Source organism: Dreissena polymorpha, chromosome 3, assembly GCF_020536995.1.
Source record: "Dreissena polymorpha isolate Duluth1 chromosome 3, UMN_Dpol_1.0, whole genome shotgun sequence".
NCBI classification, from domain to species: Eukaryota; Metazoa; Mollusca; class Bivalvia; order Myida; family Dreissenidae; genus Dreissena; species Dreissena polymorpha.
The window spans coordinates 16,787,530-16,859,618 of NC_068357.1; the positions used below are offsets into that span (position 1 = coordinate 16,787,530).

At 35.1% G+C, this 72,089-nt stretch overlaps 1 long non-coding RNA gene across 2 annotated transcripts; it reads left to right on the forward strand.

Annotated features, from left to right (window-relative positions):
• Positions 1 to 23,564: 23,564 nt before the first annotated feature.
• Positions 23,565 to 52,779, forward strand: LOC127875314 (uncharacterized). Of its 2 annotated transcripts, XR_008047364.1 has the most exons (12): positions 23,565 to 23,663; positions 24,109 to 24,366; positions 25,343 to 25,470; positions 26,912 to 26,971; positions 27,792 to 27,971; positions 28,419 to 28,493; positions 29,832 to 29,941; positions 31,539 to 31,632; positions 36,422 to 36,681; positions 37,585 to 37,653; positions 51,635 to 51,688; positions 51,953 to 52,774. It is a non-coding gene; the product is annotated as an uncharacterized LOC127875314 (long non-coding RNA). The 2 variants fall into 2 exon arrangements; XR_008047363.1 differs by having other exon boundaries at positions 29,832 to 31,632; positions 51,953 to 52,779.
• Positions 52,780 to 72,089: the final 19,310 nt, after the last annotated feature.

Below are 72,089 nucleotides of genomic sequence, written 5' to 3' on the forward strand. Positions count from 1 at the left end.
ACAATATACTTAGAACCAAGAAAAATGTGTTCAGTGTTTGAATATATACAGGCCTCCACTGGTGATTATGTCATTAATAAAATGTTGTATATGAAGAATAATATAGATAGAGATGTTTACTGCAGAGTTTGACTCAAAATTAAAGAAATTCTTGAATATTCTAATTTAAAGAATTTTCTTTATTCGTCTAAGAATTGTTTGGTGAATACGGATCCCGATATCTTCCTGCGTAAACAATTTGCCGATGGGATTAAAGATTAAGTAAACGCAATTGTACGCAATTACAACAAACATATGGACTTATTGCAAACACATATGAAAGTTTAGAACACACAAATATTTGAAAATTATACCACACAACTATCAGAATAATACCACATATATATCACAATATTGTATACATTTATGAACTTTAAGAACATATATATGAAAATATCGATCATAATATAAAATTATACAACATATATTTGTTATGCAATACACTTATCGGAGTTAACCATATATGTTTATATATGAATTTATACAACAAATATATGAAAATATACCACACAAAAATGGAAATATAGAACATACATATTCAAATATACCACATAAGTATGGAAACATTGAATTTTGCAACGTTTAACACGCCATACTCGCTATCGCTTGCCAACATTTATCTGATACTCTTGAACAATTGATCAAATGAACGCGTGATCTGTTTCCTATTTTAATTAGGTCATATATTTCTTTTGGATTATACTGTCATTATTGCGGCGGTCATTAATATTGTAATGCATAAAAGCCGGAGTTAGATAAAAAATATATTTGTTTGTCATGCAAATAAATCACATGCGCATTACTAAGTTACGATTGACGCTAGGTCGAAACTAGTTGAACAAATGAGCTTTGCTTTTGTTTTGATTATAGGTATATCGGAGGTTGCCACCACCACCACGCCGCCACCTTTCTCCTCAACATGACAACCACCGTATCTCGCAACATGACAACCTCCATGCCGTACACTTGCACGCCTGGCTGGTCAGAGTTCATGAGCATCGACACGCCCACCGTGCTCTACACGTGGGAGGGACAGGGTCTTGGCGATATCGAGCCGCTCTCAGAGCTCCGGAAGTACTACAGCTTCTGTGCGAATCCTTCGGGAATCCAGAGCCGCGTGCGGGACACGAGGGTGTATATAATGTCTCCTGACTTCGACACAAAGTACTCGCTAGAGAAAGGTTTTGTGTTCTTAAACTCGGTTTAGGGATCCATAGGATGCTTAGACTATGAAGTCAGCGTTAACTGCGATTGTGGAAGTAAGTGCGTTTCTTCGTATAGATAGTGTATGTTTATCATTCCTTTGTATACTCCGCGTCATTGCATTCTGCTGAAAACGTAGAGGCCAATTTAAAACGGCGATTGCAATATCAGCAAAGAAAGGGTACGAATGACTACACCTGGGCAGTAATGTTATGAAAAACAACAACGGTTATATTTGTTGTTTGAAATCTTCTCCACTGGAAACTTCAATTGCATAAAAAAATGAAATAAGAATAAAAGGGTTTAGCATGTGGACAAACACAAAACTGGTTTTATAACAGGCTATACATTATTTTCTTGAAATTTATAGCATCAACACTTACACCAACGCCAACAACGACGAGCGGAGTGGGCTTTCCCTTTTCCCCAAAACCGTTCTGCGGTTGGACCGATTCCATGAACAGCTACGTCCGAACCGGCGCTAGTAAGGAGGGGTTATGAAACCATCCACAACCTGCGTATGAAGCACAAGTTTTGCGAGTTTCTCGTGCGCATCGAATGCCGTTAGGTCGGCACTCATCGTGACTTCGCAGCGGTCAATCAGGCGGGCGTGACGTGCGATGTAAACCGCGGTCTGGTATGCGAAGATAAAGGTCAGACTGGCGCCGTGTTCGAAGACTACGAAGTGCGACTCTACTGTATCGACTCTTGTACCGGAACAATCCCTGTGGGTCCTCACGGTAACCCGACTGCCTACCCGCTATGCTACACCAGCCAGACACCATTTCCCTGCACTAGCCAGTGGTCATCCTGGTTCAACACGGACAAGCCCGACACCGGCGATGGCGATCGAGAGGTGTGTTACCATGGACATGGCATTGTTAATCATAAAGTTTCGTGTTTATCTATACACAAATATAATATTCACATTCTTAAAAGGTTCAAATAGTTATGCTTTAAACGTTTCTATCCAAAGCTAGGTTCATTAACGGTATGTGTTTGTTTTGGGCAGGATAATATTTCATATCATTACTAGAAAGGGGCACAATTGTTGGATTGTGACACGACACATGTTTTTTTTCCTTTTAATGAACCCCTTATGAGAATTCAGCAACATTTTAAGATCAGATTGTTCACATGTTTTAGTCAAGTTCACATATAAAGCAGACACACCAGTTGCACTTCATTCTACAAATAACTGTTATGGTGTTATTGTGTTTTGATAAAGGTACGAATCAGATAAAATGATTCATAATAAATGTTTAAAAAAAATCATAATCAAAACATATTCTTCCTTATACCAGTTTGCTGATCCCAAATTGCGTCCCCACTTTTAGTCGTGAAATTCTGCTCAGCGTTTGGCCTTCTGTCCGACTAGCAAGACCACCGCTGTGGAATGTCAGACAGTGGACGGCATTGCCTCTTACAGTACTGGGGAAGTCATGCAGTGCACCATAGAGGGCTGCTCCGTGTGTCTAAACGGTGACAATGACCCGATCCCGTACAGTGACTACCAAATCAGATACTATTGCACATGCGAAGGTATGTGTTTTACCATGAAGCTTTATTCATATATAAGTTATTATATAATATATAATTAGAACGAAAAGCACATGTGTTTGTGGTCTTTAAAATTTACAATATACTTGTACGTTGGCATTTTTGCTATAAAACAAACAGTATATATAAATCTGGAGGATCTCAAATGAAAATTTACAATATTATTGTACACATTTTTCTTGTGTGTGACGACGATATATAAGATTGTTCAATACTAACTTCTTACTAGCATCAACAACACCGCATGGTCATGGTTACGAGATCGTTGTGCCATGCCTGACGCGCTGGGGCTTCTGGATCAACAGCGACTCTCCTGACTCGGGCCCAGGTGACCGAGAGGTCATGAACCAGCACGAGTTGTCTACCTTCTGTGCCGGCGGGCGTATATCGGCCATCGATTGTCGCACCGTAGACGACATTCCATCATACAGCACTGGGGAGATGATTTCATGCACGATCAACCACGGGCTTGAATTCCGTAACGATGACAACGCCCCTGTGACATGCAGCGACTACAAGATTAGATACCGTTGCGACTGTGAACGTAAGTAATTCTTAAACGTTTTTAAGTGGCATTTTCACGTTATGGCAAATTTTCAAAACTAAAAGAAGTGTTTCAGATTCACAATTTTCGTTTTAGTATTCGTGATATTTGTGAGGAAAACAGTAATAATTTAAATTTACCATGCTCTAAAATAGTCATTATATGCATCTTTTGACGATTTAAAAACCTGAAAATTATGAAGCGTTGCAACGCGAAACGGTTGAATGATTTGGAAAGTTCTGTTGTTGTCGATATATTTTGTGAAACTACGAGGATTGTTTATAAAAAGTATAAATTACACCCTCATTGTACGAGCACGAAAGGCCAAGTGGTATAAGCGGCAGACTTTTACTCCAGGACTCCAGTGGTCAGGAGTTCGTGCCCAGTTAAGGAATACTTTGTTTTCTTTTTGTAATTGTATTGTTGATGTTTTTTACTGGAGCTTGTTAGAACCAATGTTTACTTGTAACAATATAAAGCATTTAATGACAAACTTCAATACATGCCAAAATCTGTGAAAAGGGCCCTTAAAGACTTTTTACGGAAGCAATTGTCTTAAGGCAATCTTGACCTTAAGGATGCATTAGAAGACTTACTTTTTTACTTCAAAGACCTCGATGCCAAAACAAGATATGTGTAGATGACAAGCACTAGTCCGAATGAAGACAGAAAAGTGTGACATTAAAGATTCGTGCGATATGTGTTTACGAACAAGTGCTTTCATACAACTTCAGCTGCAATGGTTGTGCAATATTAAAACACGAGATGTAATGAAACATTAAGAGTTTTGCTAACTGTTTAATTATATGCCTTATTTTATTCCGTCAAATGGCAACATATCTCTAAATAAGTAATTGTCAACAAAAACATCTAAAATATTCATTATTTGTTGTTGAATTCAAATGAATTTCGTATCATGATTGAGGGCTTTCAAGAATAGTACAGAGTCCGAGAAAAATAACGCACTATTTTTTAGTTTTGCTATTAACATTGGACGTAGTTATCTACCATGTTTCTTAAAATCACGTTCCTGAGTTACATATTGGAAGTATTTTGTTTGACTTATATGTATAAAAGGGGTTACTTTTCAAAGCTTCCTTTTTGATATTACAACGCCTAGATGTAGTGAATTCGGCATGTACTAATATTTGAATTTGTTCATCATAACAGACCAGAAGAGAACAAATAATTTCTTCACTTAAGCATATTACAGCTCAACGTGATTCAAAGTATAAGACATGCATACATCCATGCAATTATTCGTAATAAATAAATAAAAGAAATAAATACAGAATTCACGAGAGTTGTGTGTGTTCATATAAACAATGAAAAAAGTTTATAAACAACTGTATATACGGTAATCAGGTGTAAAAACGAAAAAAACCAAAGTACATTCATATCATTATAAACTTTACATGTTAACAGAAATCAGTGGTAACAGGCAAAATCAGAGTACATTCATTTCATACCAAACAGTACATAAATGACAATACTAAACGTTGTGTTAAATACTAATACAAATTTCATATGTGGTAAAGCTTGTTATACAGTACATAGATAATTTTCTAAAGGTCCCTTTATTACTTCTATTTAGAAGATTGAAATGTATACATACTCTGTCTTATTGAGAAGCATTTTGATATGTAGTTGAATCTTTCCTCTTAATAATACATCATACGATGGTGGTCCTTTACCAATTTTGTTCAAAAGATGCCCCATGGGGTCGTATACATCTTAAGTCATGTCACAAATCCACGACATTAACTGCCAAACTTATGTTTAAGGATTTCAGCTAATTTTGGTGGTTTGTACAGACCTCTAGATAATGGTCACATTAAAAATATCGAAATTAAAATTTAAGTATTGTAACATGAACACATCTCGAAACAAGCCCTTAACTAAAGTTAGTAAATATTTTCGAATACAAACCTTTGGATTATGTTATAATTTGAAATATTGATAAAACACACTGTTATTTGTTGCAATAATTATAGTTAAAGTCACTTTAAACGTTCTTGAAACTTCGAAAATTAGATTTTAATCAGATCAAAATATCATTTACACGATTGTTGTATAAGAACGTCATCTTTCCTTATAATTTGGCGGGAAAACAACACGTGGATCGACAATCATGCAGCAGTATATCATAATAAATTGAATTGGTCCTATAACTGTCGATACACTCATTGCAGTGCTTACCTGCTCGTCATAGGTCAACAATTACCAGGTCATTGCAAGTTAAATCATACAATATGTGGAAGGATTTCAAGTATGTTACTGTTCTCATTTAATACAATTCCGTGTAATGTTTGGATATCCGAACCTTTATATATGATTAACAACCAAACGCAAAAAGGTAATAAAAGATAACTATTTACAACAATAAATATTGATACAAACATTTCAATCGGTTATTCATGACGTGGTGCGTACTGACGGCAGGGAGTTAATTATTCTGGTTCCCGTCCATCACTAAAGTGTCAGGGGCAGGTAATCCAGAATAGGAGTTAACAAGAGATCTCTCCATAATCAGTCATATGGCGTAGAGTGTGCCTTGACATCTTAGTTTTACTGTACGAGTATGTTCTTTTCAGCCCTCAACGATTCGTCGGTTGTTGGCAATCCGCTATCTTTCTCGGACACTTAACTGTCTTCGTCGGCGGCGCGGGACGAGGTCAGTTCAGCGATACAGGGCCCCAGAAACCTTTTAGCGAATGTCACACTCGCGGGCGGATGGGCTGCCGAGTTAGGTGTCGAGTTTCTTGAAATATAAATAATACTTGAAGCCAACTATGATCAATATGAAATGTTTTACGTAGAAGTCATTTATTGCATAGTTAAACAATATTAGTTCTATTCTTTAACAATAGAATATCCACTCATCCGGAAGTTTGATTTTATAATTATAATGTTGTTTGGTTCAAACGTCACAATACAGCCACAGTGACGTCATTCTTATTGTGTTTACCATACGTCCGAGAGGTACCGGGTTCGTTTTCTAGTCGTGGAGTGTTTTCAGAATCTTTCCAAAAACACGAACTACTATGTCTACTCGGGTTACTGATTAGAGAGTGTCTTTATAAACAATTGGCGTCCGAAACAATCGAGCTAAAACAAACAGATTTAAGAAACAATCAACGACGAAAACTTCTTGCAGGTCCCGAGACTTCAAATCCTACATTCAGGTGGACCTCCTCGCATCCTATGACGTCACGGGCGTGGCTATTCTGGGACGGGCGGACGGGCGTGTGTGGATGGTAGCGTACACATTCCTATTTAGCACGAACGGTGTCCACTTCAGTCCGTTACTGAACACTAGAGATGGCGGTGAAGCGAAGTTTTTCGACGAAAACGCTGACCCTAACGCATCGGTCACCAGCAATTTCACCGCCGTGACTGCACGATGGATAAGGTTATTCATGTGTTTTAATGGCTATGTTTTTCTCAGAAGCTTTTTTTATTTGCGTCAATCGACACAAATCTGCACAAACACGTACACTTAGAAACTTATACGAAATTCTCACAAATGTTATTCTGAATTCACCATGCAAGTTTAAACATATCTACTCACCCTTTTTTCGTTACTTTCTGTCAGTCACCCGCATAGACTAAAACCTCGATTTGAAAATCAAACTCCTTTGAAAAAAATTAAGACTTCTTAAAACGCAGATTTGACGGATCAAGGCTGGATGATAATGCATAAATATTAAACCAGTATCGAGCTAATTTACTGTAACATAATGTTGTTTTTTGAAAATTTGTAAAAAGAAGTTGTTGGAGTAAGAACTGACACTGCATGAATCTCAATGACCTGATAACACCAGTCTGATTTTTTTAAATAAAATACAGTGTTATGTTGCCATTGTTAGATTACACAATTTTAGCCCCGCCCGCATTTTAGATTTTTACGCACTTTTTACTGAATCTAAAGCCACGCACAGGTAGGATTATTTTTGTACAGATGTCGTTAACAAAACAACGGATCTATGTCAGAGGTTTAAAATACTTAGATGAATAAGGAACATCATGGCTCTTATCTTTTCTGACAAAAAGTAAGCAAATAGTAGAAACAATGAACATACTTACAATAGTGCCTTAAGTGAATAAGGAAACGATAAAAAAATCACTTGAATCCATTTTTACGTTCAACAATCATCATCTCAACAGTTTTCTTTAAATAAAGTTCATATTTAAATGAATATTTTAAAAGTCTTTGTTATTCATCAATTTATCGGGAATCTTTCGCAAAATGTCTGCGTGCTACTTTATTTTACTTGATATGTGCATAGAAAAGTAATAAATATCAAACTGTCGTCAGATAAGATAATCGCCCAGTATATTTTATATTTTAAAGCAGATATGATATTTCAAAACAGACATTTGATAAATTGGGTTTGGAGACAATGATCGATCCCAGTGTTTGCATCTCTATTGAAGTCTGAAGAAAATAACATGAATATTTATTTACTCGTGCGTTTGTGTACAGAATTTATCCGAATGCATCGATGGGGTCCATCGCTCTGGGTTTCGACGTGTTGGGTTGCCATGGAAACACGGTAATTAGCACAGCACAAGGTAGGTAATCTATAATTTCAAACCAATCCACAGATGATACCAAGACCACCTCTGAAGATAAGCCAAAAATGCTAAAATATAACGAAAAAAAGGACAGTCAACAAATACCAAAATTTACACACCTAACGTTCAGTCAACAACCGCAAACATATATACAACTATAGGTCAGTCGACAACTACCAACATATACACAGCTAAAGGTCCGTCAAATACAGCCAACATATATACAACTATAGGTCAGTCGACAGCTATCAACATATACACAGCTAAAGATCCGTCAAATAATGCCAACATATATACAATTATTGGTCAGTTAACAACTACCAACATATACGAGCTAAAGGTCCGTCAAATAATGCCAACATATATACAACTATATGTCAGTCGAAATTTACCAACATATACACAGCTAAAGGTCCGTCAAATAATGCCAACATATATACAATTATTGGTCAGTTAACAACTACCAACATATACACATCAAAAGGTCCGTCAAATTATGCCAACATATTTACAACAATAGGTCAGTCGACAACTACCAACATATACACAGCTAAAGGACCGTTAAATAATGCCAAAATATATACAATTACAGTCTGCGAAATAAGCGCACGCCCGTTGGCCTGGGCGTGTAAATTATAGCTCTGGCCTATTAAAATTGCCATATTGTATGCCCGTCGGGCCAGTAGAAATTCCGTGTATCAATATTGTTTCATTTTTAAGTGTGATAAAAGTCATTATTTTGTGAGTACTTTGCGAAGATTTCCGACAGAACTTCGTTCAACTTCGCCTAAAATACGAGATTTAAACGCGTTCCGATTGGTCCATACATTCAACGGTCATTTTCGAGTCGTAAAACAGGCCACGTGGTGAACAATTTAGACTGATTATTTACTATTGGCACACGTCATGCTGATGTGTTTTCTGCTGAAGTAAACTTATCAACGTACGCGGCTTGCATTTCCGGAATAAACATCGTTTTACTTTGTAACCTTGTTTGTGTGTTTATTTCCAAAGTTGTAAGTCCCTACGCGCATAAGGCTGCATAATGCTTAAATACGTAGCTGGAGCGAAGCCAGGCAAGAAACTGCCCACGTCTGGTCGTAAGTCAACAAATGACTATGAAAAATCACGGAAACGTGAATTTCAAGAAAAGTGGTAAAAAATCAGTGATGAAGGAGAAGCTACTTCTGTAAGACAGAGTTTAATAAGCTACGCTTAAAAACACAGCATAAGAAAAAAGTCAACATGTATGATAAAAGTATGCCATCTATGCCTTCACTTGTCAAGTAAACTTCTGGAAAATAACTATCAGGTTGCTTGTTTTACAGGATATGGTTTCTGACTAAGAGGATCTCCAGGATTGACATGACGCCTTATCAGTGATCGCTCCGCCCACTTAATCACGTGGCTCAGCATGAAGAAAACCTAGACAAGCTAACACCAAAATGGCTTCTTTGCCTATAGACTGCATATAGATTTACGCGATATTCCGGATGATTTTATGGACTTGTTTAACACCATATTACACATGTAAAGGGGTTGATGCCATTTAGTTATTCTGCAAATGCAAAAAAATATAAGATTAAAGAGAACATCAGCTATTTATAACGGGTAAATCGGTACATTAAACACGCTCTCAAACGCTTGCGCGCTTCCCGAAATCGAACCCGTTATTACGTGTAATGGTGGTATTTGCAATAAATTAACACTTCACCGGTATTTACCCGTGTTATTAACAAAATTATTACAGAAACATTCCCCCCTACCCGTGTATTTGACACGAAATAGCGCTTTATAACTGGGAATTCGGTGAAGTTTTACGCGCTTTCTGACGCCGGGTGGGTACCTCAATCCCACATGTTATTGCGTATAAAAGTGATATTAATCATATTAAACATTGCTTATGGGACATTTATCAATCACTATAATTTAAAGCGCAAAACCAACACAGTCGTTTTGACATTGTCTGATATAAAGTTAGCGTTGTACGAAAGGGAATACGGTCAGGCTATTATAAATTAATAAGGCTACCAATATCAGACGCTCGCGCAGGTAACGACTTCCGCGAAGTTACCGCATTTATTGTTTAACTAATATCAGTAATAATAACTCTTTTACAATAGCATTTATCGATAAGTATTTATTAAAATAATAACAAAATGGTTTTCACTTGTTTCTGACACACACAGAAATGCGATTTTTAACGGGGATTTCGTAAAGTTACACGAATTGGGTACCAAAATTCTCAATTATTTACATGCACACATAATACATACCTAATAATGCTTAGTTATTGCTTATATGACATTTCAAGTTTGTGAAATAAATAAATGTTCTTTAAAGGGGATCTCAATAATTTTTTAAGCTTCCACTCGCTCTTGTCAAGACCGCATTTCCGCGTTGGAAATGGTGTAAATTTAATTCATCTAACTTATCTTTCTGGATACCAAATGTCAGAGTTGCATTAACCCTTTTTACACCGTTTTTGCCATATTTCATTTCCGTTTTTTTAATCCGAACAAAATATAGAAACTCGTTTAAAAAATGAGATCTAGGCATTCGAGCTCCTAGTGTGGATTAAAAGCGTTTATTGGTGACACCACATGAGCGCAAATGTGTAGATACCGTTAATAAGATAATAAATCACATGTCACCATCAAATAACATGTATGATGTCAATTAAGTGCATTACTATCAGAGTAATAAAACACAGCATGAATTAGGCTTCATGGTGGGTTTTATTTCTCTTTAAGTAATGAAGATAAACCTCGCTTCTGACCTAGTAACTGATAAAACTATTTTAAAAAAGTGAAATATTATGTGATAATCAGATCGATAACATAAACTATTTAAATCTGCTAGTATATCCGATAAAAATATATTATAATTGTCTTTGACAGTGTTGACGTTCAGTTGTTCGTGGTGACGACCGCATGTATTTATACATCTCTTACAGTTCTCAAGATCTCTTTTCGGCTTTGGAAACGATATAAATTAAATGTCACCAACTAATCTTTCAGGATATCGATTGTCCGAGTTACATAATCCCCATTGACACCGTTTAACCATTTTTAATCGTTTTTTTAAGAGGAAAACAAAAGAAACTCATTGGAATAAAAGTGAACCTTAACATGTAGCTTGTCTAGAAAATGGCGGATAGGTCATTGCTAACGAGTGCGCCCGATTAATCGATCGCTGATTGGTGGATCAATTCTAGTGGGCAGAGCGATCATAGATAAGGCGTCATGTCAATTGCAGTGATGATTAGATGAACGAAGAAGTTGTTTATCACATGTTAAATACTTATAATTAATAAAGGACATAGTTACATTGACTTGTTATATTGTGTTGCAATTGTTTTTGCAATAGGCTTTACAGTTAACATACCCTGGATACAATTTTACTTTTTAATAGATTAACTGCTATTGAAAGATGAAACCCTTTAACAGGGTGTATATTTTAACAAATTTACTTTGGGCTAGTAATTTTGCTGCTGGGCTACTTGTCTTTACCATTCCAGACGCCCGAATGGCTAGTTGATAAAATGAACTATCGTGAAGACTGCAATTATTCTATATCCAATAAATTCATCCAATGGGCATTCTTCATAAGTACCACGTGACCGTCCAATATATTCCGGTATTGGATCCAAAAAGTCTGTATTTTTTCCATATTGGACAGTTGAGTACAAGTGCACTAAGCAATTGTTTTATAACGATAAAAGCCGTTACCGAGAAAAAATATCCGAATGTACAATATTCGATTCACACAGGCGATATTTAGATTGTATTTCTTAAATAAATAAATTGGATAAATGTTAGAAATTAAAAAACAAATGCAACAGCAAGTGATATTGTTATTGTTTGAAATTGAAAAACAAATGCAACAGCAAAACAAAAACTCTATTTTATTAACCTCAATGACAGCTTTAATCCAATGCTTATAGCAACACAGTTAAATGATATGCCCTTCCATATTCTGTTCTTCCATCCCTTTATCGAAATGTATTTAAATCCACACTTTCTTTGATAGCGTTTGTATCCCATGCTAACCATTCTGACCCAAAACACGATTTACGAATTCGTAATCCTGTCGGAGCGAGTTGTTTTATTCCAATGAAGTTAACAATTATGCATTACAAACACACAATCCGAAATACGTTTTGGATTCGTTCGATGATTTAAAAAAAATATTATGATTAATTTACTGTTAAACACAAACACGTCCATAGTGATTAGTGTTGTCCTTAAAATGTAGAAAGTCTTGCTTATACTAGTATGTTTCGTCAGAGAAATGGCGTCACACGAGATACGTCATAAATTGCGTAATCAGGTGAATGAAAATAAAAATACGGAAAGCTGGTTTGGTAATATATTTTAAAGAAGAAACAAAAGAGCGTTAGAAAGGGATATAGAATAAAAAGATTATTAGACGTTTAAACTGTACAATACGTGATATACTCGCACACAGTTGAAGTCATATTGGACTCGCCTAACGGCTCGTCCAATATGACTTAAACTGTGTGCTCGTCCAAATATATCTCCGTATTGTACAGTGAAACGTCTAATAACCTATAATTATTGGTCAGTTGACAACTACCAACATAAACACAGCTAAATGTCCGTAAAATACAGCCAACATACATAAAACTCAAGGTCAGTCAACAACCGATCGGTCATTAAATGTTAACATGTGCAAATCTAAAGATCAGTCAACAACCGATCGGTCATTTAATGATTACATGTGCAAATCTAAAGATCAGTCAACAACCGATCGGTCATTTAATGATTACATGTGTAAATCTTAAGGGCAGTCAAATAATGCCAACATACATAGAACTCGAGGTCAGTCAACAACTGATCGGTCATTTAATGCTAACATGTGCAAATCTCATTTAACAATCGAGGAATGAAGTTCATGCTGGTAAATATTACAAAATATATATTGCAAAATTGTTGTTAACATAAATTTTAAATTCACTTAAAGGACTTAGTTATGACTTATGTGTTATGTAAAACAATACATATTCAAACAGAAACCCGGCACCAGCAGTCACAGACCAGTACATTGACCCTCACCAACTTTCAGTCCGGGCTCGCAACTTCCGGTGTCGCAGTTCTTGCGCTTATTGTACTAATTACGATGGTCGCCCTCTTCAAGAAGTATCGTAAGAAGTAGGTAAAATTGAGGTATTTCGTCCGAAAAAAGAACAAGCACAACAGGTCCGTGCAAAATGCTTTCATAATTTATATCATTATTAGAACTGAAATCATGCAATATTTAAAATATATACTTTGCTATCTGAACATCAAATAACAATACTTTACTGTGGCACGTTTTTGCTAATAATGTTTTTATTTTTTATATCGAGGGGTTCTTACATACTTGAATTATCAGAAAGAGTGCATTTTATATTTATGTGCATGTTTTGTAAATACGCAGTTTTTTCTTCAGCAAAGTCGCTGCACAGAACGGAACTGATGTGCTTCTTTGAACGTCGTGTTTCCATAGCATTGTCATATCATTAAGATATATAATCAAGGTCAGCGTGGCACTCAAAATCAGAAACGAGAGATCCACTAAGACATGTAATTAAATTAAATGACGCTTACCCACCCGCACCTTAGAAAAATGTTAAGACAAAACAATAAAATTGATTACGTATTCTAACAATTTTGTTCTTTAATTTTTGTAACATCTGCGAAGGAATAGACAATTTGTGTATTTAACAATAACTTCTGCTGTATCGACATATTAATCTAACAAATTGAATATTATTTATGTTAACATTTTGTTATACTTGTATTACCGTTATTGTGACCTGTGTACTCCTCGCCTAGTGTTGAAATAAGGAGTTGTTCTTTTCAGCGCCGCTCACTTAAAACAAACTAAATTTTGCATTATGTATTACACAAGAAACAAGTGTTTTTGACTTTCCCACCAGAGGCATTGCTTTTCTCTTTCCAACGAAAGTTCTTATTTTGCGCAACATGACTTAAATGCGCTTAGGTGATGGATGCTTGAGTTATAACCATTAGTTATGTGCTCAAATGATTACTTTGCAAAATTTCTTACATTTGCAGTACATGATGAAGCGTTGCTATATTATGCGGTTGTGTAATTTGTTTATTCTATATATTTATATTATAAAGACATAAAAACACAACCACAAAAAAACGTGCTAAAACGTGCACGCAATGCCCTATGCATTTCAGTTTTAGTTCCGCGCCACCTCCTGTCTTTAGCGCAACTTTCTTGGCATTATCTACATCTTGTTAAGACAATTGTAAAATTGTCTATTAGATCTGCAAGAAATCAATGTTTTTTTGCGCATTTAACAACTTGTGCATGTTCAAAGCAATCGTTATTTCTAATTATGCTTGGGTGGAAATTTGCTCGGCACACAGGATAAAGTCATCGATTTCCTTTTTAAAACTCCACCATGCCACAACGTATCAACATCCTTACGTTTCCAAATGGGTACAAAATGTGTGTTTCTGTAAATATGTGGATGCTTTAATGTCATTGCCGAATCGTATTGTCCGATTTATGTTGAAACAAAAACTTATAAAATGAAAAACGAAACCTCATGTACAAATATCAATCCTTTGCGCCACCTCATACATGGTCACCTACTTCTGGCTAGATGGTCTTATCATTCTTTTAATATTGAAGAAAGAATCACAACGCTCAATGGAATGAACATCCAGACATTAAACTACTATGAACATCTGCAAAATATTTGGGCTCGTCCGGGATTTGACCCCGGGACATCTCGCACCCAAAGCGAGAATCATACCCATAGACCAACGAGACTTAATAAAAGTCGTAAATTAATCGCAATATGATAAGAAAGGTCAAATAGTCAGATAGACAGATAGCCATTAATAGTGCAATCGTTTAAAAATTATGAACGCGTTGCAGTTGTTTTATCTTCGTTGATTAAGTACTAAGTTTTCCATAAAAGACACGAACAGATAAGTATGACTCGTCGGTGTAGAGGTACGATTAGGGTGCGAGAGGTCCCGGTGGCAAACCAGTCGAGCAAAAGCTTTTTTACATAAAGTCGTCCGTAAAAAATATTAAGTCAAGACTCGTTGATCGGGACGTATGATTCGGATTATATATATATATATATATATATATATATATATATATATATATATATATATATATATATATATATATAAACATAAATCAATTATTTATAATATACATTGTTGGAATAATCAGACAATGCTTTTCAGAATTGAATAATAAATGCCAAATCAATGCCAACTATTGATTGCACATGCAGACATGTAAACAAGTTAGATACAGCATAACAACTGCAAAATATTCGGGCTTCTCCGGGATTGAAACCCGGGAACTCTCGCACCTACAGCGAGAATCCACGGGTCACTTTTGTAACGGTAACTTCATCTCATGTTGATAAGAAAGGTCAAACACTAGTTCAGATCACAGGCAGCAGTATCATAAATTTGCCCCCCCCCCCCGGAACCATACCCCCCCCCCAGCTTACCCCAGGGGTTCCAGATTGTTAAATGTACACCTATTGTGTATGGTTTGACTTTTCAACAACAAATATTGACAAAAATTCATAGTTTGAAAAAATAACCCTCGTATAGGTATTATATATAACAATAGGTGTACATTTAACAATCTGGAACCCCTGGGGTAAGCTCGGGGGGGGGGTAGGGTTCCGGGGGGGGCAAATTTATGATACTGCTGCCTGTGGTTCAGATGTATCTATATTTGAGGTTTTTATTTGTGCAATCGTTATATATTATTCACTTAAACGAGATGTAGTTTTTTATCAAAGGTGATTTAGTATTTAGCTATGAAAAGACACGTCCGGATGCGTATGTCTCGTTGGTCAAGACGTATGCGAGGTATCCAGGGTTCAAATGCCGGACGAGCCCTATTCGTGTTTGCGTAGGGTATTACTTATGTAAAATGATGACAGTCTATGCCTTTGAAAGTTTAAGAGATATTATTTATATCATTCGCAGTTGGAATGGTAGGCAAGGCTCGTTGGCCTTTTTTTATTTTCTTATGTATGCATTATTATACAAATCTTCTTCAAATAAGATGTAAACACGTGGCGCAGTATTATAAGTTTCGATCCGGGCAGCAAATTACTTAGACTTTTCTCTGAAACGTGACGTCTCGTGTATGGTGAGCTAGCCAATTGTACAGAACTTCTTAACTAAATGATTTGAAACAGAATTTTTCATCAAATTTTTAAATACTTAAAATTGAATTCATACGTTTCTTTGCATTCTACAGAAACAATAATTACAGAAATGTTTGCATACAATCATTGTTATTTCAGGAAAATTGCAAAACTATAACAGAAACTGTCATAGGTATTCAAAGGTTTGGAATGCGTGCACATATATTTGAAAATATTTTTTAATGTAATATATTTCCCCAATATATGCCCCGATTATTTGGAAAATATGGCACAATCGTGTCAAACAAATATATCTGCATTTTAACTCAATTGTAGATTTGGTGATAAATTAAACACAGGCATCATACCCCACTTATTAAAAGCTTTTGGATAATCGAAACCCGTCAATCGGTTAGCACTGAGCGCGTTCCGAAACCTTAAAAGTTACCTTTTAAAATTAGCTCATCAGTAGTTCATGGTAAAATTTCGATACCCGGCCGAGGCACATTTTATACAAATGTTTATAAATACTATATTTGAATGTTACACACAATGGAAAAATAATGATGAATGTTAGATTCTTTATAAATCATTCAACAAAAAAGTGTGTTTCATATTTAAGGAGGTACGCTAATCGTTATGGCTCTATTTTTATAAGACACATCAGTTGAACTACCAGGCTTTGCTTTTCAGTTTTGAAGATTTGGTTTCTCTCCATGTAGATCTACTTCATTTATTTATCTATTTAATATAGAAATACAAAATACAATAAAGTGTATACACATTTTTGTATTAAGCCTTTTATCTAGGCTCTGTTAAAAATTCTGTACGTCATTGACCATCTGTGTATATACCTTTTTGTAATATGTGTGTACTCAAGGGTTAAAGCCTAATGCATGTTCAAATAAACTCTTGAAACTCTTATAATTACAATGCTCATTTGAATGTACAGCCAGAAATAATAAATAGTTTGATACGGCATAACAACTGCAATATATAAGGGTTCGTCGGGGATTTGATTCCGGGCCCTCGCGCACACAAAAAAAGAATCATAACCAAATAGCAATGGGCTATTGTATAAAACTTCATCGCAATATGATTAGAAAGTTCAAACAAATTTCCAATAATTGTTGTGTAATCGTTTTACATTGTTTACTTGAACGCGTTGCTATTGTGTTGTTAACGGTTATTTAAAGTGACAGTACATCGTTGTTTTGCATGTAAATCGGATAGCGAGAAAAAAACTTTACATAAATTCATTGAAATATATTTTTATCGAGGTTGACATCGAAAACCTGGTCAAAATCGGTTTTGAATGGATAAAATAATATATAAATGATCATAAATCCATGCAATAGTCGAAAATCATTGCAGCGTCGCGAGTTCTTCAAATTATATCTATATTTAGCTTTCGCTAAACATTATTAGCATATGGAAGATAAATACATAGATTTAGAAAACGTAGCGTTGTGACTCAGTTTCCGTCTGTAACAGATGTATCATGATCGGAAAAAAAGCTTTGAATTGAATTGGAACACATGCGGTCAATGTTACTCTCTTTGAAAGCGACGATTCTTCTAACTTCAGCAAATTTCTTGGAGTTTCGTAAATGGCATTCTTGACAATGGGTAACACGGAAACTAAAGTTGGCTGTTCCAGGTTTTCCATTTCCAGGTTACATACGCAATATACTGCAAAATACCCGGAAACAATATTTAATTAGTATGTGAATGTATAATGTACATGTATAATCACTCATTATAAAATCATTTTATACATTCAAACTATATGCGTATATGTCATAAACACATGCTGATTAAAAAGAATTGTCAGATATTTGATGTATTTGAAAAATTATTTAAGACTTCAAGATTTAAGATATATGTACGGTAGCATAGAGGTGACATTCACTTCTCTTTTTTCGGCGTAAGCTGTATTAAGCCAGCTTTTCACCCTGACTTGACCTTTGTAAGTGTCCAATAATACTCAAATAAAATTTCCCGCGGCTAGGTACGAATGAATACACTTCATTTATTCCATTGGCTGATTTGAGTATAACACCAGAACATTGGAAACATATCCGCGTCTTTGTAACACTGTTTTACTGCATGAAACAATTGTATCTCTAATGAAGAGACTCAATAGATAGAACAGTTTTACAATCAATTTTCGACATAAATACAGTTTGTGCGTTCACCTTTTATTTTCAGAGAATTACCAGCGCAAAAGCGTTTATACTAAAGGCTATGTTGTCATATTTAGTACTTACTTGCATTGCATTTCAACCCGCGAGGTTTCGGGTCAATTCGCGGCCATTTGTGAAAGTCAGAGTTTATATACAGTTCATCACCAGAGTTCGCATTGCATTCCAATCCGCAAGGTATCAAGGTCAGTTTGCGGTCAGTTGCAGAAATCTTTATATAAACGCCGTCTCGTAAACTTTGTGCACTTGAAGTCTGTTTTGATCAGAAAGATACTAAATAAAGATATTCGGCGATATTATTGTGGTATGTCAATCATCGATTTTTAATATGGTTTCAACATTTGCATGATAAGGACCAATTTTGATAAAATTAATTAGAAATATTTATCCATTTAGACCAGTTTATTAAGCATGAGCACAATAATTCACTATACTATAATTATGCAATTAAATAAGATTCGAGTATTGCCGGCTAACCTATATGCACTCGTTTATTTTCTATCTACATCTACATCTACATCTACATTGTACATCGCTGCAATCACGCATGATTATTATGCGACGGGTGGTGAAAGAGTAAGAATAAAGAATGAGGGACAGTAAAGTAAGAAGAGCTTGATAGTTAAAAGACAGAAGGAAAGTAAAGCAGAACACCAGCTACGTTTCGCCCTTCTCCCTCATGCCTCTCCGGCTACGGTGGCCGCTGAGAGGATTGATCCTCAACCGGCACAGCCACGAGGGGTCATTAGGAGTTACTTTGTAGCTGGAGCTGACAACTTATTCAGAATCTGGTTGTTGCTAGCCCCCGCTTGAAGGATACCAAGTCAGGGGATTCAGCAATGGAGGCTGGTAGGTTGTTCCAGGTGGCATGAATTTTCATGTTTCTTGTGTTTTTTCTATTCTGTAAATATAGATATCTGAGTAATAATATCACATAAAGCAAAAAAAGCCACGAAATCTGGCGCAACACCCCGTAATTGATTTGCTTATGATGTAGCTAAGAACTGCGCAGAAAAAAAGGCATCCGCTACTTTTTATCTCATAGAGATAACTTTTGATCGTTCATAAACATTGACCACAATCAACGCCGTATATCTTTTTTAAAGATATTTCTTGTTTAAATTGCACTCCTCTTTTTGACGATGCTGGAACAGCAGCGTCCAAGGTTTGATAATCACCTAAAAAAAAATTACAATTGCCATCTATGTAAAAGACCGAGCCAGTCCGATTGAGATAACTCGATTTTTCAGTTACTTCCCTTGGACATACGCCACTACGTAGAAGCATTGATAACATTCTCCTAGCAGAGTTGTCGTTCGTGTTTCAAAATTCAACAATGGCCGCCCCCATGAGAGTCTCGATCAAAAACTTTCTTACTGCATACATTGGCTTGTTTCGCTATTTAGAAGCTGTCATTTAGGATATATGAATTATTTATTCATTAAATCTCCGCTTATGACAATAATAGTTGGAATTCGAAGGATATATACTCGATGTGAATGAAGGACTTTCTGGATCGTAACAGCTTGACACGGCAGAACTGGCATACTGATTACTTGTATTTTTAGTTATCAATATAAGTCACATTGTGCTTTATAAATTGTATTCGAGCATTTTGCGACTTATTGAATGACTATGATACCCGATATCAACATTTCATCGGGGATTTGCAGATCACCAAGCCGTCCTGAGATTCAACATTGATTTCAAACTCTTTACTGGTTAGTACTCTTTTTTAGTGTTAGTACTTTTTATCATTTTAAAGTTAAATGAACTGTGTCACAGTAAAAGAGTCATTAACCCTTTCAGTGCGTGACCGAATTTTAAAGGCCTTTGCAAACAGTTTGGATCCAGATGAGACGCCACAGAACGTGGTGTCTCATCAGGATCCAAACTGTTTTCTATTCTGATAGTATTCTTTGAAAAAAAATGAAGAAAATGCTTATTTTACAAATTCAGCAGACGACATTTTAGCAGACGACAAATTTCCCAGCATGCAGAGGGTTAAGGCGATTGTGGCCAGTTTGGATTTAGATCAGCCAGCATTCGCTTGAAAGCTGTTTGCTTAAAAGCGTTTTTCTGACAATAACAAATAATTTAATTGGATACTGATTTGACTGCGCGTTTCCTGTGACCTGGCTCAAATAACAGAATTGTCATTAATCAAATTATTTATTTCGAACATTAATCAATTGTTTTTCTTGTCCCTCGGGATCAATGACTCCAGCACTTTCCTGTTGAGAATTGAATACTGCTAAAGGCGATGCTAGGGGGCGTGAGAGATGTTGCACCTTCCAGTATCGCTCGATTGTTCATTGTCGGCTCAGGTACTACGTACATGTACCCCGGGTACTCTTTAAGTATACTAACATGTATCCCGGGTACGGTAAATATACTAAAATGTACCTGGGAAATTTAACCCTAAATCAGTCGTTGTCGACTACTTTTTTGTAATAATTATATATACACATTTATGTCAATTTTCTGTAGAATGGCCTCTATATTATTGGAACACATACTCAAAAAGCATGTTGATGCAGTGTTTTTTGAAGAGAAGTGTGTTTAAGATAATAGGTTGCGCATTTTACGACATCGGATTTTGGGCGCGAATACAACTCGGGTACAGTCTAATATGGACCGAGTACAATTACGTTTATTTACCGTACCTGGGGTACATGTAAGTATACTTAGAGTACCCAGGGTACATGTAAATATACTTAAGAGTACCCAGGGTACATGAAAGTAGTACCAGAGCCAACAATGACAAATCAAGCTCCATTATCCGTCATGAACCGACTCAAAAAACCGAGTCGGCAATATTTGACTTAATTTTTGGTTTGGTTGCTCTCGAGGGATCGAAAATTTCAGAATCTTCCTAAAAGCCCTACGGGTTTGATCCCCAGAAGCGACATTGAAAACTAGCATACTTTGTTATCTAAAAGGTTGCTAAACCTGACATACAATTATATGTGAATTTTCTCTCACATGATGTTCATCAGTAATATTATATAAAAACTTAGTAGTAAACAACTGGACAATAATTAATGAACGCATCTTTCATTTGTCTTTGACACATTGATTTTGACATGGCCTAGATTTAAATATGTGACTGGACTTTACCAGCACTCTTGTTACAGAGCTAAAGTTTAAATGTACTATTGAAGATCGCCTAAATCAAGATTTGCTATTATAGACGTGTGGAAAGTTTTAAGGGTGTGACAAGTAAGCAAAAATTGGTCATTACCCAGAGGCCACAACTGATCTATGACTGTATTTTAACAAGAAAAATCAGTGCCTGATTTAGATTTCCTTAGATAGTTCAATAAAAACTAATTTCATAAGCATGGTAACAGTTTAACAGTAATGCTAGCAATGTGTCACACCAGGGCCTTGAATATGAAATCTAGGACATGCATGGTAATTTCTTCATGAAATCAGGACACAAAATTGTATTTTAAGTCCTTAATTGACCTGACTATAGTTCTCAGATTATTATAAGCTCAATCAGTATATTTATATCATTATTTATGCTTTGTGTATTGTAAACATATACACAATCTTGCAGTTACATGATAGCAATAAATAATATCAAAGCTACCCATACTATAAAGGTCATTGACAAAGCCTATGGTCAAAATGTGAACACATTGAGTGTAATCGCCCTCTCCATCGTCGGACACCCCCAGTCTATTCATTACGTTACTCTCCATTCCTAAAGTGATGTATGAGCGGAGCGTAATCAGCAGCCGTGGGTATCCGACGATGCGCCCTCTCATGCCAGCAAAAACAACACGTTGACAGGTTGTCATTTTTGACAGTTCTACTTTCACTTTCATTTTGTAATATCAAACTATAAACAATTATGTGGCTGAGAAAAATATCGCCATTGCTTTTATGCTCCTGGTAGGGTGGTCTATATCAGATGAACTGTCAGTCAGTCAGTCAGTGTGTCAGTCTGTCTGTCTGTCCGAAAACTTTAATGGCCATAACTTTTTTAATATTGAACATAGCAACTTGATATTTGGCATAAATGTGCAATTTTATGGAGCTGCACATTTTCAGTCGTGAAAGGTGAAGTTGAAGGTCATCCTTCAAGGTCAAATGTCAAATATAAAGCATCTGTCTGTCTGTCCGAAAACTTTAACATTGGCCATAACTTTTTCAATATTGGCGTGCATGCGTATCTCATAGAGCTGCACATATTGATTGGTGAAAGGTCAAGGTCATCCTTCAAGGTCAAAGGTCAAATTTTGCAATATTGAAGATAGCAACTCCATATTCGGCATGCATGTGTATGTCATGGAGCTGCACATTTTGAGTGGTGAAAGGTCAAGGTCATCCTTCAAGGTCAAATGTAAAATATATGGGTTCAAAGCTGCGCAGTAGGGGGCATTGTGTTTCACAAACACAGCTCTTGTTTAATATATTTTCTGCACATTTCTTAAAAAAACTTACATGAATACACGATTTTCTTCGTTAATTCAATCATTCCTGACAGACTTGTGTACATATTTCGCTTACATTTTGACGCGCGTAGGTAGGACCGCATTACTTTTTCCGAAATGTGTATTCATACTATTGTCTTCGATTAACTTATCTGATGTTTGACGGAAAGGGCCGAAAATGTGTGAGTGTGGGTCAAGTTCCCCACAGGTACTACTTTCCTGTTCCCCCAATTTTTTTCCGTACCTAAAATTTTTCGTACCCAATTTTTTTTTCGTACCCAATTTTTTTTCATCCCCAATTTTTTGTTCGTACCCAAAAAATTTTTCGGTCCCAATTTTTTGGTTCCCAAATATTTTTTCGTACCCAAATTTGTTTTCATACCCAAATTTTTTTTCGCAAAATTTTTGTACCAAATTTTTTTTTCGTACCAACATGCACAATTGTGGTGATTGTGGTGATGTAGATAAACTTAGCTTGATGCTTTTATATCCATCCTCTCAGAAGCATCGTCACACCAGTACTGTCAGTACTTTGATTTCTATCTCGTGGCCACGACTTACTAACTCGTGGCCACCAGTTAACTATGTCTTGGCCACGAGATAGAAAAAAGGAGTGCAAAACTAAATAAAAGAGGAGTGCAATTAAAAAAAGTGCGGCGCAGTAAATAAAAGCAGGGTGCTTTAAACAAAAGAGGAGAGAATTTTAGCTATCTCGAGATCACGAGTTTGTCAGTCAATCAAATTTTGCGTTACATTTGTAAATATTCTGTACGCAATCAAAGCGGACTTTTACTGTGATGATTACTTCCCTTTGTACAAAGATTACCATGGACAACCATGTGGAACTGGAAGAATTTCTGCGAAAAACACGTTTACGTTCAACGTACCGTCATAAGACGAATGACAGAGGACAAGGTACCTAGTAGGCCTTATTTAGAGACTTAATCGTGCTGTTCCTATCGATTTCGTGTTTCCTTTAGATTTTGTGTTAAAGATTCGCAATAACTTTTGCAATATTGAAGATAGCAACTTGATATTTGGCATGCATGTGTATCTCATGGAGCTGCACATTTTGAGTGGTGAAAGGTCAAGGTCAAGGTCATCCAAAGGTAAAAAGGTTTTTCTAAATTTTCAAAAGTCAAACTGTCATGAGAATTTATTCACTGGATTTGGGTAAAATAGGTTTGTTTTACCATTTAGCCCAATTACAGCTATAAAACTGCTGAAAAAAGCCCTGTTTGTGGTAGATAGTATAGATATTAAAATTTTGATGTCTGGTGCATAACTTAAGCATATATACCATTGCTGAAGTAAAACTTTAAGAGGGAATACACATTTTATTATATAGTTTGTTTTACAGATTAGCCTTGTCAGAGCTGCACAGTTCAGAGTTTTTCGAAGGGCCAGACGGAAGAAAGTTTTTACACATAATCTCAATCTTGTTGAAAAACAGCAGTACAACACAATAGGGCGCCTGGTGGCTTTGTCGCTTGTTCAAGATGGCCCAAGTATCCACTTCATGAATTGTCAGCTGTTCAACTCGATGTCAGGCCATACAGGAGACATGACTCCCCATCAAGAAATTCTTGCAGAGGACATAAAAGACTGCTTGGATGAGGTATACTGTTTTTAAGGTTGACTGCACTATTAGTATGTGCTTTGATCTATGTGCCCGAGTGTTACTTGATGATCAAGGATAGATTTTATACAAATATAAAGGTCTATTTGACCTGCAGTCAAATTTAGTTATCGACAGAATAAAAAAAATGATAGGCATGTGAAGTTATGAATCTGGATTTTCAATTTTAACTTCCCTATTCAAACAATAAAGTGGAGCTTTTGTTATAATTCTCACATCAATATGTTAATTGTTTAACCATTTTGTTCTGGTCCATTTCCGAAAATTGTTAAATTAAAGGAAACTTAACATTGACCCAGTGACCTATATTTTTATGTTTAGGGCAGCAATTGTAGTAATGGGCTGATAAATCATTTTGTCAAGCAATCAGGACGAAAAAGGTCGTGACGTGACAATGACAATTCAAAACAATAGACAAATATATTGAAGGCGTCATTTATACATATTTTTGCAAAATTGTCAATGTGCAATGCTAAGTACCCATACATTTTGTCATGATATTTCGATAGATCAGTCACCACTGCTCCCATTATAAACAACATTTTTACAGTCTGATTCCAACCAATAAACCATTGACCTGTCTGTGTGTTCATCCAAGGTTAAGTTGATTTTACTGTATTGTTAAGCATTAACACTGCTACATAGAAAGCTTTTCAATTTTAACAGTTGTTGCATGGGACCATTCCCAATCCACACATCTCACCCAACCCTGATTTGATCTTGATCTAATTATTATTTCTCAATGTTTCCTATCAAGCATCGGGCTTTGGGCATTTGCGTTTACTGAACACTGCATCTTATTTACCAGAATTGACTTAGTTACCTACACTTTTAAAGATATCCCCTTCACTTTTGAACCTTGTATAACTTTTTTTGTGGATTTTGAATTTGACCTCTGATTTGTTAACAAGTTGAGTTCAAAATAATGTGCCTTTTGTTTTTATTTCATTTACAGGTCGGAGAAGAAACCATGGAATTGTGGATAAACACGCAGCAGTACCGGTATGCGTTGGTACAAGGTTTCTCAAAACTACAAACTCGCAGTCACATTTTTTGTATCAAATACTGAGAATGGAGCTTAAGGTATCTAAAAGACTGATTTGTTGTTTGATATAACCTATTTAAGCATTATATGCCCAAGGCCTGTATTAAAAAAGGCTCCTCAATGTGCTAGTAACAAACTGGAGTCCTCAAAGGAGTTCTGCTTTGAAAGAAAATCTAGGTGTCCTAGTAACAAACTTGAGTCCTCAAAGGAGTTCTGCTTTGAAAGAAAATCTAGGTGTCCATGAAAATTTAACTGATTGTTTATTAACAATAAACAATAATGATTATTAACATTCTTCTTCTTTACACTATTTTGAAAATATGATTATGCAGTGGCTAAGAGATTAATTGTGTATTAAACTCTCCCAACATTAATTGCATGCAATCCAATTAAAATACCATCATAAAAACTTTATGTTCATAAAATGTTGTATAAGGGGTGTTTTAAGTTAATTTTTGGCTGCTCAAAATCAGTTTTTATGCCTCCAGTAGGGGGGCATATAGCAGTTGAACTGTCCATCCGTCCGTCCCTCCGTCTGTCCGAAAACTTTAACATTGCCCATAACTTTTGCAATATTGAAGATAGCAACTTGATATTTGGCATGCATGTGTATCTCATGGAGCTGCACATGTTGAGTGGCGAAAGGTCAAGGTCAAGATCATCCTTCAAGGTCAAAGGTAAAAAAACAAACCCAAGGGAAGTAACAAGCTTTAAAGGGAGATAATATCTATTTATCATTTGGTAGGTACAGATCACAAGGGAAGTAATATTTTTAAAGGGATATAATAGAAAAAAATTAAATCAACACAGCGCAGTAGGGGGCATTGTGTTTCTGACAAACACATCTCTTGTATTGTATTGTTATGTCATAAAGCATTGTTATATAGTAATTTTTTAACCAGGTTTTCCGAAGGAAAAAACTGGTTATTAGATTGGCGAATACTGGCGGGCTGGCTGGCGGGCGGGCGGAACAAGCTTGTCCGGGCCATAACTATGTCGTTCATTATCAGATTTTAAAATCATTTGGCACATTTGTTCACCATCATTGGACGGTGTGTCGCGCGAAATAATTACGTCGATATCTCCAAGGTCAAGGTCACACTTTGAGTTCAAAGGTCAAAAATGGCCATAAATGAGCTTGTCCTGGCCATAACTATGTCATTCATTGTGAGATTTTAAAATCATTTGGCACATTTGTTCACCATCATGGGACGGTGTGTCGTATGAAAGAATCACGTCAACATCTCCAATGTCAAGATCGCCACGACTAAAAATAGATTTTAAAAAAAAAACTTACAAAGGGGGTTAATTTTGTTTGTTCATTTCAAAAGTTCAGTTTGAGTTTTCACCCTTTATCAGATTTTTTTTTCACATTGAAAACCTGGTTTTGTGACAATTTTGTCCCTTGTTGTATCATAGTTCTATATTTCAATTGCTCAATTTCATAATGATTAACCTTATGACAAAGTTCCTTTGTAGCTCCTGCTGGACGTTCAAGATGTTCAAGTATTGTAGCCTCAGCTGGAATTGGACAAGATGGTACATCATTAACAAATACACATGCATGAAAGTCTCTTATTTGTGTCACAACTAGGTGTCAAGGTCAAATTACAAGAAGATATAATTCACTCATTTACTGTTCTTTTACAGTTACTGTAGATGAAAACATGAGAGATTCACAATAAAGTGACACTTCAGCTGCAAAATCAGAGGAGAACTCTCTTTTATAACTTCAAGTGTAGGAAAGTTTACTGACTCCATGGAACAGATTGAAGTCGAAGTAAAATACTGAGTTTAGAAAAGCACATTTAGTTCCGGTCGAAATTAGACTGTACCTATTCCCACCCAAAATCTGATGGCGTAAAACGTGCTACCGATTTACGTAAAACGATATTGTTTATCATAAACAAACTTCTCTTTTAAAAATAGTTTTTGGCCTGTCAGTCATTCTGTCTGTTTGTCTGTCATTCTGTCCCAAAACTTTAACCTTGGTTAAACTTTTGCAATAACTTTTGCAATATTGAAGATAGCAACTGTATATTTGGCATGCATATGTATCTTGTGGAGCTGCATATTTTGAGTGGTAAAAGGTCATGGTCAAGGTCATCCTTCAAGGTCAAAGATCAAATATATGGCTTCCAAAACTTTAATCTTGCTTAAACTTTTGCAATATTTAAGATAGCAACTTGATATTTAACATGCAAAGGTCAAGGTCATCATTCAAGGTCAAAGGTCAAATATATGGCTTCAAAGCGGCGCAATAGGGGGCATTGTGTTTCTGACAAAGACATCTCTTGTTTGCCCATGCCTTTGGTAAGGTAATAAGCTAAATTATTTTCATTATTTTTCCATTTTTCAGCTGCTAACAACACTTAGCTCAGGGAGATGGAGTCACTGGTTGGCCAGCTCCAGACAATGGTGAACCAATTCCAGCAGGTTCAAGCTGGTCAGTCAGTGCATGTCCCCATGGTCCAAGCTGAGGGTATTATGGGATTGAGATTATTGTTCTTGACAAAACTCGGCTACAAACTGTTCCAAGGTTTGTGATTTGCTATAGATGAATGCTTTAGACATGACAGCAACATAGAAAATATGTGTTGGTTTGATTATCAAATAAATTCGCAATTAATCAGAGAGATTAACTTATTCATGAAAGGCTAAATGGCATATTTACTGTATAAGACTATGAGTGGGTAAACACTGTTTATCTACCAAACTAACATATTTTCTTTGCATTAAATGCTTTTCATTAGTTGTGAAAATGTTTAAAGAGTTAAACTGGAAAATCTTTCAACAAGAATTAATCTCTTATATTAACTTATAATTCTAAGAAAACACTAAAACAAACTTAAAATTTATGTTTTTTTGTGGTCTGTATTAATAAGAATCAGAATGCCCTAATTATTGTCAAATTGCAGCACAAGTGCAACAACAAACAATCTTATTAATTTTAAGTTTGGTATGTGTTTGTTTTAATGTTTTTCAGTGGTCGGTGTGCAAGCCAGGCAAGCCCCGCCACCTCAGGCCCCCTCCCGCCCCATCAGCTAGGCTAGCCTCCAAGGTACCAAACTAAAATTGAATGTTCTTTCATGGTGCTCAGACACATTTTTATGCCCCCTTTGGAATTAAAGGGGGTATATAGTTTTTGCACTGTCCGTCAGTCTGTCACACTTTTCGTGTCCGCTCTCTAATTCAAATAGTTTTCATCTGATCTTTACCAAACTTTGTCAGAAGTTGTATCAAGACAATATCTAGGTCAATTTCGAATATGGGTCATGCCGGGTCAAAAACTAGGTCACATGGTCACTTAGTGCATTTCAAGGATTTAGCATGGTGTCCGCTCTCTAATTTAAGTAGTATTCATCCGATCTTTACCAAACTTGGTCAGTAGTTGTATCTAGACAATATCTAGGTCAAGTTCGAATAATGGGTTATGCCGGGTCAAAAACTAGGTCACGAAGTCACTAAGTGCATTTCAATAACTTCTATCAAAGCGTTTATTGGGGGCATATGTCATCCTATGGAGACAGCTCTTGTTTAACATATATTTATGCCCCCCTTCGAAGGAGAGGGGGGGGTATATTGTTTTGCACATGTCGGTCCGTCTGTCGGTCCGTCCGGTCGGTCTGTCCACCAGATGGTTTCCAAATGATAACTCAAGAACGCTTACTCCTAGGATCATGAAACTTCATAGAGTTTGATCATGACTGGCATATGACCCCTATTTATTTTGAGGCCACTAGGTCAAAGGTCAAGGTCACAGTGACTCGTTCTTGGATGCAGTTTAGGACCACATTTGCAGATTATATTATGTACTGGTGTCGTGGGGTCTCTGTCTGTCCACCAGATGGTTTCCGGATGATAACTCAAGAACGTTTACGCCTAGGATCATGAAACTTCATAGGTACATTGATCATGACTGGCAGATGACCCCTATTGATTTTGAGGTCACTAGGTGAAAGGTCAAGGTCACAGTTACTCGTTCTTGGATGCAGTTTAGGGCCACATTTGCAGATTATATTATGTACTGGTGTCGTGGGATCATGACTGGCAGATGACCCTTATTGATTTTCAGGTCACTAGGTTAAAGGTCAAGGTCACAGTGACAAAAAACGTAATCACACAATGGCTGCCACTACAACTGACAGCCCATTTGGAGGGCATGCATGTTTTACAAACAGCCCTTGTATATTTTGTTTCCATCATGGAACAAACAAACAAATTTATTAAAACAAACAAATACCAAATTTAAAATTAATGTTTTTTGATGGTCTGTGTTAATGAGAAACAGAATGAACGCTCGTGTCAACTTCATTCTGACACTAAGTAACCTCCAATTATCATTTGAGTACCGGCAGGATGGTTCCATTTTCACTGACTTTTTATGTTTTATTTACAGACGTGACCCATGGAAGGAGGAAAAGGGTACTGGGGGTCCAAAGGGTGCCCGGGTACCTAAGAGAGCCAGCGTCGGCGATGCACCTGCAGAACGTTTGTGTATTTGTTTAGGTGTTGATAATGAAAACAAGGTTCATAGAGTTTACTAGGTCGGTGCCGAATAAAGCAAAGTTTATTTTGCGAGGCTCAGAAAATCTAAACCACGAGCCTTGGCGAATGATTCAGATTTTCGTGCCGAGCAAAATAAACTTTGCTTTATTCGGCACCGACCTAGTCTTCGATTTGTCCCATCAATTTTCTTTTTCGTAAATTATTTCTTTAAAAACAGAATAGGAAAATCTAACTACACGGAAAATCCCAAAGTTATTTTAAGCAAACAATGTTTCATGATTTTAATCGTGCTGAGCCTAATACATTACAAAAAGATCAGTAACTAACCTGTATTTCTGTTTATCATACCTCTACATCCCCGATTTTTAAGAAATAATATAAAAAAAACACTGAACAACTGCAGCTTTAGCGTGAAAGAACATGCATTGTGTCTTATGACGTGTAATAATGACGTCATGAGTACGCGCACTTAATATTTGTAAATAATGTTTTTTTGCTTTTTGAGTTGCTTTATGTGTTAAAATATATTACATCTTGGTATCAAATTGTTTGTTTTGTTGAATCTGATTCGAATTTTACTAAAAATGATTACTTTATAGTTGATTCCGAGTAATATGCCCGTTCTCCGCCACGCGTGACAGCTATATTTCAGAACTGCTGAAATAGAGGAAAATGTATTCCACAGTGGTTTATTTCGACAATGCATGTCTGATGATGGGATAAAACAATTACATACATAGATTGTCTAGAAGCAGAATAGATCACTTTCCGGTCCCTACCATAAATACTCAGTCTTACATACTTTCGTTTAAAACTAGGGTCGCAAATGGTACGCAATGATACTTATAATCCAACAAAATTGTCCTTCCAATATGGAAGATTTGAGATTTAAAAAAAAATATATAAAATGTGTATGAAGTTGGTTTAGTCATAACTTCTTAGCGGTTCTTGAAAAGCAGATCAAACTTAACCCATTTAAGCCTTGTGGACTCTCCCATCCTTCATCCATCATGCAGCGTCTTATCTTGGTCCAGCTGTTTGCAAAGGCCCGTTTTATAGACATTGGTTAACTTAGTGTTTTCATGAAAGACTAAGTAGTTTAGATAACCAATGGAGGCTGAACATGCTTAAAATACGTATTCAATATGTGTCAATTGGGATTGTTCTTAACAATTTGCATCATGCACCTTTGTTTTCCGTAAAAGATTCCAAAAGCAGAGCTTTGCAAATGCTGTAACATATTGGGACGCTTGCCACTGACAACAAACACCATATGGCTAAGCATGTTCATCTCCAGACAACAGAAGCCAATTTTGTCAACAGTAAAGGTTTTCTTTTATGGCTTTTTATGGCCATTCATCATAAAAGAAATATGGAAGTCACACTCTGCTACCAATAGTTCTTGAGCTTTCAATTTTTTATTTTCATAATAAGAGCTTAGCCGGATGGTTCAATTTTTAACAAAAACATAGATTAGTTATTTTCAGTGGTAATTTATAGCTAGTGAAGCATCTTTGGCATAAAATAAAAAACATGTATTGCCTTTTTGCAATTATTGTGCATTGTGCAAGTGTTTATTTTTTTTGTGCCATGCCAGGCACGCCCACACAGGCTGCCAGCCATGCAAGCTTTGCCACAAGCTAACCAAGCACAGGCTCCCTCCAGCTCATCCAGCCAGGATAGCCTCAGAGGTACCAAACACAAATTGAAAGTTCTTTCATGGTGCTCAGACACAAATTGAAAAAAAAAGATCAAATTAAACCAATTTGAGCCTAGTGGATTCTTCAATCATTCTAATTGGATCAATAATTTCCAAATTAGGGATGTCTAGTATATTTATTTCTTTATTTAGAATATTTCTTGCAGAAATTTCTTTTAGCAAACAGCACAGACCCAGATGAGATGCTGCATTATGTGGCGTCTCATGTGCATCTAGCTGTTTTCAAAGACTCTTTTTTTCTAGAGGCTAGTCATAAATGGATTAACTAAGTGTTTTTTAGAAAGACTAAGTAGTTAAAATATCCAATGAAGGTTGAACATGCTTAAAATAGGTATTCAATATGTGTCAATTGGATTGTTCTTAACCATTTGCGTCACCTTTGTTTTCCGTAAAAGATTCCAAAAGCAGAGCTTTGCAAATGCTGTTACATATTTGGATGCTCGCCACTGACAACAAACACCATATGGTTAAGCATGTTCATCTCCAGACAACAGAAGCCAATTTTGTCAACAGTAAAGGTGTTCTTTTATGGCTTTTTAACGGGAAACTTAAATAACAAATAAGCCAAATATATGTGCCTCCAAAAGAGTGTTTACCTATATTAAGACAGAATTAGAAATTACCTGTCCATTTTAATTAGTCCCCTACCGGTTTCACCGGAGGGGACATATAGTTTTTGCTCCGTCTGTCAGTCAGTCAGTCCGTCAGTCAGTTTTTCATGAAACTTGAAACATGAATAGATGGCAATATGGACATTACACACGTCATTTCATTTCGTTCCTACATAAAAATTTTTGGATGCTATGGCAACAAATAGACTAGAAATACTGCTGAAAATGATGGTATTCTGGACCCTGCGATAACTTTTTGAGTTCTGATTATTTTTTCATGAAACTTGTAACATGGATATACCAGGGCTCGAAATTAACACTCGCACACTCGCAAAATGCGAGTAAAAAATACCGATTGCGAGTTAAGTTTAAAGCCACTAGTATTTTTTTGCGAGTAAATAAATGGTGAAAAGAAATGAGTAGGTATAATGCTGCTCGACGTCATGATCGCTAAATCTTAAGTCAATTTATAGAACGCCCATGTACCCTTATGCGTAAGCGCGCACCTTGTATGTAGACTGGTATATACAGATACGCGGATGGTATTGGTACAAAGGAATTGAAACAGTCGACTTTTCACTTTATAACCACAGACGGAAATAACACAAAATATACATAATGCAAAAGATTAAGCAAAGTTAACCGTTTAGTTAGAAAAAACGGATTTTAAATCCTTCTACGAAAACAGTGAATTAATGGGAAAAATACCTTAAAATAAGACTAAAACTTGTTGTAGATGAAGATGGTCAATCAACCTGATGTGGGTCCTTATGGTCCAAGGAACTCATATCTTTGTATGGTTGCAGAAATAAAATGTGTATGCATGTTAAGTACTTTTATTTTGTTTATATAGTACTAAACTAATGTCCAAGGTTTTTGTATGTTTCCATCAAATTTGCGAGAATGCTTTTGATTTTGCGAGTTGGTATTAAAGCTGCTCGCAATTTTTTGCAAGTAGAAAAAAAAGTTAAATTCGAGCCCTGTATACATGTGTGAATCTAGCAAATTTATATTTATAGCATAAAGCCACAATTAAACGTAAAATTTCTTACAGCATATCCTATGTTCATGAAAACAGATCATAGCGTCAGTTTGTCACAAGTTAATATAGTTATACTTGTCCTGTTGGAGGATTCAATCAGTTGCTGCCAAATGCCCATTTCCTATAACCTGAAAAGATTCTGGAGTCCAGCTCATAAATGAGATTGTCCTGCAAATATTGTCAGATATTTTTCATTTAAGAAAGGTATATGTATTCGTCTAAAAGTCATAATTATGGCAAATAGAGGTATTTGTATTTGTCTTTATTGTAATAGTTGTGTCAAGAGAAGTACGGGTATGGGTATATGTTTCACATTTATAGTTGTGGCAAGAAAGTTACATGTATGTGTGTTTTTTTACAATTACCGGTATTGTAGTGGCAAGAAAGATGTTTTTTATGTCTAACATTCATAATTAGAGCAAAGAAAGATATGTGTATTTATCTAAATGTGATAGTTGTGGTAAGAAAGATATGTGTATTAATCTAATAGTCAAAGTTGTGGTAAGAAAGATATTTGTATTTGTCTTACAGTGATAGTTGTGGTAAGAAAGATGTGTGTATTTACCTTAAATAGTCATAGTTGTGGTAAGAAAGATATGCGTATTCATCTAACAGTGATAGTTGTGGTAAGAAAGAAATGTGTATTTGTCTAATAGTCAAAGTTGTGGTAAAAAAGATATGTGTATTTACCTAATAGCCATAGTTGTGGTAAGAAAGATGTGTGTATTTACCTAATAGCCATAGTTGTGGTAAGAAAGATGTGTGTATTTACCTAATAGCCATAGTTGTGGTAAGAAAGATGTGTGTATTTACCTAATAGCCATAGTTGTGGTAAGAAAGATGTGTGTATTTACCTAATAGCCATAGTTGTGGTAAAAAGAGGTATGTGTATTCATCTAATAGTAATAGTTGTGGTTAGAAAGATATGTGTATTTATCTAATAGTCATAGTTGTGGTTAGAAAGATATGCGTATTCATCTAACAGTGATAGTTGTGGTAAGAAAGAAATGTGTATTTGTCTAATAGTCAAAGTTGTGGTAAAAAAGATATGTGTATTTGTCTAACAGTGATAGTTGTGGTAAGAAAGATATGTGTATTTGTCTAATAGGCATAGTTGTGGTAAGAAAGATATGTGTATTTGTCTAATAGGCATAGTTGTGGTAAGAAAGATATGTGTATTTGTCTAATAGGCATAGTTGTGGTAAGAAAGATATGTGTATTTGTCTAATAGGCATAGTTGTGGTAAGAAAGATGCATATTCATATAATAGTCAGTTGTTGTAAGAAAGATACAAAATGTATGTGCATTCAGTCATAGTTGTTGTAAGAAATGTGTATTCATCTTATAGTCATAGTTGTGGTAAGAATGATATGTGTATTCATTTAACAGTGATAGTTTTGGTAAGAAAGATGTGTGTATTTATCTAATAGTCATTGTTGTGGTAAGATGTATATTGTGGCAGGATATGAATGTGTATTTAACTTAATATTATAGTTGTGACAGGAAGATATGTTTATCCATCCAACATTCATAATTTGAAAAAGAAGAGAGGTATTTGCAATAGTCTCACAGCTATAGATGATAGAAGGGACGTGGTGTATTTGTATGACAGTTATAGTTGTTGCAAAAAAGTATGTCTGTTTGTCTGATAAGTTTGTCTTACAGTCATAGTCGTGGCAAAGAAGGTATGTGTATTTGTTTGTTAATCAAAGTATTCATATGTGAGGTACAAAGTTGTGTATGTGATGGCATTAAAAGTTATCAGAAGATATTAATGTAGTTGACAGGCAAAGTTGTAATAAGTATGGTAAGGAGAATGTAAGTATGCATAAATTCACGTGGCTTGTAATATTGGTGAATAGGAGGTATTGTTTATCTAACAATTTTTGTGTATGAACTTACTACACTCTGTTATTTACACACTACAATTTTCTATCTATCTAAAGCATGCATTCATAAGAGTTTGTGTTGTTCCTCAAATAAGCAAATGAGTGAATAAATGTGGCCAAATTTAAATACACTTCAACACCGTTATTTCGAACACCGATAATCCGAAGTCACCGTTATTTCGAAGTAGTTTTCGGGTCCCGAGTTTGGTTCTTCTTTGTTTAATGTAAAATTTCATTGTTAATCCGAACTTTGTTAAACCGAAGAAATCGTTAATTCGAAGTGATTCAGTCGGTCCCAACACTATAATTCGCACCGTATTATCAATCTTTAATCCGAAGTCAAAACTGCAAAATACTGAGCGTAATTTAGTTTCACACCTTTGTCGTGGCTCGTCAAAGCCGATAATTACACCTTTGTCGTCTGCGCGAACGCCGTCGTTCAGAGAGACATCGAGTATTAGGAAAAAAAATGTTAATTAATTTCCGAAATGTATTAATATGTATGTATGTCTGATAATTTGTGCTATTCATTATATTGTATTTGTTCTGTAATAAGACAAAAATAAAAACAAGAAAAATAATCGTTTTATTCCTCCGTTTGTTACAAGTGGAAATCTATTGCTATCTGACTAGTTTACGCTTTTCAGTTAGCGTGTAACCGAACCATGTGAATTCCACAACGTTTCATTTTTTACAGATTCCAAGAAGTCTTCTGTCAATTGTTTATTTCGAATTATCGTTAATCCGAAGTTTTTTAACGGTCCCGATGACTTCGAAATAACGGTGCTGAAGTGTATCACAAATTTTTGCTTATTAAGCTTATTGGTAAATTCATGGTAGTAATGTTTTTATGTCCTCGTTCATTTCTGTACAAATTACTCTATTACAAATTGTTTTTTTATTTTCAATAACAAGGCTCTTAAACAGGTCAATATGCATCAGGGAATGTTTGATGTTTTTAAGAGAAAAAGGTTGATTGTACATATAGTACAAGTCAAAACATGCAATATTTTAAAGCAGATGAAGGCAATTGGGTATTTTAACACTCTTACAAAAAATGTGTTCACCTCATTTAGAATGGTCCAAGCCACCACAAACATGAAAATATGTTATGGAATTAGTTTGTTGTAGTCTTGGATATTCAGTTTTCTCGAAAGATGTATATTATTCTGAAGAGTAAGCACTGTATAGCCCTAATAATTATTATATTTTTTACAGGGCCAAGGTCCATCCCAAGCACAGTCCAACAGTTGCCCCAGACGCCTTCAAACCAACTGTCTCCTTTCATCTCTGAGGAGTCCGTCTATTGGACTCCCCAGCAGCCTAAGTTGGCACCTCAGGGCCTGTCTGGGGAGGCACAGGGCACTGGTCAAGTTGCCCGATTGGTGAAAGACGTTGAGGAAGCGAGGACCAGTGCCCAAACCAAGGCCAAAGAGGCTCAGAGATTGAAGGAGCACTTTTAAAGGATTCAAGGACTGGTATGTTTATTGAGGGCTTAATTTCATAAAATGATCAATTGTGTCAATAATTAGCTGTGCATGACTTGTAAATTATTGTTCTAGTCTTTCACTATTTCCTACAGGTATGAATGACCTAATAATGATGAAGTAACAACCAAAACAAGAGAACAACTTTGGCCCTCAAGACTTCATAATGTGGGGGGGGGGGACAACCTTCATGATAACTCATTATGCCTGTTAAGTTTGCATCATCGTTTAAAGCTGTGAGACTTCTTTCATCCATGGTTACATTAATTTGCTCTAAAATGTGGAGAAAGTTGAATTTTATATTCCGCGTTCATGAGATTTTTTATTTAAAGAAAGTCTATTCTTAGCAAAAATCCACTTTGGGCGGAAAGTGTCAACCTGCACAGGCTAATCTGGGACGAAACTGTATGCTTATGCAATGAACCCCCTGTTCACAGCTAGAGCATGGTCCATTTAAATACAAACATAATTTGGAAGATTTGACAAACAAACGAGAGACAATAACCTAAGCTCACCATTTAGACTTTCTGCTCAGGTGAGCTAAAGGCATTATTAGAGTTTGCTATGACCACTCTTTCAAAGATGTTTAATATGAATTTTCCCTTGTCTGGCTGTCCCTTTGTTAAATTAATGTACCATGCGCCACTCAAAAAGTATTGCTGCAAGAATGATGGAATTTTGAATGAGGAAAAATGGCCCTTTTAAGCAACAAAAAATTAATATAACTTAAGTTCTTTTGCGTAAGCCATTATACTTAACAGACATATCAACCGGCATTTGATTTTTGGATTTCGGGCTTTTAAGTCTTTTTTTAAGTGACTGGTGTTTAAGACAGATGTGGAATATAGGGGCATTAATGTCCTATAGACACTTGTGTAATATGTGTAATTTCAGTTTGTGAACACAATCATGAAGATGGATGGCTTCATAGGGGAAGTCAAGAAGGGAGCTTTAATATGTGAGGTATGAAAATTGTTGATATATTTTAACTCTTTGAGTGCTGGAACCGAACTTTAAAGGCCCTTGCAAACAGTTTGGATCCAGATGAGGCGCCACAGAACATGGCGTCTCATCAGGATCCAAACTGTTTGCTATTCTGATAGTATTCTTTGAAAAAAAATAAAAGAAAATGCAAATTTTAGAAATTCAGCAGACAACATTTTAGCAGACAACAAAATAACAAATAAATTTCCCAGCATGCAAAGGGTTAATATACCTGCTAATCCTTGTTCCTGAGGAAGACCAGGTGTAAACCAATGCACACTGTGTTATTCAAAATTGAAATAATTAGAAACAAAACCTTTTTCACAGCGTTTTATCCTTCATTTTCATCCACAGTACTTGGATGATACACTTAATAGTGTAGCAAACGGGCCCAGATTACTAGCTTATTTTAGGGGGGAACTGGTCTACGATTTTCAACAGAAAGTGTTATATGTCTAAATGTTCGCATAGATCTGTAGTTATTGAAAACGACTTTCGTTTTCTCCAAATAGGTCGGAGATGGTAAAAAAACAAGATGGCGTACATCATGGTCGACGCTAATATGTAAAGGCAAAATTAAATCAATCATATCAGTTTAAATAAAATTTATTTTAAATAACAACACCATAATGTATTAAAGTAATTTAATATTGTATATTTATACAATACATTATTAACAACAACTCAGTTCATAAATAAAAAAAATGTCAAGGTCAAAACGAAGGTCAAAGGTCAAATTAGTGTCTATTATAACACTTTTTTTACACTTAAATGCAAGAAAATAATAAATAACACACAAACAGTGCTATGTATATTACCAAAATCATTTACGGAGTATTATCATAGATTTTACATTACATAACAATCATGAAATATATCAGTTATGCAGTTTGGAACAAGCTAACGTGTGTTTTGTGACACATATATAAAACATACTGTTAGATACAATATTATATTTAAGATGAACATGTCATGGTTATGGTTATGGTGAAATTACACACACACACACACAATTGCTTCAAATAATATAACAATCATTTAAACCAATAATGGACTTTTTATCAAGAAAATAATGATTAATACAAAAACTGTCATTTAGATTGACAAAACCATTCACTGGCTATAATATTAAAGGATGTAACATCACAAAACATTCATTTTTTTTCAGAAATGCCTTTTGGAACCACCTCACATGTATTTTGTGACACAAACATGTTTTAAATCATACTGTTTTATACATTATTTTAAAATAGGATGAACATGTCAAAATTATTGTGCAATGACATACACTCACATATATGAACAATATAACAAGTTTTGAACATACTTGTTAACAATGTTTTATCAACTAGATGTAAATATTAAAACCGAGTGAGTCACAGGTTCTTCGCACCAATGTTTGCACTTTGACAACCAGTGATTGTCAGGCTTGTCATTTCTGTCGTCAGTTGTCAAAACACCTATATACTGTTTGATTCCAATAATGTCGCTTCAATGGAATTACCATTTTTATACATTTGATTCTTAATATTTAATCACCTAAACTTGTTTTATTAGTAGTTCAATTTAGCAGTAACGCCCCATTAATATTTTTATTTTTACTTTACAGTACTGCCCCTGGATTTTGTTCATGTCATTGTGTCTTCGCTTGTCAATTACGTCATAACTCTTTCTCTGTTCCTGGGTACATTGATTTTTGTGACGTCATACGACCAACTTTCCCAGTTGTAATCTACATGCATAGGTCATTGGGTTTATAATTTTATTTTTATTTTCTCTGTGACAGGCGTTTCTTGTTTGATTTATTTTTTAGCTGTACATAAACAACCAATCAATGTTATATGGAACTTTTACACCCATTATTGCTGCTAATTCCTGTATTCGTGCGATGATGATCTGAAATATAAACTTCATGATGCTATTTTTTTAAATCTTTTTCTATAAAGAAGGAATGTAGTTGACACTTGTTCATTGTTTCATTTCAGCGTTTCTCAAAATGTTGTAACTCTGTTGCTCTGGTATCTACAAAACCATTGAGTAATTAAATGGTAATTAAATTGAATGCGTTTTAATTCCCTTTTATTATTGTTTAATTTGAGTTACAATGCTATGAGGTTAAATTTTATTTACACTTAAATGTATTATGAATATTACTGGGCCAAGTGTGAGGTTGAGCGCTCCAAAACCGGATTAAACCCCCAATGCTTTGCATTGACCGTTCCAAGGCGGTGACCCCAGCTTTATTCTTATTTGTGTTTATGTTGTTTTGTATTGTGCTGTATTGTGCTGTTTTGTACTGTTTGGGCAATCGGTCACTTGCCTTAAATGAAGGACATACTAATTGTTTATAATAATAATTCAATACTACTCCAACAGCTGGAGTTTCACTTCTTTATATTGTAACCGCAAATGTCAGACATCAAAAGATTTATTTGGCAATTTTATAATCTTGTCCAGGATACAATATGTTCTACAGCAGTACTTAACTGGTGCAAATAAATTAACATGACGCATTTAAATTTCTGTCATATCCCATTACATCATGTTTAAAATGAAATTTGATTGATATGAGCATTACTAATATGCTGTTTACACTTAAATACATTTAAAGATAATGATCATGAACAATGTAATGACAAAGTGTGATGTTGATAGTAAATGTAACGATGTGTCGTTATTACAATAAAGTTAGAAGAACAGAGCATTAGTAGACCGGTGCCCAGGGTCTTCCTGGTAGCTTCTGTGTGACGGTGCTATTGTAGGAATAGGTTCCATACTCGTGGTTTGGAGTGCATGGTGACTCCAGTTTTGAAACACTCAGATAGGCTTGTATTGTCCACTGTGTGCATGATATATATTAGTGGACTGTTTTAGGGGATAAGTATTCTAGCCGTCATAGTAAAAGCACGGTGACTGTAATTAATAATCGCCCAGGCAGGCGTTTTTTAGGTGTCTCAGTTATTGTTGTTAGTTTTGATTGAAGTTAATTAATTCATGTTTATATGTCCCAATCATTTGTTAATAATATCGTATCATAAGCCAGGTAGGCTGAAGGAAAATTATTCGTATATCTAAGCAGTGTGATCACACCCCCGTTCACATTACAGTAAACAATTGTTGTACACACAACAATTGTTAAAGTGCAAATCATGTCTTAAAAAATGCAACACAGTGGCGACAACAAGATTTACCACAATTTATTAATACGCTGTACAACCTCGTCAAAGGTGAACAGGATGAACGATTAATAAACATGCGCGACACAGGAATTTTCTCGTCTATTTCCATTACTCATAACGTAAGGCATTCAAAAATATTTGGAAATTAAACCATTTCTTGGTGGATTTGAATGAAATTTAAAATGTAAACATAAAGTAACGTTTCGTTTATGAAAATTCAAATGTTGTTTGTATTATAAATTGAAAACGTCAAACTTGCTTTCGTATAATAAATTATCAAACTACTGACAGGATGTGATGACGTTGATATCGACCGGAATTTGTATATAAATTTTCCTAGCACGATCTTTCACTGTGTCTATATTTTGATTCAGGCACAGTTGGGAGTGAATTGTTAAACTACTACCTTGTTGTTTGTATTATAAATTGAAAACGTCAAACTTGCTTACGTATAATAAATCTTTCAAAAAACGGACAGGATGTGATGACGTTGATATCGCAAGCAATTTGTATATTAAGAAACAACATGTGTTTATTTCATTTCTATACACATATCTGAAAGCGACATCAGGTACGTGTTATTTTCGTATTTTATTGGTCACACTTTGCGGAAATGTAGCACATGCTTACTAAATAAGGCTTAAAGTTTCTTAACCGTAATTGCGTAAATAATAAGACATGTGCGCATACAGCAGAAACAATACACACACACTGAATAACGATGATTTAATCGTGTTCATAATTTTTTTGCAAAATCAATGTTCATTTCTTAAAAAAATGCCGATCCATGGTTGTTTATTGGTCAACATGCAGCGCTTTGAAGTGACGATATTTCAAGTTATATTAATACTAACATTTTATTAAAATATAATTTTGCGTAAAATTGAATTTTTCGTGTATTTTATGGCTTTTATAGTAGTGATTTAATGAAACACTTGATGTATTTGTTTCGAACGGATTAGACCTAATATTGTATAATTAAAAGTTGTCAAAATTATGTTACCTGTTTAACAGTACACATAGCGTGTCTGTATGGTTTTCTATTCGACCACATCAAAGACGATAATTATCAAAGCGCTGAAGGCACTGAAGTTGTTCGCTGTTGTCATCCTTGATTAGCTTGTGCGCATTGCACAGACTAATCAGTGTGCACAGGCTAATTTTATTTGACGTGCATTAAGCCCCGTTTTCCCTGAAAGCAGCCAATATGTACATATTTCAATGATAAACACTAGACTGGCCAATGTCGACTTACAAGCTGGTATATAAACTCACTGCTAGAGGGTTTATACACTCACTGCTAGAGCAGAATCATTTGTCATCTGCTGCAGACAGGCAGCGGTAATCGTCCCTTGCAGAGTGAGTTGTGGTTCTTACCATACTTAAGGCTTCTAAGCACATACTGATTTGCAAAATATGCCCTGTAAATTTAGCTGGCCGCTAACGCGACCAACTATATATAAAAAACCCTGATGTTGCAGTGTTTTAACGCAGGAATTTAAATCATTCTGCACCGCGCAAATATGATAATAAATTATTTGAATATTAAGAGAGATGTACATTCTGCTTGTAATATTAATGAACACACGCTGAAAACCACATTTAACTGAATGATGTGAATAAATAATGTCGTGATTTACGGAGCTATTAAATTGAACAATCAAGTGAAAACATGCCAAAGAGTTGACTGTATTACTGTTGTAACAACTATTTCAATCATATTGAAGTTTATATAAAGCAGTCTGTTGTTTCTATTTCACATTGAGTTTGACACCTATTTTTTACTACACGCATATTTCAGATTGTATGGCATTATGCATATTTACCAATTGACGATGATATACTAATGATATCGTCAAGCATAATGATGTACACTGATAAAGATGTACACTGCACAAATTTATATTATTGGATAGTTACAACGATACTGTTCTGCTATAACTACTTCGTATATTATTACTACTATTTATACTTACCAGCGCTCTCGAAGTTTCACCGAAACAAAATTGTGTTGAGAACAATATTTAACGAAAAGACCTTTTTATTATGGAACCATTTAACAAAAATTAAAATTTAATATATTTTTTCAATGTAATAAATAATTGGAAGTAAATGCCTTTATAATCTTTGGTTCATTTGCAAGATTCCTAATAATGTTTACATCATGGTCTTTCTTCTTGATAGTTAACATGAGGTACGCGATTATTGTAGCGGTGTTCCTTTGCCTTGCTATGTCCGGTATGTTTAACACTTAACATGATTTATTCATAAAAGTTGGACAGATCCGTAAAAAGTCGTTTTACATTTTAAAGCATATTTCATTCTCATCTATTTACATCCCAATTAAATTATTAATGTCAATAAATTGTATTACCACTCAAATTTAATTATATTGAGGTTTTAATTAAAGAGCTTTTTATTATTTTGCATAAATGTATTTTAAGAATATTAAGGGACTTTCCAACAGATTTTTGCATTTATTATATACCTGTTTAATGTTTTTAACAAAATACAGGTTGTATCAATCGTTGAAATAAAAAATCCCATATCACGCTACTCGCTGTTTCCAATTCCGTATTACCATACAAGCCGGACTACTTCGACCCATTTAATGACGTCACATTACACGCACAAAAAATAGAAATATTTTATTATTACGAAATATATTACGTAGTACATCGTGTGACGTCATTTCTGTGACAAAACACAATAGTTTTATTTAAACGCTGTAAGGACATGTCGGGCGTGGTTTTTTTAAACAGTAAACTATGAGTTAAAAACGTATTTTGGAGTGTGTGTTTATCATGCATAAATGTATATTTTGATAGGAATACAATAAAATAGTGTGGTTTAAACTAAGTTTCGATAAAGACATGGAAGATAGAAGTGGAAGTGCATATCGTTTAAACATTTTTGTTATAAACATCGAATTAAAGTTGTCAACTTAATTGTTATAAAAATTTAAATTAACGATGAAATTAAGGTTAGCGTGTCGGAAAACTGTGTTTTCCCGGCTCGAATGTTTACACGTTAATTTACATAAACTGTATTTATACGCGTCTTAAATAAACTATGGCGTACCGTTTTAGTCATTGTTTTGTTAAAGTAAAAATACATTTGTTAACATTTTTCGTTAGTTGTTGTATATAATAAAAGGAATATTACACTAGTCAAATTGTTCCAAGAGTTTGTATCACTCTCGTGGATTGTGCTATTTTGCATCACACTCGAGGTTCCGCCTCTCGTGTGATACGTCATCACACAAGCCACTCGAGTGATACAAACTCTTGAAACAATTGACTAGCGTAATATTCCGTATTTATTATATACCTGTTTAATGCTTTTAACAAAATACAGGTTGTATCAATCGTTGAAATAAAAAATCCCGTATTATGCTACTCGCTGTTTCCAATTCCGTATTACCATACTAGCCGGACTACTTCGACCCATTTAATGACGTCACATTACACAAAAAATAGAAATATTTTATTATTACGAAATATATTACGTAGTACATTGTGTGACGTCATTTCTGTGACAAAACACAATAGTTTTATCTAAACGCTGTAAAGACATGTCGGGCGTGGTTTTTTTTAACAGTAAACTATGAGTTAAAAACGTATTTTGGAGTGTGTGTTTATCATGCATAAATGTATATTTCGATAGGAATACAATAAAATAGTGTGGTTTAAACTAAGTTTCGAAAAAGACATGGAAGATAGAAGTGGAAGTGCATATCGTTTAAACATTTTTGTTATAAACATCGAATTAAAGTTGTCAACTTAATTGTTATAAAAATTGGAATTAACGATGACATTAAGGTAAGCGTGTCGGAAACCTGTGTTTTCCCGGTTCGAATGTTTACACGTTAATTTACATAAACTGTATTCATACGCGTCTTAAATAAACTATGGCGTACTGTTTTAGTCATTGTTTTGTCAGTTTTGTTAAAGTAAAAAATACATTTGTTTACTGTTTTCGTTAGTTAATGTATATAATAAAAGGAATATTACGCTAGTCAACTGTTCCATGAGTTTGTATCACTCTCGTAGCTTGTGCTATTTCGCATCACACTCGAGGCTTCGCCTCTCGTCGTGTGATACGTCATCACACACGCCACTCGAGTGATACAAACTCTTGGAACAATTGACTAGCGTAATATTCCGTATGTATTAAAGCTTGTCATTAACTGCTTAAAATGCTTTATATTGATAAATTTAAACATTTGAACTAAAAATCTCCAGTAAAAAATAAGAATAAATTTAAAAAAGAAGAAAAAACGTTAACCTCCACAAGACTCGAACCACTGACCCCTAGAGTCATGGAATTATGGAGTAAAATGCCTCCCGACTTAACCACTCGACCATCCACGCTCACGATTGATTCGGAGGTATTTTTTTAGCGATATAAGCAATCCACGTAGTTCCCCAAAATATCGATTCGCGTCGAACGACGCTTTTGACTGTTGGACAGTCCCTTTAAAACGATACATTATCATTTGATTTTAACCAATACATATTTGTTAACTTTATTACAAAGTGTATGCCATTCATATCATTCTTATAAATATTGCAAATAAATGTCTTGAAAAATTTAAAAATAAATAATGTTAGCCCCTTTCCGAAGGCCGACGACCCTTTCCGCAACGAGCTCTTTCCGTTACTCGTATCGTACGGCATTCAACAATATTGTAAAATTAAAGCATTTCTTGATGGATTTGAATGCACTTTAAAATATAAACATAAAGTAAGGTTTCGTTTATGTAAATACCAATAAATGTCTTTCAAATTTTTAAAATAAATAATTGTAGCCCCTTTCCGAAGGTCGATGCCCCTTTCCGCTATGAGCCCTTTCCGTGGTGCTCGCCACTTTACTTTTCTCGTATCGTACGGCATTCAAAAATATTGTAAAGTTAAATCATTTCTTGGTGGATTTGAATGAAATTTAAAATAAAAACACAATGCAAGGTGCTGTTTATGAAAATACCAATAAATGTTTTTAAAACATTAAAAATAAATTTATAAAGTTAAATCATTTCTTGATGCATTTGAATGAAATTTAAAATATAAACACAATGTAAGGTGCTGTTTATGAAAATACCAATAAATGTTTTAAAACATTGACAATAAATTTATTTAGGCCCTTTCCGAACACCGAAAACCCTTTCCGCGGAAAATGGCCCTTTCCGCTATTCAGTCATACTCCCGATGTTTTACCTGCAAATTGGGATTTTTTAAATTTGAATTGGGCATTAATTTTCATTTTGAAATTGGGAAAAATGGTTCCATTGGGAATGGTGCCGATTTACGGTACGAACTTTATATAGAGAAAAAACGCTGGACATGTTTGCCAAAATTTGTTTTTGTTTCATCTTCTGCAGACAGAACATCAAAGTCATGTCTTAATAATAACAAAGGGAAGCAATCACAAACTTACTGCCTGAGGTGAAAAGCAGATACGTTTGAACTTGGTCCACGCAAACAAAATAGTTTGCAATTGTTTTTTTTTTACTTTAAAGACTTCTCATCATTTAATAACATTTCAACATTAATGACATAAAATTGAAACAAAGCAAAGCAAAAAACATGTCCGTGTTAACTTGTCTTTTATTACTTATTCAATACATGTTAATCTCCAGACTAACAGATCTTACTGGTAAAAGCTACTATTTAAAAGTAAATTTTAGAAACTGAAACCTAATTATATCTACAATGTTAATATTATTACTTTATTTTCTCTATATCGTAATTATATCTCAGAGTAATTTATTCCATTGGCTCGCTTGCGTGATCTTATTCAATTATTTGACAAATTAGGGGCGGAACATGGGGTTGAACAAGATCCTGATGTAAATGCATACTTTACATTTTTAAAGGGGTTTTTTGCAAATAAAGTTAAATAATTGAACCAATCACAATTTAAACTGTGTTTTTCACAATATTTGTTATCATAAATCAATTTATTATTAAAAACAGCACCCGCGTGAGTGTTTTTTATTCATTTTATTTCAAATAAATGGTTTACAAATATGTATTACAAGCATTTTACTGCTGTTTTCACTGAAAACGTCTATTTTAATTTATAATGTTATGTATTAAAGTATAAAATATAGAAATTGTCATGACAAAATGCTTAATATGGCCAACTATTCAACTTAAGGTGTGCTTTTGGTTTTGGCGGCCATCTTTGACGCCATTTTGTTTCCATGCCAACTCCAACACTTACGGAAAAAATAATACCCATTACAATAAAATTCAGACTTAGACCTGCATTTTGATATATAAAACTTGCTGTTGGCTTTCATAGACTACTCTGGTCCCATATTTAGGGTCTCATTTGCTACACTATAAGGTAGCGCACCTCTAATGATTTCCCGCGATTTCTTCGAAGGTTGAAGAGCTTACTATTAGGTGCCGTAGCCTAGTGGTTAAGGCGATAGACTAGAAATCTTTTGGGATATTCCCGCGCATGTTCGAATCCTGCCGACGACGTATACTTTTTTGCGACGCGTTTTATTTATTTTCTAACGTAATTTGATTTAATATGGCATATAAGCTATATTTATTGTTAAATAGGTTGCAATTTTATGCACATTCTTCAATTATTAAAATTAAAACAACGTTATGGCGAAATTGGGTGATTTACTGTTGAAAATACGAACCATGCATGTTGCATTTTTCGGCGTAAGCTGCATAAGCCAGCTTTTCACCTTAGCCTGACCTTTGTAAGTGTCCAATAAAATTCCAATAAAATTTCCCGCGGCTAGGTACGAATGAATACACTTCATTTATTCCATTGGCTGATTTGAGTATACCACCAGAACATTGGAAACATATCCGCGTCTTTGTAACACTGTTTTACTGTATGAAACAATTTTATCTCGAATGAAAAGGCTTAATAGATAGAACAGTTTTACACTCAATTCTCGACATCAATACAGTTTGTGTGTACACCTTTTATTTTCAGAGTATTACCAGCGCAAGAGCGTTTATACTTAAAAGGCTATGTTCTCATATTTAGTACTTACTTCCTTATTCCTGTCAACATGTTAACATGTAAAAGTATAAAGAGCAATGGAAGCGAGGCCTCACTTTAAAGCATTGCATTTCAACCCGCGAGGTATATCGGGTCAATTCGCGGACATTCAGAGTTTATATACAGCTCATCATTGGAGTTGGCGGCCAGTAAAATAATCGTTATATAATAAAGACGCTATCCGTGAACTAGGTGACCTGGAATTTTCTTTAGACCAGAAATATGTTAAATGAAGATATTCAGCAATATAATTATGGTATGTAAATAATAGATTCTTAATGTGTTTTCAACAATACGATGATAAATATTATTGTTGATAAATTTAACAATAATTATTCGTCCATATTGCCTAATGTACTAAAGTGATATTATGAGCATGTAACAGTTTATAGGTGTCTATCGCAACCGTTGATTATTTTTGATGTTTCTACTTCATATACACTTATATTAATTAATGCAGCATCATCATACTAAAACAATATACCAGAAAGAGAAAAATAATGCATTTGAATATCAACCGTACTTTCGTTTGACAACTGATCATGCGTTTACGAGTTGAACCTAAATTTAGTTTTAGTGCAGATTTGTTCATACGACACAAAGACACGAAATTGTTTTACGGATCATTTCAGCTTACAGGACTGGGTGGGTCACGTAAGAATATCGAATATAAAATATATTTTTATAAACAACTGGTAGCAAGGTGAGTTGCAGATAATTAATCAGTAACCACATTTTAACTAACTATTTTGACCTGTTAATTCTTTTCAGCTCAATTCAACAGTGCAAAATGCCCATAATATCACTTTAAGCATTAGCACGATGATAATTGATACTGTTAATAATCGAATCAAATAGCAATGCCCGACAAACCACTAAAACAGGTTTGTTCGAAGAACGCGCCTATAAATACGGATACTTCTCGTGTGGCCGGTTGACTCATATGTTTAAATTTCACTTCCATTCTTCTTTTGGTTTTCTGTTTTGTATCTATAGGTTTATGACCAGCAATATGTTATAATGTAAAATAAGCCGCGAAAACTCCCCGTAACATCCCGTACTGCGTGTGATGCAGCTAAGAACTGCACAGAAAAAGACATTCGCTATACTTGATCTCATTCATTAAACTATTTACGCCGTATATCTTTTTTTAAGATATTTCTTGTTATTTTTATTTCAAAAAGTAAACGGTAAATCTGTCTATTTCTTGGTATGTTTGCTGTATATAGTGTTTCTATAAAAACTTAATTTAAAATATGACTTAAATGATACTATTTTGAATTTTATGACACTGTTTTTAACTGACCCAATTTTTACTTGGCTGAAATCACTTACATTTCATGGCGCTCTTCCATAGATAAAAATTTGTAAAAAATAAATGTCTGTAAAAGAATACTTATTTCATCTTGTTTAAACTTTAAACACCTTTACAGCATCTGTACACACCAACTGCATGCTCATATTTGGAAATTTGAATGAATTATGGAACTTTTATATACCCCAGGGCTGAAAATAAACTGGACAAAAGCCGAGCGTGGGGGTGGTTTTGAAAAAATCGGTATATTTTTTTTTAAAGCATGGAAAGCCTACCTACAAATTTGCATGTAGTTCAGTGAAATGATGCTGATTAAGAAAATAATTACTTAGATTATATTTGGATATGTGCCCATTAGAGGTGCGCTACCTTAAATAAACCTTACAGAATTTATTCTGACTGTAATATTGATGACAGCATAATAGCAGGTATGGCTGTATTGGTACACAACTCCCCAATGACCAAACATCTTGATCATGCCAAATTAACTTTTCTTTAGCAATCTTTAGCAAGATGAGCGACTTTGAGCAAGATTTCATTGCAACAATATTTTGTATGATTGTATTAATTTGACAATCAATGTACTAGTACGGTTGTCTATAAAAGCACTAAGTAAAAAAAGCAAAATAATCACCAAATCAGTTCACAAATTAACCCATGACCAATTAGATAGTTACATATTTGTATGTGTTTGTAGTCCTTTAAAAAGTTTAATTTATTTAAACACCTTTCTTACTAGATTCAAGTTTTAAAAGCCTCATTTCCGAACCCTAGATACTGGTAACAAACAGCATAAAACCTGAACAGACTGCAAGTAACTCGAAGACTGTTCTGGTTTTATGCTGTTTGCACATTACCATTTTAACTAAGCTTCTAAGTGGGAAAGGGTTAATGGAGGAACTACATATTCAATTAATTACTGGTTTGAAATACATGGTTTGTTTCATTTTGAATTTGCAGTTTTTAGTTAGCTTGTTATCCCCCGCCAGAGGTGGAGGGATATTGTTTTGGCGTTGTCCGTCAGTCCGTCCGGCTGTCCGACCGTCCGGCACTTTTGTATCCGGAGCCATATCTTGAAAGTGCTTTGGGGGATTTCATTGAAACTTGTTATGAGTATATAAATGCATAAGAGGATGATGCACCCCAAATGGCATTGTACACCATCTGTTAAAAACAGAGTTATGGCTCTTTGTATCTTGAAAAATTGCTTTTTACTGTAGGCTCTTTTGTGTCCGGAGCCATATCTTGGAAGTGCTTTGGCGGATTTCATTGAAACTTGGTATGAGTATATATATGCATAAGAGGATGATGCACGCCAAATGGCATTGTACACCATCTGTTAAAAACAGAGTTATGGCCCTTTGTATCTTGAAAAAATGCTTTTTACTATAGGCACTTTTGTGTCTGGAGCCATATCTTGATGGTGCTTTGGCGGATTTCATTGAAACTTGGTATGAGTATATATATATGCATAAGAGGATGATGCACGCCAAATGGCATTGTATACCATCTGTTCAAAACAGAGTTATGGCCCTTTGTATCTTGAAAAAAAGCTTTTTACTATAGGCACTTTTGTGTCCGAAGCCATATCTTGGAAGTGCTTTGGCGGATTTCATTGAAACTTGGTATAAGTATATTCCCCCGCCAGAGGCGGAGGGATATTGTTTTGGCGCTGTCCGTCCGGCTGTCCGTCCGTCCGTCACTTTTGTGTCCAGAGCCATATCTTGGAAGTGCTTTTGCGGATTTCATTGAAACTTGGTATGAGTATATATATGGATAATAGGATGATGCGCGCCAAATGGCATTGTACACCATCTCATAATAACAGAGTTATGGCCTTTTGTATCTTCAAAAAAATGCTTTTTTTAGTGTCAAATATAACACTTTTTTGTCCAGAAGTATATAGGCGGGGGATATCAATTCAACGAATTTGCTTGTTTTACTGTAATTCCGAAAATGTACTACACCATGTACTAATTTATCTAATAGAATGAATAACTTTGGATTTACTTCATTTTACTTCTTCTGTTGATGACTGTTTAATAAGTTATTATTTATAATAAAAGTTAGTGGCTCTAACAGAAATTTGAAAAATCCGAATAAGAAAAGTGAGTATTTATCGTGCTGTGTATTTGTGAAATTGAGTTGTGGATTTTATTAGGTAGACTGCATTACTAGTTTGAAATGAATTGTTGAACTTGCAGTCTGGCCTTAACCTTTCATAAGCTTCCAATCCACAGAATTTAGAAGTTTTTGTTAAGAAAATTATCAACAAAACATTGTACCGGTGTTGGCATGGATGGACATGTCCAGTGCTAGTTTTTACGTTTAACAACTGCTAATATATGAGATAATGAAATTATCACAATACAATCAGGTTTACTGTCTTTTTAAAGGTCTTTTTTATTTCTTATGAAACATGTTCTTTCAGTATGCTGGAAACCAAATGTGGCGTTTTGTTGAAGAAGTGAACACTAAGCTAGCAGTAAGTTAATTTTAATGCATTGTGATGGGGAGAATTAGTTTGAAGCATATCTTTATGTTAGGGTGTGACGTTTGCTCTGTCCTACAGAAATCAATCTCAGCACTTTTGAATAGAATGAGTTTTATATAATGTTTTTCTAACATACTGTTATGTGCAATATTTAAAATCATATCCACATTTTGTCTGCAGCTTACAGACAACTCTTGAGCTCATTAAGCAAAAATAGTTCCTCATGATTAACGTTGCTCAACATTTTATTTTCAGATTGTGCCAAAATAACGAAAGGAAGTCTGCTACCTAAACCCAGCCTGCCAGCTAGGTTGAAACAGAAACGTTCAGAAAAGTAGTCAAACAGAATACCACTAACCCTATTGTTAAATAAACTTTATTTGCAATTCCTGCCATGAAAATTTAGCGCAACTCTGTTAGCCCTGGGGTGGTATTCCATAAACATCTTAAGTCATTTCTTAAATAATTTTAATTTAGTTCAAAATTACAATGATTTGTATTTCTTTACTAAATAAGGAAACACATGTTTTTTTGGTATTCATAAAATAACATCGGCATAATGATGTTATTTAAATGTATATCTTGATGCCAATCTATAGCAATTTGAAATGAAACACTTAAGAAAATTTCCCAATTTAAGATTAAGAATAAAATTTAACTTAAGATGCTTCTGGAATACGACCCCTGGGCAGGTATATTTAAAGGGAATCCTGTGCTCATAATGAATACAATTATTTTTGAAATATAGAATAATTAGTTGTTTAAATTGTCAACTACAAATATCTCTATTATATGTTTAAGGATTATACTTGGTTGATTACATCATATTTGTTTTGAGAAGTTACTTCCCATGGTCTCATTCAGGTACTTCAACTTACATAATCAATTATTTGTTTAACCGGAACACTGAATTTTTAGCTCACCTGATTGCTCAGGTGAGCTTTTTTGATCGGTCTTTGTCCGTCATCCGTCCTCATTTGTCCTAAACACTTTAGAGGCCACATTTATTGTCCGATCTTCATGAAACTTGGTCAGAAGATTTGTCCCATTTATATCTCGATTGAGTTCGAAACTGGGTCATGCTGGGTCAAAAACTAGGTCACAAGGTCAAAACAAGAAAAACCTTGTAAACACTGTAGAAGTCACATTTCATGCCCATTCTTCATGCAACTGTGTCAAAATGTTTGCCTTAATGATATGTTGGTTGAGTTCAAAAGCGGTTCCGGTCTGCTGAAAAACATGGTCACCAGTGGGCGGGGGCAGTTTTCCTTATTTAGCTATAAAGAAACCTTGTAAACACTCTAGAAGTCACAATTTTTACCCAATCATCATGAAACATGGTCAAAACATTGTTTTTATTGATATCTCAGACGAGTTCGAAAATGGTCCAGATCGTTGAAAAAACATGGCCGCGAGTGAGCGGGTCATTTTTTCTATATGTATATAGTGAAAACATGTGAACACTATTGAAGTCACATTTTTGGCCCAATTTTCATGAAATTTGGTCAAAATGTTTGCCTTAATGATATGTTGGTTGAGTTCAAAAGTGGTTTCGGTCCGATGAAAAACATGGCAGCCAGTGGGCGGGGCAGTTTTCCTAATTTGGCTATAGAGAAACCTTGTTAACACTCTAGAAGTCCCAATTTTTGCCCAATCATCATGCAAGTTGGTCAAAACATTGGTTTTATTGATATCTCGGACGAGTTTGAAAATTGTCCAGATAGATGAAAAAACATGGCCGCCAGTGGGCGGGGCATTTTTCTCTCTATATATATAGTGAGAACATGTGAAAACTCTAGAAGTCACATTTTTGGCCCAATTTTCATGAAATTTGGTCAGAACATTTGTTTCGTTGATGCAAGAGTTGAGTTCAAAAATGGTTCCGGTCAGTTGAATAACATGGCTGCAGGGCGGCAGTTTTCTTATATTTATATGGTTAAAAAAGCTTGTGAACACTAGAACTCACATTATTTGCCCATTCATCATGAAACTTGGTGAAAAGATTGGTTTTATATATATCGCAGATGAGTTTGCAAATGGTCCTGATCAGTAAAAAAACATGGCTGCCAGGGGGGTGGGGCAGTTTTCCTTATGTGACTAGAGATAAACCTTGACTTTAGAAGTCACATGTTTGCATAATCATCGTGAAACTTAGTCAATACATTGGTTTGATTGATTTTTCAGACAAGTTGGAAAATGGCTCAGATCGGTGAAACACACTTTTTAGCTCACCTGATTGCTCAGGTGAGGTTTTAGGATTGGTCTTTGTCCGCCGTCCGTAAACACTCTAGCATTCACAGTTTTCAAGCATTCTTTATCAAAGTTGCTTTAAGATCTCCGTCATATTTGATAATGAGCAAAATCAATTAATTAATGCCATAATAATTGCCCTTAGATTGTTCAAATTTTTATTATATTATACAAAATCCTTGTAAACACTCTAGAGGTCACAATTGTGTTTCAGATTTTTTTAATCTTGGTCATAATATTTATTTTTGTAAGCAAATTTTGATGTTTGGTAAGGGGGGTCAACCAAAAATATAGGTAGCCAGGTCAAATCTTTCAAAAACAACCCATACGCCAGTCTTTTGGTTCAATAATGATTAAACTTGACCAGGATGTTTATCTAGGTAAATTTGACATTTGGTAAAGATTGAATAAACCGACTCCTCAGGTGAGCGAACTAGGGCCATTTTGGCCCTCTTGTTTAATATGTCACGTTTCTTTATTTTAGCAGTTGCAATTATTTATCAGTGGGTTTTCTACGTAGGCTTTGCTAAGTACTGATGGTTGCGATAGGCAAAGTGGATTATGTTTGACTAGATTATAGGATTTGTGAATTTCTTCATAATTTTTTTTGTCCCTATCTTTATAGACTTCATGGTTTGGTCTTTTTAGTTTTGATTGTGTGAATGGATTTCTGTTTCTGGCATTGGACCAAGAAATGTTCTCTATCATAACCATTTCAGGAGTTTTTTAGCTCACCTGATTGCTCAGGTGAACTTTTGTGACCGGTCTTTGTCAGTTGTCCGTCCGTCGTCCGTCCACATTTGTTCGTAAACACTATTGAGACCACATTTATTGTCCAATCTTCATGAAACTTGGTCAGAAGCTTTGTCCCAATGAAATCTCGGTTGAGTTCGCAACTAGGTTGTGCCGGGTCAAAAACTAGGTCACTAGGTCAAAAAAAAAGAAAAAAAATTGTAAACACTGTTGAAGTCACATTTCATGCCCAATCTTCATGTAACGTTGTCAAAATGTTTGTCTTAATGATATGAGAGTTGAGTTCGAAAATGGTTCAGGTCAGTTGAAAAACATGGCTGCTAAAGGGGGGGGGTCAGTTTTCCTTATTTGGCTATAGAGAACCTTGTAAATACTCTAGAAGTCCCAATTGTCGCCCAATCATCATGAAAGTTGGTCAAAACATTGGTTTTATTGATTTCTCGGACGAGTTCGAAAATGGTCCAGATAGGTGAAAAAACATGGCCCCCAGTGGCCGGGGCATTTTTCTCTATATGTATATAGTGGCAGTTTTCCCTATTTGGCTAAAGAGAAACCTTCTAAACACTATAGAAGTCACAAATTTTGCCCAATCATCATGAAAGTTGGTCAAAACATTGGTTTTATTGATATCTCGGACGTCTTTGAAAATGGACAGTAGAAGTCACATTTTTGGCCCAATTTTCATGAAATTTGCTCAGAGCATTTGTTTCCTTGATACGAGAGTTGAGTTCAAAAATGGTTCTGGTCAGTTGAATAACATGGCTGCTGGGAGGGGGGGCAGTTTTCTCATTATGCCTCCCCCCTTTCGAAGAAGAGGGGGTATATTGTTTTGCTCATGTCGGTCCGTCCGTCCACCAGATAGTTTCCAGATGATTACTCAAGAGCGCTTATGCCAAGGATCATGAAATTTCATAGGTACATTGATCATGATTCGCAGATGACTCCTATTGATTTTTAGGTCACTAGGTCAAAGGTCAAGGTCACGATGACCCGAAATAGTATAATGGTTTCCAGATGATAACTCAAGAACACTTATGCCTAGGATCATGAAACTTCATAGATACATTGATCATGACTCGCAGATGACCCTATTGGTTTTCAGGTCACTAGGTCAAAGGTCAAGGTCACGGTGACCCAAAGCAGTTAAATGGTTTCCGGATGATAACTCAAGAACGCTTAGGACTAGGATCATGAAACTTCATAGGTACATTGATTATGACTCGCAGATAACCCCTATTGATTTTCAGGTCACTAGGTCAAAGGTCAAGGTCGCGATGACCCGAAATAGTGAAATGGTTTCTGGATGATAACTCAAGAACGATTAGGCCTAGGACCATGAAACTTCATAGGTTAATTGATTATAACTCGTAGATGACTTCTATTGATTTTCAGGTCACTAGGTCAAACGTCAAAGTCACGATAACCCAAAATAGTAAAATGTTTTCCGGATGATAACTCAAGATCGCTTAGGCCTAGGATCATGAAACTTGATAGGTACATTGATCATGACTGGTACATGACCCCTATTGATTTTTAGGTCACTAGGTCAAAGGTCAAGGTCACGGTGACCTGAAATAGTAAAATGGTTTTCAGATGATAACTCAAGAGCGCTTATGCCTAGGATCATGAAACTTCTAAGGTACATTGATCATGACTCGAAGATGACCCCTATTGATTTTCAGGTCACTAGGTTAAAGGTCAAGGTCGGGGTGACCTGAAATAGTAAAATGGTTTCTGGATGATTATTCAAGAATGCTTATGCCTAGGATCATGAAACTTCATAGGTTCAATGATCATGACTCGCAGATGACCCCTATTGATTTTCAGGTCACTAGGTCAAAGTTCAAGGTCACGGTGACCTGAAATAGTAAATAATGACATAGATAATATTAAGTGGGCGCCAAAGTGTAGGCTGCCAAAAATTTGTGCTCTCATATTTTGGATTATTTTGAGAATACCAGAGACAGGAAAAATGTGATTTTTGTCAGTAATTTATATCACACAAAAATCAATAGGGGTCATCTTCGAGTCATGATCAATGTACCTTAGAAGTTTCATGATCCTAGGCATAAGCGCTCTTGAGTTATCATCTGAAAACCATTTTACTATTTCAGGTCACCGTGACCTTGACCTTTGACCTAGTGACCTAAAAATCTATAGGGGTCATGTACCAGTCATGATCAATGTACCTATCAAGTTTCGTGATCCTAGGCCTAAGCGTTCTTGAGTTATCATCCGGAAAACATTTTACTATTTTGGGTTATCGTGACCTTGACGTTTGACCTAGTGACCTGAAAATTAATAGAAGTCATCTACGAGTTATAATCAATTAACCTATGAAGTTTCATGGTCCTAGGCCTAATCGTTCTTGAGTTATCATCCAGAAACCATTTCACTATTTCGGGTCATCGCGACCTTGACCTTTGACCTAGTGACCTGAAAATCAATAGGGGTTATCTGCGAGTCATAATCAATGTACCTATGAAGTTTCATGATCCTAGTCCTAAGCGTTCTTGAGTTATCATCTGGAAACCATTATACTATTTCGGGTCATCGTGACCTTGACCTTTGACCTAGTGACCTAAAAATCAATAGGAGTCATCTGCGAATCATGATCAATGTACCTATGAAATTTCATGATCCTTGGCATAAGCGCTCTTGAGTAATCATCTGGAAACCATCTGGTGGACGGACGGACCGACATGAGCAAAACAATATACCCCCTCTTCTTCGAAAGGGGGGGGGGGGCATAATGAGAAAACTGCCCCCCCCTCCCAGCAGCCATGTTATTCAACTGACCGGAACCATTTTTGAACTCAACTCTCGTATCAAGGAAACAAATGCTCTGAGCAAATTTCATGAAAATTGGGCCAAAAATGTGACTTCTACTGTCCATTTTCAAAGACGTCCGAGATATCAATAAAACCAATGTTTTGACCAACTTTCATGATGATTGGGCAAAATTTGTGACTTCTATTGTGTTTAGAAGGTTTCTCTTTAGCCAAATAGGGAAAACTGCCACTATATACATATAGAGAAAAATGCCCCGGCCACTGGGGGCCATGTTTTTTCACCTATCTGGACCATTTTCGAACTCGTCCGAGAAATCAATAAAACCAATGTTTTGACCAACTTTCATGATGATTGGGCGACAATTGGGACTTCTAGAGTATTTACAACGTTCTCTATAGCCAAATAAGGAAAACTGACCCCCCCCCCTTTAGCAGCCATGTTTTTCAACTGACCGGAACCATTTTCGAACTCAACTCTCATATCATTAAGACAAACATTTTGACAAAGTTACATGAAGATTGGGCATGAAATGTGACTTCAACAGTGTTTACAAGTTTTTTTTCTTTTTTTTTGACCTAGTGACCTAGTTTTTGACCCGGCACAACCTAGTTGCGAACTCAACCGAGATTTCATTGGGACAAAGCTTCTGACCAAGTTTCATGAAGATTGGACAATAAATGTGGTCTCAAGAGTGTTTACGAACAAATGTGGACGGACGACGGACGGACAACTGACAAAGACCGGTCACAAAAGTTCACCTGAGCAATCAGGTGAGCTAAAAAACTCCTGAAATGGTTATGATAGAGAACATTTCTAGGTCCAATGCCAGAAACAGAAATCCATTCACACAATCAAAACTAAAAAGACCAAACCATGAAGTCTATAAAGATAAAGACAAAAACAATTATGAAGAAATTCACAAATCCTATAATCTAGTCAAACATAATCCACTTTGCCTATCGCAACCATCAGTACTTAGCAAAGCCTACGTAGAAAACCCACTGATAAATAATTGCAACTGCTAAAATAAAGAAACATGACATATTAAACAAGAGGGCCAAAATGGCCCTAGTTCGCTCACCTGAGGAGTCGGTTTATTCAATCTTTACCAAATGTCAAATTTACCTAGATAAACATCCTGGTCAAGTTTAATCATTATTGAACCAAAAGACTGGCGTATGGGTTGTTTTTGAAAGATTTGACCTGGCTACCTATATTTTGAGTTGACCCCCCTTACCAAACATCAAAATTTGCTTACAAAAATAAATATTATGACCAAGATTCAAAAAATCTGAAACACAATTGTGACCTCTAGAGTGTTTACAAGGATTTTGTATAATATAATAAAAATTTGAACAATCTAAGGGCAATTATTATGGCATTAATTAATTGATTTTGCTCATTATCAAATATGACGGAGCTCTTAAAGCAACTTTGATAAAGAATGCTTGAAAACTGTGAATGCTAGAGTGTTTACGGACGGCGGACAAAGACCAATCCTAAAACCTCACCTGAGCAATCAGGTGAGCTAAAAAGTGTGTTTCACTGATCTTAGCCATTTTCCAACTTGTCTGAGAAATCAATCAAACCAATGTATTGACTAAGTTTCACGATGATTAGGCAAACATGTGACTTCTAAAGTCAAGGTTTATCTCTAGTCACATAAGGAAAACTGCCCCACCCCCCTGGCAGCCATGTTTTTTTACTGATCAGGACCATTTGCAAACTCATCTGCGATATATATAAAACCAATCTTTTCACCAAGTTTCATGATGAATGGGCAAATAATGTGAGTTCTAGTGTTCACAAGCTTTTTTAACCATATAAATATAAGAAAACTGCCGCCCTGCAGCCATATTATTCAACTGACCGGAACCATTTTTGAACTCAACTCTTGCATCAACGAAACAAATGTTCTGACCAAATTTCATGAAAATTGGGCCAAAAATGTGACTTCTAGAGTTTTCACATGTTCTCACTATATATAGAGAGAGAAAAATGCCCCCCCCCCCCCCGAAGTTTCATGATCCTAGTCCTAAGCGTTCTTGAGTTATCATCCGGAAACCATTTAACTGCTTTGGGTCACCGTGACTTTGACCTTTGACCTAGTGACCTGAAAACCAATAGGGTCATCTGCGAGTCATGATCTGAATGTATCTATGAAGTTTCATGATCCTAGGCATAAGTGTTCTTGAGTTATCATCTGGAAACCATTTTACTATTTCGGGTCATCGTGACCTTGACCTTTGACCTAGTGACCAAAAAATCAATAGGAGTCATCTGCAAATCATGATCAATGTACCTTTGAAATTTCATGATCCTTGGCATAAGCGCTCTTGAGTAATCATCTGGAAACCATCTGGTGGACGGACGGACCGACATGAGCAAAACAATATACCCCCTCTTCTTCGAAAGGGGGGGAGGCATAATGAGAAAACTGCCCCCCCTCCCAGCAGCCATGTTATTCAACTGACCGGAACCATTTTTGAACTCAACTCTCATATCAAGGAAACAAATGCTCTGAGCAAATTTCATGAAAATTGGGCCAAAAATGTGACTTCTACTGTGTTCACATGTTTTCACTATATACATATACAGAACAATGACCCGCCCACTGGCAGCCTTGTTTTTTCACCAATCCCGACCATTTTCAAAGACGTCCGAGATATCAATAAAACCAATGTTTTGACCACCTTTCATGATGATTGGGCAAAATTTGTGACTTCTATAGTGTTTAGAAGGTTTCTCTTTAGCCAAATAGGGAAAACTGCCACTATATACATATAAATCAGAAGTAGTTATAACATTATTAAATGCCGAGCATTAAAAGCAAGCAGTAGGAGATCCATGGTATGATTCGAGTGAAGAATCTTTGCTGAGTAGCGGCGCATTTTATGACCAGGTTTAAGTTCTTAAGCATGTAACGAAATTACAAATTGTTCGTGGAAAACATACAGTAACAAACAAAGTTCATTTCTCTTTTCATCGTGATTTATTTCTGTTGAATATTGTCTATAACAACGCTGGCTAATGTACGTGTAATTCAATTTTACAGCACGGCGAACAATATGGCCGCCACGACAAGAAAACGTGACTGCTCTACTTAATTGTCTTTTTAGAACCATGAAAAATCAAACTGACCAAATAGGCTGTATACAGTTTTGATTTGCCATTATTAATATGTCGGTTGACCGACTCTCTTATGTTGCAGATGCTTTACAGAAATTATCTTATATGAACATGTCAACGAATATTTTTGATGGCTTTTCAAGATAAGTATATTCGGATTGTGTTTCATTACTAATCTTGTTTGACATCTTAAAGTATATACCTATAGGCAGTCACGTTTTAATTTGCATTATGTCCCGATTTAATGAAGCGGTCGGCAGGTGTTTGACAGAAATTATCTGTGTTTCATAACTAATCTTGTTTGACATCTGAAAGTATATACCTACAGGCAGTCACGTTTTAATTTGCCGTGATAACCGTGGTACGTTTTAATGTAAAATTAATGACTTTCTCTTATCATTTGGTAAATATTTAAATTAAGATTCTATAATGTTATTTAAACCATTATTTTCTCTATAATTAAACATATATTACATTATATTCTTTATAATTAAACATCTATAAATAATCTCCACAATTCCAGAATCCTATTTATGAAATTATGGTTGTTGTGATAAAAGATTTATTAAAAAATTTATACGATTATTTATTTATAAATACCAAGAATGTTACAAGCATGAAGACACTAAGATCAGTTCCAATGTATCATTCCTTTACTAAGGACAGTTACAAGAGTTACAGATTGTGTATAAACTTAGATGAGCTATGACAGATTTCCACGACGAGAGTCAGCTTCTAAAGTAAGAATATTTGAGCCTTGTTTTGAGAAAATACGGCAAATGCATGTGCGACGACACTTGCCGCTTTTATGGTATTTTTAGTTTCAAGGAAGTCCCTCCTTACCGAAAATCAAGTTTAGGCGGAAATTGTTGTCACTGATTAGCCTGTGCGGACTGCACAGGCTTATCTGTGATGACACTTTACGCAAATGCATTAAGCCCAGTTTATCAGAACAAGGCTTATATTAAGATGAGAATTTGTACAATCCCCTAAAAGTGCAAGGTTCTTAAGCGTTAATATAAACTCTGCGGTTTTATTGATTTGTAAAGTTAATTTAAAGTGTATTTCTAATAATTACAGATTTCTGTTTCACGTACATTGCTCTTTTTCGTTGAGTGTTTTAATCGTTAAACATGCGATAATACTATTCTGCAGAAGTCTGCAATAAACAAATGCATTTGTTCTTTTGATTGTTTTTGTTTTGTTTTTCATTTGTAAGATTTTTTACCGTTTTCAACAGTATTTCATTCCTATTTAGGATAACATTTACACAACTGACACGAGTCCAGGTCCAAAATGTTCACCTGTAATGTGTGTACATACGTATTTCAGTGGCTATCCTAATTGTATCAGATTAACCCATTTATGCCTAGTGGACTCTCCCATCCTACTAAATTGGATCGATTTATTCCCAAAATTAGGGATGTCTGGTATATTTATTTCTATATTTAGAATATTTCATACAGAAATTCCTTTTAGCAAACAGCGCAGACCCTGATGAGACGCCGCGTCATGCGGCGTCTCATCTTGGTCTACGCTGTTTGCAAAGGCCTTTTTTCTAGACGCTAGGCATAAATGGGTTAAGGTAAGATTAAATTTAAAATTGGCCGTCTAAGAGATTGCCTGATAAATGATGACATATTTTATAATGTCGGGCGGAGAGCGAACCCGAACCTGCTTAGAACTGCACGAAAGTAAAGACCTTTTTGCCACAGACTTTCACAGTATCACGGCCGTGTTTAAATTTGTATCCCTGACAATAACACGTTACTATATTATATAGTGACCAGTTTGAAGGGGTTGTTATCGGTTTGCAAAGGTTGATAATTTACGCGTATCAGATAATCTTTTATTCGCGCCTGATTTTTGTTATGTATCACTTCTGGTAAATCTAGTAACAACTTTATTTTTCATAACATGTTTCTTGTTTATTATTGAACAAATCATAACTTTTTTGAATGACAAGAATTTAAAATATTTTTAAGACTGAAACGGTGTGCTTCCTATAGTCATATAGATAATTTATAACTTGCGATTCTCTCACGTCAATTACATATTTGAATAGGATGCTTGGGGTTTGTGAATAAAATGTATCAAAAAATAATAATTGCACATCTGCTTGGACATTTAAACGATAACCTTTTTTTAAAATTACGGTACACGTGGTTTACTCGACCATATGCTTAGTTAAGGGCTCTTTTCTTTCAGTAAGCTATTTTGTATACGACATGGAATATTTATAAGATTCATGAAAGACAGTTTCAAATGACCTACAAAGATTAAACTAATTACCGGCTAAGATATTAACAGTTTCTTATTTTACAAAACATTTTCCCCTAAGCCAATGTCAAATTCAAGTTTACTCGCCACGGTTGAACTGGATGATGTTTCCTTTATCATAAATCACGTTCTGTCTTTAAAGATTACTTTGATTTTGTACGACCATGAATACAATTGCTATCTCAATCTTACATTAATTGTTCAGGTTCAATCGGAAATCTGGTTCATTTCGGTAAAAGATGCTACTGCGATACAAAATCGGCCATCGGTCACCCACAAAAGCAGCTTATCAAGAAAAACCATCGCATTGGTTTGATCTTAATGGTCACGTAAATTGTCATTTAAATACACTTATTGCTTCTGGTTCATTTCGGATAAAGATGCTACTGCGTTTCAAAATCGGTCAACTGAATAATAACCCACTAGGGATATACAAAAGTAGCTTAACAAGAAATACCATCGTATCGGTTTGATCTAAATTCGTAAATGGGCATTTAAATACACTAATTGCATATAATAGCTTGTCTCTATTTAACAACATATCACAAATACCCGCTGTAATATGTTTACACTACCCTTTGATATTTCGCGTATATTTATTAGGTAGACCCGATTCTAAAATAGTAGAAAAAACTAAATGTTTGATGGAAAAATAACTAAATATATAAACTCCTACGACATTCATGATATGCCTTTAACGTGGGTTTTTGATGTTAAAGATATATATATATATATATAGGGTCAGAACATAGACCGATCTATATCGGACCATATAAACCAAATATTTCACATTTTTGAAAATATTTTGAGAAATAATGTGCGATGTGGACATAATATGGAAATAAAAGCAAACAACAACCTTACTAGCTTTAAAGACTGTTCATGTTTTGGTAATATTGACACAGCTGAGTAGGTGATTTCGCTTTAGTGAAAATTTTGACGGACGACGAAGAAAGACCAATCACATTAACTAACCCTAAAATTGATGTACAAATAGCCAAATTTTGTGTCACATTTGAATAATTTTCCATTTCCTCAAAAACGAATTATTTGACCATTCAACAAAATAAAGATCGTATTGCAGTATGAACATTTATTTCAAACATGTGCTATATACACTACAGTTTCAGGAACAGCAAATCAAGTAAGAAAATACAAAATAAACGTATCATTTATTTGAGCCCGTGTTAATATTAAATATAAGATTTACAACAGTCGTTTCGTTTCATATATTGAAGTTTGAAGTTTGAAATGAAATGTTAATAAATCTTTTGAACCATATTTTGAAGGAACATTCCACACTTTACGAGGATTTCATAACTAAATGACCGCCATGTTTTCAAGCAATTAGTGACGTTTCATTCATTCTTTTGCAATCTAACAATGAAATGAGGAACATGATTAATCTGTTTTGCAAAGTTTGCAATGTCTGTAAATGTGTACAACAATATGAGTGAATTCATTTTAGCAAAGAAAAAAAAACAACGTTTAACTACTTCATGATCAATTCCAATAACAATAATATCAATTTGTGTTTCTTATCGACACATCGTAAATAAAACTGGAAACGAAACTAACTTGAACTAAACGAACTTTACGATTAAATTTGCAAAATATAACCAATAATAAATTTTTAAGCATATATTTTTGCATATGTAATTAGTAACCATCCAATATTTCATTCAAGGCCAAGAACAAAGAAGTTGCACTTTCAATCGATTCAGGAATTGTCAGTTGCTCCCGCTGCATTTCACACACATGTTCTAGGACTGGTATGAAGTCATCTTTACATCAAAACTGCGGTTTCTTTACAAAGTATCTCTCTTGAATACGATCAATGGTTTCCAATTCGCAAGGAAGCCGAAATGAAAAATCTCGGGTTCCATACACCTCAGGCTTGTAGTATATTACTATCGGTATCCCATTTGGTGTTTCCACATGTCTTTGCTGCCGAATCCGATAAGAATTCCATAGATGGGTGAAAGGGTTCAGATCGCGTTGTATTAGTGGTATGAAACAGAATCACAAGCATTCTAAATGCACAGGATCATCATTCCGAAGCAAGCCGCTGTCTACCATATCCTTAAAATAGTTCCTCAAAAACACAGTAAAACTTACTCTTAAATTTACCCCAAAACGTTCAATTCTTTGATTGCCAGTGGATCTCCCAGTCATGTAACTGTTCATTCCAGACATGTTATCTCTGTCATTAAACCTAAACGCTATCTGCATAGCCCGTACCCAAACGTTTTATGTCCCTGCATCGCCACGAACCAGACGTGGAAGGCGACCAATCCGTTTCACAAAGTTAACAAAGAAGCCCGCGATAATTCGAGGGTCATTATTCGAATAACATGCCTCCAGCCATAATATGCATCTGGAAAATCCATCCACCGAAACGTGTATAGCAATTCCAACAGGCTTTAGCTTGTGTATAGTAAAATTAGGACCTTTATTGGTATAGACTCTGTTTCGCAGGCGATGTGCAGACCTGAGAGCAACACCCTCAAGATCAATTACCTTCAATACACACCTTGTTGTTTCTTGGGTTGCTTTGACGTTTGTGGTTGTGTTGACCAGTTTCCATATAGTTTTGTAACCACATACAGCCCTCCTTCTTTTATATACTGAGCGAATCGCTCGTATAACGTCTGGAAGAGGAGACGACGCGTTGCGTCTTTTGAGCCCTTTACCCACGCAGTATCCGTTTCAGTTGACTCAAACTGAGAGCAGTGTTGTGTAGGAAAAGCAAGAATCCACATATATCCAGACGCGTATAGCCCTGTATGTGATAACGCGAAATCCAAACATCCCTTTGTTGATTTGAAAGTACAGCTAACGATGAGTCAACATATATAAGTGCCACCGAGACACAAATCTGCAATATAAAAAAGTTGTGAGTCGTTAAACACACGTTTTGCATGTATTAGTTGAAGAGAAATATCTAAATGAATCAATCGAGATTTAAGCTCTCTAAATGCTCATAAAACCCAACGAACACATTAATATTTATTGTTTGCAAACATTGTATGTTATTTTTACCTTTATACCAAGCATTCCTGCTGTAAAAATGGACTGTCTGAGGTCTTGCGTGTTTCGAAAGAATATACCAGAAACTAAAAATCTGTTCGGCGCCGGAAGTCATGGACCAATGTTGCAATAATTGGATGATGTCAAAATTCTACGACGACATGATATGAAAAAGGTTTCATGGCTTAACAATAACTCATCGTGTCGACTAAAACTATGATGGCAAGTCAGTTTCACCAGAGCATGACGCCAACAATTATGTAGAATTGTCGACTTAGATCATGTCGACCAAATATATTTTCTGGAAAAGCCGGAAACATTTACGTCGAGACTTCAACTTAATGTCGTTATGACGAGTAAAATTAAGGTCGGAAAAGCTACAAAACTATGTCGATATACCATGTTATTTCACAGTAAGTCGATATAAATTATTCCGGCATGACCACATTATTGGGGTGTATCATATACGTTTCCGTATGAATGACAATGGCATCATAATGATAAGAAATAATTATTTAAGACAGTGTTATTGTGGTCAGAATGGTAATTTTATTTAGTGGCGTCAAATCTCACACTTCGATCAAAACTTTTCGATGTTATCACCTATTTGCCTATGCTAACGTTTGAACAGAGACACACACTTCGAATAATATCGTGGACTTTTTAGCCTCACACTTTTTGCAGATTCTTTAACACAAATTTAAGTGTAAATAAACGTTTACCTAACAGTATCACAAATCGAATTGAACTGCAAAAAAAGAAAATACGTCTCAGTTAAATAATAAATACAAAATTCAACAACATCTCGTCAATAATTCAGGACAAATTTTTCGAGAGCTAAGTAAGCCATGTGAAAATAATAATGTTCGTATGCGTTTTAAATGTCCGTGGGAAAGTCGTCGTCTTCGCGGATATATATTCGCGTATGTATCATACATTTGCGAAAGGATGACTATCTACAATCAGCGTATGGTCGTCTATTTTGAAGTTAATGAGGTCCTTCCGTGCCAGAGGCTAAAATGTTTAGCTCCCGGAGTGTGTCCTAACACTCCTGCCTAAATAACCAACTACACTAACAGCAGATGGAACGCGATTGCGTTGACATGTCGTTGTGATCTTTTTAGAGCAGTGAAGCGTGATCCGATACTTACAATGATAATGTCCACCCGTTCCACTCGTATTACTTTAAGTGATGATTACATCTGTGAATTGTAGTGTGTTAAATAGACTCTAAAGATGTCATTAAGATTCCGTTATTTATATTATGAAAATATGTGCATCGATTCAGGTAAAACTTGAGTCGATAAATAAAGCGAATATTAAAACGAAATAAACGCTAATACCTTTCTTGCTAATATGGCTGGAAAGTGAGCGGTATTAAACAAATTAATACAAGTAATAAAGGGTATTAAACGGCGAAAAAAGGCCTGCCTCGGTATGGATGTCGCCATATTGACAATCACGCGATTACCCCTCTGTTTAATGTTAGGGATAATGTCCGGTTTAGGATCCGTTCTGACATGATCTCAAAATCTGGACTGAAAATAAACTTGATATCGACTTAGCAAATAGCATTGCAATTGTACACGTACAAATAATTTTAACGATTATCTAAAATTTTTAGCACATATTAATGGGCGGGAGGGTTATTCACCATTTCTTGCTAATTTCCTATAAGATATGCCCGTAAGTAGACACCTCGAATGACGAATCAATAGATTTGCAACTTATATAAACCCCAAAACGAGGAACCCGTGCATGTTTCGAGCTAAACCCTTAAAAAGAAACCCTTTCATTATGGCGTAAAACCATTTCCGTACTTTCTCTGCTAAATAACATGTACAATACCAAAACGATATTGTATTTTTAAACCCGAGAATAACTTCATTTATAACTTATGTCAATAATAATAAACCAATTTACAAACGTGAAGCACGCTGCTCTTATTTGTAGATTTGTATGTATTGCTGCATACTTTTAAAAGACAAGTTAATGAACCAAACAATAATGAGCCTTTTAAACTCAAGGCTAGGAAACTTATCTCTAGCTGACTGAGATTTGTTCGGTCAATGAAGATCGGATGCGTGATTCCGATTTTTATATGTCGAAACGCCTTGAGACGTCATTTCTACCCATCCGAAATCTAAACAACTCCACCAATTATAGTATATACATCGACATCACTTCTTTAACCCATTTATGCCTAGCGTCTAGAAAAAAAAGGCCTTGGCAAACAGCGTAGACCCAGTCCTGTTTTATCTACAACCATCGGGATAATGTTAGATTAGGTTGTAAAAATGCTGAAACAAGAATAATGTCTATCTAGAGCTAATGAAGCATATTCAGGTCTTTATCATTCACACGTCATTAACAATCTAATATGTGGGCTCCTAGGCATCTATCATTCAAACATCATTAAACATCTAATATACGGGCCCCACAGCCAAAGACAAACTTGCTCGATACAATAAGGACTGCATTAGTAGTTGGCGACCTTGATGTATAATGTTGATGCTGTTTATAAACCAAATAGAGCATGGAAAATTAGCAAACACGTAATCTTTAACATACCAAATACTTTGTAATGTCAATGCAATCGACTACGTCAGGAAATTCATATATATTTATGCAAGGACTAACATGTTGAAAACAATATTAATACCTTAATAATACGATAGTCTGTTCACAATATCGTGCGATTAAAATGTATGTTGCAATTCAATAAATGTAGTAGTTCATTGTTATATTAATAAATGCACATCATTTTGAGAAACAAGACACAACATATACTTGGGAATATCAACTCTTTAATAATTGTTTTATGGAATTCATTTTTATACCATCAAACTGTCACATTGTCCCTTTGAAAAGCGTACATCGTCTTCAAATTGTTGTAAATCCTATGTAACTAGTCTAACATCGCCTGTAAAGGGAAGAGAACTTAAGAAATATAAATGACATTTGAATAAATATTCCCTTAATTCAGTATTGAAACTTCAACTGCTATATACAAAGAGACAATAACACAACATATAATTTCTCGTATTAGGGTAACAGGTACGCAAATACTTGATTCAAGAAAACCCATCAGATTTCGATTGTTATTGTTGTTGTTTTTTGACATATCAGCAGAATTACTTCACTCACGAACACCACTCGCTGGTGACGCATGAGGTTATGGATGCAAACATCTGCAAACACCAATATTTAACTGCTAAGAAACGAAAGATTTTAAGATACATTTCGAATACGATTTAACTTTTAACTAAAAACATAATTGTGTATGATCGATATATTTTCTCAAATCAAGCAGATATGTATATTAGATAATACCTACCTGAATCAAGGGACATGTTAAAAAATGAAAGCAAATAAAACTATTTATTGAAACTAACAAAAAGTCATCAAATAATTCTGGTCGTTGTGTAGCATGTATACTTTTCTACTTAAATTGCCCAAACACAAAATGTGTGTGATGTAAAATAAGAAAAGTACCTCCATTTGGATCATTGGTTCTTAGTTATGGTAAAGTATTTAGATAAGGCATACCTTTGATTGCATTTTCTATTAAAATCATAAGTTGTCATTATGACTACACGGGTAAAAATATTTCTAGTGCCATGCTCATTAGATTTCCTGCTTTGAAAGTGAATGTTTGACATAGGTTACTCTCTGTATCTGGTACATTAAAATATGTATGTATTAGTCATGACAAGTATGAGTCAATTGACTCGATATATCTGTATGCATGTTTTGGATAAAATATTCTAAAAATAAAATGTTTCAAACGAATATACCAGTCGTTAAATACACCAATGGTGAAATCTACGCTTTTTCAGATTTAAATTGCAGGTATTTAGTGTTATGTACAAACAGATGGGTCAGACCAAATGCGTAGTAGGAATCAACACACCGTATCTGGTCAGGGATGTATGTGTATTCAACCAGACTAATCCGGTTTTGTTTATTACATTTGAAGATGTCCGCTTTAGTCTAATCATTGAAGTGTTGCAAGACGTATATATTTGGTACGGAGAACAAACTGTTCATCATTTGGACAGAAAAGCCAAAATGAAATACTTCGCAGTCGGAATTCTGGTGGTCTTTGTGGCCTTTGCTGTTGTCGCTTCTGCGGAAGATGGTAATGCTTTCTTTTACTTATTATTTATTTATTCTTTACTACACAAAATCATTTTATGTATTCCTATTTCCACCGTTGTCAATATATTTGGAATAATTGTGTGATATAATATCATCGGAACGGAGTTTGTATGACACATCCACATTCAACTGTAATGTTTTGCCTTATTCTTTTGTATTGTTGCTAATGTTAAACTAGGTAAAAGTTTGAAATAATGGTCTGCTGCTATGAACATTTAGAAAACGTTGTCGTCGCTTTATTAAAGAACATGGTCATTTTATAAGTTGATATTAATCAGTCGGCCTTATATCAGGTTCGATTGTGAAAAAATACATATCATAGCGAAAATACAATCCTGTTAAGACAATTAAAATGCACCTTACAATAGCAAGCTCTATGTAAATTAAGCGATGAAACATCGAAACTTATTGGGGAATAGTTCCTCACTATTTTAGTAGGTGCAAAATTGTTAAATTTCAAGTTAATTTTAATGAATGTTTCGATGCTAAATCATCAATAAGAAGTAATACTGATTGCAAAAATATTGAACATAAAATAACAAGTCACATAAACTCATGCTAAACATTAAATTACAAAAGGAATAAACAAAATCTTAAAATCCATTATCTGTTAAGTATGATTGGTTTGGGCTTTCCTCAGTTGTATTCGGTAATGAAAAAATAGTTAAATATATAAGACCGAAATCATACAGATCGTTTCTATAGAGTGGGAAGAATGTGTATTTTATACGCACAAATAATCACTTTAATATTCATCAATGTATTTTTATATGTAATAACAATATATACAATCGGATTACATCATAATTATACAAAATTACATTGTGTGTCATCGGCTGTTATAATTAGATCCATTACTTATTCTAAAAAGGATTGCACATTACCCAACTAATGTGTTTGCATCTGAATCAAAATAATTGAAAACACCTTTTTTGGAATTTGAAAACACTTTCATAATAAAATAACTGATAGACGACGAATTTAGTTAATGCAGTTTACCTTTGATACTGAGATTCGTTACCTAGTTAATTTTCTAACACCCATTTGCTTAAATCACTTTTCATACGAATATTACAGATATGTGCATGCTATGAGCTACAGAACCGTATTCCTATATTCCATGATGCATACATGGATACCAACGGAACTATGCCTTTATTGTTAGAAGTAGACACAATTTAACTCTTATTATTTTTCAGACAAACTTCCGGATGAAGAACTTCCCGAGGCGGTTGAACGTGCGATAGAAAATGTAACACTTTAAATGAACCTCGCTCTGAAAAAATGTTTTTAATGCATGTGCGTAAAGAATGGTCTAAGATTAATGTGTGCAGTCCGCACATTCTAATAATGGACGATGCTTTCCATTTAAATGATTTTTTTTGTTTCAATAAGTCTCTTCTAAGCGAAAAACCAGTTTTGGTGCAAAATTGACCCAGCAATGTACTACTTTTAAAATGTATCGACATATTTTGTTAAACATAAGAACACTATCTCATGCAATAACATCTGAACAATAGAGCTTACACTCGCTTGGATCTCATACTATTTCAATCATTTAAGAAATCAGACAGACGGTTTCAATCACTTCTAAATTTAAAAAATAAATATTATAGTTAATAAAACGGGTTTGTTTATAATAATGTTAAGGATCCAATTTTCAGGCGAACAACGACAAGAGGATACACACGATACAAATGCCACCAGAGATTATCTGTAACGCAATACATGCATGCGATCAAAAGCCTTGGCTCGAGATTGATACTTGCAAAACGTATTGTAGATATTGGTGAGTAGAAAAGTTTCTTCTTCGAATTTAACGCCTATGCATTCTACTACTGATATAATAATTGATGTTGCAATTCCTACTACTTCTATTACAATAAGAACTACTACTACTACTACTACTACTACTACTACTACTACTACTACTACTACTACTACTACTACTACTACTACTACTAATACAATTTCTACTTTCTAGCACACTAATTTC